At 56.3% G+C, this 61,131-nt stretch overlaps 3 protein-coding genes across 9 annotated transcripts; 1 reads left to right on the top strand and 2 right to left on the bottom strand.

Moving 5' to 3' along the window:
- The first annotated feature begins 6,051 nt into the window (after window positions 1-6,051).
- Window positions 6,052-42,476, top strand: BCAR1 (BCAR1 scaffold protein, Cas family member). 7 transcript variants are annotated; one of them, XM_073225822.1, is made up of 7 exons: window positions 6,052-6,309; window positions 28,273-28,878; window positions 33,716-33,877; window positions 34,047-34,163; window positions 34,956-36,053; window positions 36,792-36,881; window positions 39,395-42,476. In XM_073225822.1, the coding sequence occupies exons 1-7, from the start codon at window positions 6,067-6,069 to the stop codon at window positions 39,905-39,907; spliced, it is 2,829 nt and encodes a 942-aa protein (XP_073081923.1). In that variant the 5' UTR covers window positions 6,052-6,066; the 3' UTR covers window positions 39,908-42,476. The 7 variants fall into 7 exon arrangements, with proteins under 7 accessions (XP_073081923.1, XP_073081924.1, XP_036849855.2 ...); XM_036993960.2 differs by lacking the exon at window positions 6,052-6,309 and adding an exon at window positions 6,549-6,708; XM_017658914.3 differs by lacking the exon at window positions 6,052-6,309 and adding an exon at window positions 14,859-14,990.
- LOC108396172 (chymotrypsinogen B-like) lies at window positions 41,284-44,672 on the bottom strand. The gene is made up of 7 exons (XM_017658922.3): window positions 44,621-44,672; window positions 43,805-43,908; window positions 43,642-43,721; window positions 43,194-43,272; window positions 42,569-42,749; window positions 41,915-42,048; window positions 41,284-41,445 (listed from the first exon to the last, which is right to left on the bottom strand). The coding sequence occupies exons 1-7, from the start codon at window positions 44,670-44,672 to the stop codon at window positions 41,284-41,286; spliced, it is 792 nt and encodes a 263-aa protein (XP_017514411.1).
- Window positions 44,673-45,124: 452 nt separating this feature from the next.
- On the bottom strand, window positions 45,125-48,268 carry LOC108396173 (chymotrypsinogen 2). The gene is made up of 7 exons (XM_017658923.3): window positions 48,165-48,268; window positions 47,336-47,439; window positions 47,156-47,235; window positions 46,701-46,779; window positions 46,177-46,357; window positions 45,967-46,100; window positions 45,125-45,355 (listed from the first exon to the last, which is right to left on the bottom strand). The coding sequence occupies exons 1-7, from the start codon at window positions 48,214-48,216 to the stop codon at window positions 45,194-45,196; spliced, it is 792 nt and encodes a 263-aa protein (XP_017514412.1). The 5' UTR covers window positions 48,217-48,268; the 3' UTR covers window positions 45,125-45,193.
- Window positions 48,269-61,131: the final 12,863 nt, after the last annotated feature.

Raw genomic sequence — 61,131 nt, 5'->3', positions numbered from 1 at the left:
GAGGGCGCAGGGACTCGAGTCAGTGACTCTGACAGCAGTGGCATTTAACTGATGCTTCTCGGGGGTGGAGCCACCAGCCCCGACATGCCTCACGCCCAGTCCTTCCAGGATGTTTGAACCAGGGCCACTACTGCACGACTCTCTGGGTGTGGGGACAGGGAGACTCACAGGATGAAATAGGGCTGGGCCTCCCTGGATTTGTGGGGTGTTTGATGCCTTATAAGGCCCCACTTGCAGAAGGGATGAAAACATGCTTAGAGAATATAAATCCTGTGCTGAAGTTCTCATGGCAGAACTCAGGCCACCCGGCCCTGCCACCGGAGGTCAAAGGTGACATGAACCTGGATTCTTGTGAAAGTGCAGACCCGTTCCCTGCAGTGAGTTCCTTCCTGTTTTCCTAAGGCTCAGCTCCACTCCCAGGAGCAGGGAGACTTTCCCAGAACCCAGGGGCAGACCCTTGGCCTCTAGGCAGCAGAGCAGCTGATGGACAGCAGAGGCCTGGCATTCCTGCCTCACTGAGCACTGAAGTACTGCTCTGGGCCTCAAGCTGGTGACCCCAATGTGGCAGCCGCTCTTTCGGGCTCTTTAATAATTTAGAGAACATATGCTATTCTGCGGGGAAGTTTCATCCCCGGATTCAGAAGCACAATGCCCTGGGGACTGTTTCCAGTGGTAGGTGAAATTCCGCTTGTCACAGCCACCCAGACACAGGCCTGTTCCAGGAAGTGGCTCTGGTCTCGGATTGTGTACAAACATCCTAGAGACCCAGGAGCTAAGGTAGGAGCCTGTGGCTCTGCTCGGTTCTGCTGTGGACCCCGCGGGCCCCTGGAAGGTGCCTTCCCCTCTGTCTCCTGCCGGCTCAGGGTCACAGGGCTGCATGTCCAGCGTGTGGGTCTCCAGGGCCTTCTCTGGAAGGCTGCACAGCACTGTGAGTATACTTCATGCCACTAAAGTGTATACTTAAAAATAGTTACAATGGTAAATTTCATGTTATGTGTGGTTTACCACAGTTAAAAGTGTAAAAAAAAAAAAAAAAGCGCCCAAGTAGTGAATGTTCATTCAGGAAACATTAGCAAATAGAGAAAATAATTTTACTTACACCAAAACACCTCCACTCCTCGAAAAAACAAACTAGTCTCCTGCGAACTTCTAATTCACAAAGCCAAAAATGGCCTGCTTATTAACCGGCACTCAGTAGGCCTGCCCTAAATATCATGCAATGGTGAGAAAAACCCTCCACGACCCAAAGATAACTGCAGCTGTTATTTTGGTATCTATCGTTCCACACTTTTCTCATGCAAATATATGACATAAATATAAATATGTGTGTGAATGTTTATGAAAATAGAATCCAACTGATTCCTGGAAGCCTTTTTGCTCACTTCCCAGTGTATTATAAACATATTTCCATGTTGTTCTGTATTTTTTGTGGTGGCACCCGGGACTGAATTCTGTAGTGTGAATGTTCCGTCACTTGTTCAAATGGTGCCTCTTACTGAACATGTAAGTTGTTCCCATGTTTTCCCGATCATAAGGAAAGCTCAAGTTATGCCCTTGCATGCATATCTTTGGCTACTTGTGAGTGCATTTTTTAAGGGTAGATTCCTGGTATTTCTGGGTCAGAGAGTCCATGCATGTTAGGGGTTTCTGCCTCATCTGGCCAGACTACATACTAGACTGACTACATCATACCTATTTCCATGACCAGCAAGGGCAACTGTCGGAACCAAGGGAGAGGATGCCTCCACTGGTCAGACTCAGCCACGGCAGAAGTTCAGGCTGTGGAGCCCAAGGGGGGAGCCCTTTGGGGGGGCTAGGACTCCCCCATACACTCTGAATCCCTGGAGTCTATGACTAGGTTTTCTTTGAAGACAAAACGTGCCTTGGAGGTGTGATTAACTTAAGGATCGTGAGATGGGGAGGTTTTCCTGGATTCTTCAAGTGAGCTCAACATAATCACGAGGTTCTTATAAGAGGGAGTCAGGAGGGCCAGAGTCAGAGAAAGAGATGTGATGATGGAAGCAGAGGTCAGAGTGAGGCAGGGCCATGAGCCAAGGACTGCAGGCAGCCTCTAGTAGCCAAAAAAGGCAATAAAAGGGGATTCTTCTTAGTAGGAACTGTGGATTGTAGACCTCCAGACTGTAGGGTAAAAAAATGATCATGTTGTTTGTAAGTCACTAAGTGTGCAGTGATTTATTACAGTAGCAATAAAAATCAAATCTCTCTCTCTCCACTGAGCAGGTCCTGAAGCTCCATTGTCTAAGGAACAGTGGTCTCCCTCTGTACCCAGCAGCCTAATGACCTGAGCATTGCCCCATCCCCTAACCAGATGTCCCCCAGGCAGAGCATTCCCAAGGTTCTGTGCATGGGGACAGACAAGGAGGTATCTGTCCCTCATGGCCACCCAGGGCCCACCCATGACCAAATGGTGAAATTACCTTCAAGGATGTTGGAAATTGGGCTTGCTTAAGGTCGCAGGGTAAGTGTGAGGTGGTGCGAGGACTGCACCCCAAGATCTAGCCTGGTGAGCCAGTGGGCTCCCCATCCACTCCACTAAGCTGAGCCTCTTTTTTGCCAGTTATACTTGCCTTCCTGGGGAGAGGTAGCCATTTACACTTTAGAATGAGTAAGGCTGGACATCTGGCACTGGGTACTCCCCCACCTATCAGTGTGGTGTTATTACAGAGTAGTAGAGCTGGATTCTCATGTTGAAACCCAGGCTTGGGCTAGGTACTTCCAGTTCTCATCCACCAGAGCTCACAGGGTCCTGTTGGCCACCGCACCTCTGAAGTCTCACCCTTTGCCTCCCCAAAATAAATCAGTTCTTGCCCTCTATAAAGAGTTGTTTAGCCATGGCTCATGCATGTGGCAGTGATGGTCCCTGCCATTTAATAAGCAATGACTCTGTACCAAGTTCAGTGCCCTGAATGTAACCTGAGTCATTCCACTGAATGTGTTCCAGTCATTCCCCTGGAAGTGTTATCCTCCATTTCACAGATAAGGAAACTGAGCCCCAGGAAGGTTAACTCACATGCACAAGATCATTCAGCTACAGGCAGCAGAGCGTGATTCAAGCCAGGTAATCTGACTCCAAAGCCTAGATCTGTCTGGAGTTTGTTTGCAGAAGCTTTTCATTTGACTTATTCTGTCAACATTTCAAAACACAGATATTTTATAAAACAAGCTGGATTTGCTAACTGAAAAATCCGATTTGCTAATTGAAAGAACTCCCAGCAGACAAAGCAAGAACAGTTTGCACAAGAAAATAAAGTAGTATTGAATCAAAATCCAAAGTATAAAATAAATATCCATGCATTCATACTGCTATAAATAAATCGAATGAATAAATGAAGGAGAAGAGATGAATTTGGCACACAGAGGAATTCCAAATAATTGATGTAGCTACTGTGTCCTAAGAAAGTGGAGTGTAACTTCTTTTTCCTTCCAAAGAGTCCAGTGTAGAAAGCAGGAGAAAAGAGTGACATCACAGTGGAGAAGCCTGACAAGCACTATCTCAGCCATGTGATCAAGGTCAACCTCAGTAAGTCACACAACACAAGGTCAACATGGCAATAATTCTCACTGATAGGATGGATCTTGATATGATGTGATGAGAATGGCATTTTACCTCTTCAGACAAATCTTCAGTTGAGATCAGACAAATCTCAACTGAGACACATTCTATAAACTCCCTGACCAGTCCTGCTCAACACTGTCAAGGTAATCAAAAACTAGGACAGTCCGAGAAATAGTCACAATGCAGAGGAGCCTAAGGAGACATGAGGACGACGTGTAATGTAGGATCCTGGATGGGATCCTGGAACAGGAAAAGGACAGAAGGGAACAACTAAGAGGGTCTGAATGGAGTGCAGACATTAGTTAACAAATCCTTATTAACATCAGTGTTAGTGTTGATTCATCAAAGGTGAGAAACACCATGCTGAAGTAGGCTCATTACCCAGTGCCTGCAGGGACCTCTGGGCTCTCTGTACCTCCTGGCCAGCGGCTTCTCTGCCAGGGAGGTCTTAGGTTATCCCAGGGGTGTGGAAGAAGGAGCCACCTCCCAGCCTTGGCCCCTCTGGCACAGCAAGGCCCAGGGGACAGAGGCCGGGCTTGTGTGTCCAGACAGCTGGGTGTGAAGCTCGTCTCTGCCCAGATTTAGTCTGTGGCCATGTCCAAATCCCCTCCCAGCACCAGGAACAGTAACTGCTGTCTCCCTGGGGCCCTGGTCAGCCTCAAGGATCCTCTCAGGGTGCTGGCACCTGCTCAGGCAGGCCAGCTGTTGCTTCTGCTGTGAACTGCTAGTGGAGGGGCTCTCAGGGCCTGTTCTCGGCAGGACTGAGGGAGTCATCCTGGGCTCATTTGCCTGCTGGGGAGTAGGGGGCGCATGGGGGTGGTGAGGGAGGGGTACCCGGTGCTTTCATAGAGACCTGGTAGTGCCTGCGGAGGGGCTCAGTGCCCTGATGGGGCTCCTCTGGCTGTCCCAACTCCACACCCAAGGCCCTAGTCCCTGCCTTGCATTAAGTGAGGGTCTGGCCGGGGATCCCTCTTTCTGTGCTAAGGCATTAATTAGTGATGCACTCCCCAAGTAGTAGGCAGCTGTATGTAGCAGTTCTTGAGGGTCAGATGGAGGCAAGATCCCCGTTGCACCCCTCCCCTGGGTCTCCATTTCCCTGTATCCAGGGCATGGAAGGGGTGTGTGTGTACCTACTACTGCTCACCCACTTCTGGTCACTTAGAGGTGGCCAATAGGACAGAGACAGCATCAGTGGGTGATAAGAATCCAGCCCAAGTAGGAGAAAAGGAAGGAGGAGGCTGGGCTCCAGGAAGAACGTTCAGTGAGGGAGGGGCCAGGGTGGCAGCTGGGGGCCTCTGAGAGAGCCAGTGTGTGGGAGCCGGGGCACCAGGCTGAGCTGCCGCTCTCAGCTCGGGAGCCCCTGTGCCAGCTGGGCACAGGCGGGTGGGCACGGGCAGGGCTGCCTGCCAGACACGCACAGAGTGCCCTTTGAGGAGGTGGCAGCTGTTGGCCCAGACCCCCCTCTGCTCGCCATGGCCCTGCCTGCCCCCTCCAACATTTGACTGAGCACCGGGCAAGGGAAGCTGCAGTGCGCAACCGGGAACCCAGGATGCACACTGGGGCAACCCTGCTCAGTTGGAATAGGATCCCCTAGCTAATCAGCCTAAAACTGGGACCTGGGCCCAGGGTAGGCCTCAATCTCCCCCTTTCTTGTACATCCAGTACCCCTCTCATTGCTGGGGTGGGATTCTCCCCAGGACCCTCCAAGATAAAAACCAAGGCAGCCCCACCTCTTGGGGAAGAAGGCTGGAAAGCCTCCTAAACCCCAGTGGGTGACTTGCTAATGGGGGATCTTGAGGTTTGGGGAGCTGGGGGCCAGGTCTAGGGAAGCTCACCTGCCACATGGCACTGCTTTCTTCATCTGTTCAATCATTGTAGGCCTCCTGGCACTGCACACCTGGCAGGCAAAAGAGCCTGTCTCCCTGGGCACCTGCCCCCACAGATTTCCTAGGGGCTGCAGCTCTCTGTCCCCCAGGGTCCCTGCTGCCAGCCAGCCTCATGAACTGACTCTGTCTTTCCTTCCCTGCCTGGCCCTTTCTGTCTCACTCATCCTCCCCAGGCAGTAGGGGCCCTTCCTGGGCTCCCCCAGGGCCCGGGGACAGGCTGTACACGGTGCACAGCAGGACAGAGCTGGCAGACCCCTGATTCTGCCTTCTGGTGGCTGAGGGATCTCAGAGCCTCAGTCCATTGAAGGTAACACGGAAACAGCAAAGCCTACCTGGCAGGGGCTGGGGAATTAGGGTACACGTGTATGTACCCGCTGTCTGTAAGTACTGTGCTTGGACACCATGTCGGAGGTGGAGCAGCTGAAGAAATTGGGGGTGTTTATCCCGGGGAAAGAAAGCTCCCGGCACGAATGCCTGTCGCCCACAGTCTGAGGGCTGGCCTGGAGCAGGGGTGGTTCGGCTGCGGGTGGCCCCTGGGTCGGGGTTCCCGCGAGACAGGATCCTCTCTAAAAGCCAGTCCCGCTCTGTCAGGGTGACCCGACAATGAGTCGGGCCGCTCCTGGCGAGCTGAGAGCTCCCCATCCCTGGGGGAGGGGCGGTGGGGGGAGCGCAGAGCAGACTGGGGAGCGCTGGGCAGCGCCGCCTGGGGGTGCCGGGGGTCTCTGGGCTTTCAGCTGCAGGAGTGGACAGGGTTTCCAGGAGCCCTGCTCGGCTGGCCTGCAAGTGCCTTCAGACCCGGGGATTGGGAGCCCCGCCAGACCACAGGACAGGCGCCCAGCATCCCGGGTAATGTGTGGGTGTGGGGGTGCTCTGGTCTCCAGAACCAGGTGGGCGAACACACTGTGCGACTCGAGGTGGCCCTTGAAGGATGTGTAAGGGGTGGAGACCGGCCTCTTCGCCGCGTTGGGCCGACAGAAAAATGCCGGGGTCCGGGGTCCTCTCCTTTAACGCGGCCCCCGGCGGAGGAGACGGGAGGGGGAGGGGCGGCGCGGGCTGCGCATGCGCGGCGAGGGCTGGAGCGGCCGGACCGTCCGGCCGCCGGGAGCGCGCAGGAGCCGCCGGCAGCCCCGAAGCGCCGGGTGCCCGCGCCGGGGGCTGTGAGCGGCGCGGCGCAGAGGAGCCCCCAGCCTGCCGGCGCCGCTGTCCGCCGGAGCCCGGGGAGCGGCCACCAAGATGTCCGTGCCAGTGAGTACTGCCCGCCGGCAGGGACCCCGGGTTGGCTGCACCCGGCTGGGCCTGTGACCTCGTGCAGCCTGCCGCAGGCCTAAAGCTTTGGGGGCTCCCCGGCTGGGGTTCGCCCCTGGGTCTTCTCGGGCTTGGGGATGGGGGCAGTCTGGGGGCGTCTACCCCAGGCTAGCCTCTCTGCCCCTGCCTTTCTTCCCATCCTCTCCCTGGACAGTCGGGTCGGGCGGGGTCCGTGCTGTCGCCTCGGGGCTGGCCCCTCCAGGACGGCTGGGTTGGCTGGGGTCTTTGTTGGCCTCCTGTAAACCCCTGGGACAGCGGGGCCAGGCAGGAGTCCGTGCTGTCCCCCAGGACTGCCCCCTCCAGGATGGCCGGGCCTGCTGGGGAGAGGTCTGTGCTGCTCCCCGGGAGGCCCTCCAGGAAGTCTGGGCTGGGTGAGGCAGGGAGGTCTGTGCTGTCCCCCAGGGAGCCAAATGCAGTAGCGGCCCTGTTGTGCTATAGGGACGTTACCAGGATAGCCAGGCCCTGGGCTGCGTCTGGATCTCTCTGAGACACCCTTTCCCGTGGATGGCTTGGCCCAGTGGGAATCTGTGCCTACCCCCCAGAATGGCTGATGCAGTCACTTCCTGCGAAGTTTTCCTCTGCTGCTGAACCCCCAAGGGTGCAGGTCAGCCCCTTCCTCCCTTCTAGCCATGAGGGCTTCTCTTCTCCCAGGACACCCCCTCATTCTGCCTTCTGGCAGGCAGGCTTGGGCAGCCCCCAGACCATGGCTCCACACTTAGGCTGGCATCTGAAGGTACCTGGGCCCCTCCTCCTGAGGGTGGCAAGTGATGCTGGCTACCCACAGTCACCAGGCCTCTGCTGCAGGCCCCAGCCCACTTTACAGATGGACTGACTTAGGTGGGGGCCACTTGATACCCTGTGTTCTGCTCAGAAGGGACACTGTCTGCAGCCAGGAAAGCTGTGGCCTCCAGCCATTGTTTCTCTGCTGGGTTAGGGGCTTTTCCCTCTGACAGGAAGGGGCAGTGAGCCAGAGGGCCTGTCCACCTACCTGGCCTTGTTTCTGGGACTTCTCCCTCACCTAGGGGACCCCATCCTACACGGAAACAGATAGTTGGGGCTTCCTGTCAGGGCAAGTGGCCTCTTAATTAACCACCATAGAGTATGTGGAGATTACTGAAAGCATTGTTATTATGGAATTAAAGACCCCAGCTCCTGCCCGCCTCCAGAAGCGGTAATGCAGAGTTGTAGATGAAAAAATTAGGGCTTCCAGACCGTGATGATGTGAACCCCTGCCTCTCCTCACCCCCCTCCCCGATCTGTTCTGGTTCAGAGCATAATTGCCTCATCTTTAGAAAGAAAGAAAGAAGACAGAAAATGCCTGCCAAGCCCTTCTCTCCTGCTCTGCCTTCCTGAGAAGCTCTGGATCTTTCCTGGCCCAGGCATAGGGGGATTTCTCTGACTATGTGGGCACTGGCTAGAGGGATGCATGGATCACCTGAGCCTGCATGCAGGCCTGGGTCTTAGGGCAGTAGCGACCAGGGAATGGGACTCAGACCACATCAGAGCCTGGACAGGCATCAGTTTGGAAGGTCTGTGCTTTGTTTGATTTGGTTGTCCACAGTCACAGCAGAGGTCTGGACACAGAGTCTGTGATGGCACCCAGACCCCTCGTCTTCAGGACTTTGGGCAGCCTTTCTGGGCTCTGTGCCTCAGTGGTCCCACATGTAACAAAAGAGGGATGGTGGGAGGGCCAAGGTTGCTGTGATTTGGACAGACAGGCACTGCTGTGGACACCTGCTGCCGAGGTCAGCTATGTCTCTACACATCACTGCCAGATCCAAGTCACTTCCTACTCTACCGCCTGCAGCCACAGCCCTCGGGGATTGTGCAGAGGGTAGGCGCGTGTCTCACCATCCATCCACTACGTGGCTGGTTTGCCAGATCACCCTGGCCCTCTCCTGGGACCTTGGGCAGTGTGTGAGCTGGTGGTGCTAGGAGGAGTTCATTTTTGGAGCAGCCATGAAATGTTCATAAAATTGCTTTCATGTGCTGTGGAGTGGTGAGGCTGCTTGGCTTCCAGGCGGAGCTCTCTGCTCAAGCCCTCCTCTTAGAACCCAGAATTGTGACTGCCCATGTGGTGCTCACAGCACGTTTGGGTTTTAAGCACACCCGTTCATTTGGGCAGTCTTTTCTTGGATGGGGCTGACGCAGGCACTTTGGCCCACAGAAATTACAAGATGCTTCAAATGGAATGGGAGGTGATGGTGGGGAGAGAAGAGCTTGGGACTGTCCAGGTTGAGCTGGGAGTAACTTTCCGAGTGTCAGAGTAGGGAGCCTCCAGGGATCAGCAGGTCTCCCTGTTATTGGACTCACATGGGCTCTGGTGCCCAGAGAGGGGAAGGCACACAGGCTTCTCCTGACTCCCCGCTAAGTGCTCCTCCCCATGCCTGCAGCACCTGGAGACCCCCGACATCTACCTTCCTCTTGGGCATGGCCATTTGGTGCCCTAGGCCTGTCTCTTCCCTCTGGGCAGGCAGGAAGTATTTGAAAGAAAAATGGCTGTGCCACCCACCTCCCAGACCCCTGGCATGCATTGGCATGATTCATGTTTACATCCGCAAGTGACAAGATGCTGGCTAACCCCCTAGCACTGTCAGACAAGAGACCAGCTTCCCTGCTGTCTGTTCCTGCCTCTTGTTTCCTGTCTGTGAAATAGGCACAGCCATTCCAGCCCCTCCTGTGCTCCTTTACTGAATGAAGGACAGGTCCTTTCCAGGGGTGAAGGTGGTGGTGTGTGGAGTGTGTCCTGTGTGCCAGGTGCTGGGCTCAGAGCTTCATGGCTGGGGGCGGACCTCTGTCTTGCCAGGGCCACATTGCCCCTGAGAGACAGAGCCAGGGTGGGAACCGAGTCTAGCAGGATCCAAGCCAGAAAGTGAGCGTCATCCTGCATGGTATCTCCAATTGTGAGGCTGTGGCCTGTTGAGCTGTCCGCAGAGAGGCTACTGAGATGTCTCCCTCCTGCTTGTGGCTTTCCAGGCATGAGTTTGTGTAACCCCTTCAGCACCCCTGGGAGATGAGGCATTTGGGGCTCAAGAGACGCCAGGCAGCTTGCCCAGGGCTGCTCAGCACGGTGGGTGTAGCCTTGTGAGGCTCCAGCAGTGGGCGATGGAGATCAGTGGACCAGGCACCCAGCTGAACCTCCACCAGGGGTCCTGTGGCTGCTTTCCCACCTGGTTTTGTGTCAGCCAGTGCTGTGATGGGAGAGCCGGCCAGGGTCCAGGAGGCTCTGCCATGGGCTCACTGCTGGCCTGAGCAGCCAGGCCATGGACAGCTGGGGCCTGGTAGAACAGGCTCAGAAGAGGATGGTGGGAAGAGGCACTGTCCAAGACCAAAGGCCTCTAGTCTCCCAAGCACCTGGCACGCCCCTCTGCCACATCCCCTCCCCCTCTGAGCCTAGGCTCGGCCTGGCCCTCTGCAGGGAGTGATCTCAAGCCACTGCCTCGTTCACTAGCTCACTCTTGCTCACCCTTGAGTGCTCAAGCAGAGGGCACTGTCCCGGGAAGCCCTTGGGGACCCCTCTCTGGGATGTGCCCTTATCGTGGGGGTGGTTTGGGGCTGTCAGTCTCCCTGGCAGACTGTAGGCTTCCCCCGGGTAGGGTCCAGGCCTGCTTGCCTGCTCTCTGCCTCCTTACCCAGCTTGCCCTGCCTGCCTGCAGAGCACCCCCAGACAGGTGGCTGTGTCCCTGTGCCAAGAGCCTAGCACCTTGGCCGCTGTCTTGGTAGCAATGCTGGGGGCACTGAGTGGGTTCCCAGAGAGACTATCTGGGGGTGGACAGACTGTTTGGTGGGTGGAGGGCAAGGATCTAGAATGAATGGTGCTTGTCTATACCTTGAGCGAATCACCAAACCTGTCAGCCTGCTTCTTCACTTGAATTATGGGGCTGTTAATAGAACTGTGCGTTTGTGGGAATGTGGCAAGGGTTGCAGAAAGCTCTTAGTAAGAGCTGATTAAGTCACAGCAGCTACTACTGTTGAGGTTATTGACTTTATCCTGCCACCACTGGCTGGTGTAATGGCCAAGACCCCCTCCTGGCTCCTGCATGACCTCTTGGGGAGGAGTGGCCCGCTCCCTGTGGCCTGCCCAGTCTGCTGACAGTGGCCTTACGTTGGGGCAGTTCCTGCCAAGGCCTTAGCAGTGGAATGGCTCTGGTCCCTCCTTTGCCCTGACCTGCCCTCATGACCCTTACCTCCTGAGCCTTGGATGGGCAGGTCCTTGTCCTCACTCCACTGACAGAGTGGCTTCTGCTGGGGCCACCAGGTGGATCCCTGCCCTGCAGAGAAAGTTCTTGGCCTGTCCTCAGGTGTGCTCTGCAGCAGCTGGTCGGCAAGGGACGGACAGGGCCCTCGACAGGAAGGAGAGCACCTGTGAGGTGGGTCTCCACACCTTAATGGAGGGGGTCAAGCTTGTGGGTGAGACAGGTGGGTTACAAGGCTGTGAGGGTGTACCCCTGACCCCCCACTTCCCACCGCCAGGCATTAGTTGTGCTCCCTGTGGCCAGATGCGCCTGCCCTCCTGTCTCCTTTCCAGTCCGTGCTCAGCTTCACCTCCCCAAGCCTTTAACTTGGTTTGTTACAGCCACTTGCTGTGATTGCATCCTAGTCAAACCCCATCGTTTCCTTGGCTTACACTTAGTCACTGTTGGCTGGGCCATTGTCTCCTCTCTTCAGGAAATAGATACAGAGCTGGGGACAGGTTTGAGACCCCAGTAGAGGAAGCAGTAGATGCCATGGGGGCAGAAGAGATGGTCACCAAGTTACGACTCTACATTAATCCCTTCTTTAAGGGGGATTAGAGGCTGAGGGAGCTTTTATTATTTAAACCCCTCCAAGTTCCAAGCAGGATTTGAAGTATATTATCATAGTGAAAGAAAAAAGTCTGGGATCATTAAAAGACCCAGAACTGTGTAATGTATGGGGAAAGTAGGCATACAAATCAATCAAGCTTCCTGACAGCCAGGGTGAAAAGGGTAACACAGTGGGTTTAGGATTGCAATACCTATTTTTGGTATTCCTAATACCATGTATTTTTTTCCTGTGTGCATTGTTTTATTTTTACCAGTGTGACTGTTTCTTTGAGGTAAATCTTACACGTAGTGAAATGGACAGATGTTAGGTGTATAGTTGGATGGGTTATGGCTAATGTAGAACCCATGGGACCATCAATCAAATCAACATAATGGATGTTTCTATCATGGCAGAAAGTTTCTAAATGCTCCTTCTACAGTCAAGTGTCCCCCAACCCCGGTGAGGTGGCTGCCATTCTGATTTCTCTCGATGTGGCCTAGTTTCGCCTGTTCTTGAAGTTTATGTAAGTGGAAGCGTGCAGTATGTACTCTTTGGGGTCTGGCTTCTTGCGTTCAACATGCTGGTTTTGAGATTTTCATACACGCAGTATCTGTCAGTCATTCTTTTTTCATTGCTGTGCTGAGTGCTGTTCCATTTATGAGCATGAATTCATGTACTTCCCATCCTCTTGCTCGTGAATATCTAGCTCCAGTTTTTGTATGCTGTGTATTTTTAAGTATTAGAACACTGTCATTCTTGGTTTAATACCTTATTTCAGTGTTTTATAAAAGCTGATATCCAACCACATGTGCCTTAAGGTGCACCCAGGGAGCTGTCTTTATCCCCACATACCGGAGCTCCCAAAGTTACACGCTTGTTCAGAAAGTGGGGTGACCACATGCCTCCCCTGTTCACAGCCCAGCCCGCATACCTAGGGTCTAAATTCTCTTTCCCAGGTTGCCCCTTAGGAGGGGTAGAGCATCTTAGGTTTTTGAGTCATTGGTGTTTCTCCTGGGCCCCTGTCCACCCCGGAGGTCCTGGTGGAGAGGGGTTTCTAGCATAGCAGGGGGAAGGAGCGGACCAAGCCTGTGACCGCGTCCCTCCACCCCCACTGGTCTGGATGATTCCTGGGCTCCCTCCTCTTTGCCCCTCCCCACCCAGCACACACTCTTGGCTGATCCCACTTCAAATCTGGGAGCCCCCAGCCTGGCAGACACCCCACCACTCAAGAAGCCAAGGCCAGGAGGGTGGGGAGGGAGGAGGGGATTGGCTTCAGAACTAGTGCCTGAGTCCAGGCACTGAGCGCCTCCTGCTCCACTCTTCACACTGAGTGAGTTGGTGCGCCTGTGCTATTTTTACAAATCTTTACCATTTTTTTTATTCTGCATAATGAGCCTTAGCAAAAGATTCACACATTTACTCCAATGCCACCTCTTCAGAGAGGAGCCCCCAGGCACCTTGTCTAAATATTCCCCCTCGGCCTCTCTGCTGGCTGCTGCTTCTCCGGAGCCGCTATCACCCAGATACTCACGTGTTCACTGTGTGCCCGCCCCATGTGCAGGCCCTGCGCTCGGTTCCCCCAGGACAGGGGACGTGTTTTACGGCAGCACTGTCCTAGTAGTGAGCAGGTGCTGGAGGCACGACCGTCCACGGTAATACGTGTAGGGGCAGATCCTCACACAGCCAGCCCAGGAAAGACTCTGCCCACCTCCCAGCGTGGGCTGGTGGATCTGGGGGCAACAGGACTTGGTGGAAAGATTTTCCTCACAGTCTGAGCGAAGTGTCGCTCCTCTTGTGGTTCAGAGGCTCAGGGCATCTGAGCAGGGGCTGAAAAAGCAGAGAGGGCTGCCTGGAGTGTACTTGTGCTCCAGGCACAGGCCCAAAGGAGTGCCCCCCTTGTGCCCGGAGGCGTGGGGCTGCGGACACCAGGGCGCCTCTGTGCACAGCCTGCATGTGCCTGTTGTTGCCGGGCGCTGGGATGGCAGGGCTGCTGGCCGTGGTTCTGCTAACAAAGGCACAAGCCAAAGCTCTGGAAGATGCAGTGATGGCTGGGGGGTCCCGCACCAGCTGGAGTCTAGTGGTCTCTGCTCCTGTTCTTGTCAGTTAAAGCTGGGTGACGACTGGCACCTGGGTCTCTTGGGGCCAATGGAGCTCTTCTCTGTAGGCTCGCACAGTGCTGTCCAAGGAGGGGCTTTGCTTTCCCTCTACTACCCCCAGTGCCTCCTCCTGTGACCCCACTGGGCCGCCGAGCTCAGCTGAGTGGCTGGCCGACACTGTCCTGCCCTTCCTTGGGTCTCTCTAGCTGTGAGCCCCTGCGCTGCTGCTGAGGTAGCTAGTGGGAAAGCAGATGGCATGTGAAGTCCCCCGCCCCACCCCCTCCTGCCCTTCTATGCTGGGGCTGGTCGCCAGGAGAAGAGGCAGAGAGCAGATGGCCAGCTAGGGGGCCTCTTGACCACACCCTTGTCCCTGCCCGCCCAGGATGTCAGCTCAACTGAGCGGCCACCAGCAGCCCAGCTTTCTCTCTGAGGAAAGGGATGTGTCTCCCTCTCTGCCTCCAGCCAGGACCAAGCCCCTTTCTTCCCCACCCCCATTTCTTGTGCAGTCCAAGTCTTCCCCCAGGCAGTGCTGAGGGGCTGCTGCTGCCTGAGGGGACAGAGAGGGGTGCCCAGTGCAAGCAAGGAGGGCAGAGTACGTCCAGGCCCCAGCCTTCTCATTACACATATGGAGGCCTGCCTGCACCTGCCTGCCAGCACCTGGGGAGCCCCTGTCTGGAGAGGGGTGGTGGAACAGTGGGGTGCAGAAGAGAAAGGGGTCAGCGCCCTGGAGTCCGGTGAAGCCCCTGTGGGAAGGGCCACCCCGCGTGTGCTCCATCATAGCCCCAGCCTTGAGCCTGCTGTGGGCGGAGCTCCTCTCTGAAGCTAGAACTTCCTGGCAGGTGCCTCCTGTGCACTTTAATTTTCCAATTAGAAAAGCAATTAAAAGAATTAGGAGAGTGGGAGAGTGTCCTGCTCCTTCCCTTCAGGTCTTTGAAAGAGCCAGAGGGGGAGGGAGGGAGATGTGGGAAGGTGGGGTGCATCAGATTTGCTGGGATCCAGGCCCGGATCTGGGGCCACCTGCACCCGGCAGTGCCCCTCCCCCACCCCACAGCTGTGTCCCTGCCCCTGGTGGCTCCACCCCACACCATAGGTCCTGGTCCTGGTCCTGCACCCAGGTCACTGGGGACTGGCCTGGGGGATGCTGAAGGGGATGGAGGCTGAGATTTGGCTCCCCGCTGTGGGGCCCACCCACGTCCTCACAGTTGGTAACCACAGTCATGACAAATGAACTGCCCTGTGTGTTGGTCACTCCACCCTCAGAGAGCAGAGGAGGATGGGAAAGCTCTTCACAGCTGCAGCTCCAGCATCTGCCCTTCGAGTGCACGCTGTGCTCCATCCGAGGTAACATGGGGTGCTTTGCTGTGGGGACACGTTTGGGTGCCTGGGTGGGTGCATTCTGGTTGTAACTCTGCCACTTCCTGGTGGTGTGACCTGGGCAAGGCATTGCCCCTTTCTGAGCCTCTGTGTAGTGGTAGTTCTGTCCTGGTCCCCAGGGCGCAACTGAGGACTGACTGAGGTCAGGTCTGGGGTGTCCTGCCTGTGACAGCCGTTCTCAATGCAGCTGGGCTCACCGCTTTTCTGGGCTATCCACAGGGTCGCTGCACCCTGGCCCAGGCAGGCTGGCTTCGACTACAGGCCGGTTGTGAGCTTGCCCATGTGAGTGGCTGCCCAGATGGAAGGCGTCAACACCCTGTGGCCCTCCAGATCCATCCTCTCTTCCTGTCCTGGGGCTGGCAGCACTCACCTCCGGCCTCAGGAAATCCTCTCCCACTGCCCCTCCCACAGCTGGCTGTCCGCTGACCCATACCGCCACTCTCTCATGCTGCTGGGAAGGGGGCTGCTTGCAGTCACTGTGCAGGCCGCGTTAGCCTGCTCTTTTAACTTCACATTATCGTGGCGTTTTCTTGCATGACTTCAGTCTTTGAAAGGGGCTGTCTTAAGGGCTGTAGATATTCCATTTAGAGGCTGTGGTTGCCTAAATATCCCCTCTTGTTGTACATTAGGTTATACTCCACCTTTTTTTGCTGTTATAAATGCTACAACAAACATTGTTGGGTGACAGCAAGAATAATTCTTGTGCAGTGGGTCTGACCTGAAGAATAAGACCCAAAAAGCCCAGAGAGCTGGAGCCCTCTCCCTGTTCAGGGCCTGGGATCAGCTGCGGCCCTCACCCCACTTCAATGAATAGATGAGAACCAGTGTTCCTGTATGCTGGGCCTACCATGTTCCCTGAACAAACAGCTTCTCTGGGCCCTAAGGGGAGGGGTTTGTGGCATCTTCCAAAGCTTGTGACCTCTTCCTCAGCCTGGCAGGAGATGCCAGGCCACTTCTGGGGAGACTGACAACCATCTCCACCCAGCAACACTCCAGGCTGGTCCTCATCAGTGGCCTCCACTCCCTGCCCACCCATTCCCCTGTACCCTGCATGGGGTAGAACCTGTGTGTATGGGGGGGAGGGGTCCTGGGTCCCAGCTCTGAACTCAGTTGTGTTTGGGGCAGTGCTTGGGTCATAGCTGCCTGCCCTGTGGGGTCTCTGAGTGCCCCTGCCCTTCATTCCCTTTCCGTCCTGTCCTGAAGGAGCTGCAGGGCAGTTGGGTGGACTTTTATCCAGCAGCCCCACCATCCCTTCCTTGGCCATTAGCTCTGTGTGGCTGAGAGTCTGCAGGATGAGGCAAGGGCAGTAAACTGGGTCTCAGCCTCTTCATCGGGAAAATGGGGCTAATCATGAAGGCTGTTTTGCCAGATCGCAGTGGGCATGAAATGAGCACATGGTCATAGAGCCCTTGGCCCAGGGCTGGCACTGAGGCTGTCCTGGGGGCTGCGTCATTATCAGAGCTTCTGGCAACTAGCCCAGGAGGCTCTGCTCCCCAGCCAGGGCCTGCCCCGTAGGTGCCCCTCCCCCAGGGCCTGGGAGCGGGCATTCCTCTCCCTCTCCACCTACTACCCTCCTTCCAGCACAGTGGGGCACAGATCCTGGGGCCTTGATTACAAAGCGGAAATGCCGTTCTGGGAGGCACAGGCTTTGGGGGGAGGGAGTTTAAGTGGAAAAGGAGCAAATTTTTGAAATGCCTGTGCCTGAGCTGGGTTCCCCTCCCCCGCCTGCCTGCCCACACCAGCAGCCCTGCCCCCAGTGTCGCTTTAATCCAGCCTTGAAGATGGGGGGGTCTCCAGTTCCCTTGGTTCCAGCCAGGCGCTTCTCTCTCCCAAGGCCAGCTAGGACTGAGTAGGGCCAGACTGTTGAGGGCCAGGCCTTTTGTGCCCCAGCCCACCTCTGCAGAGACCTCCTTCCTGGGGCGCTGCCAGCAGGGCACTGCCTGGCTGTGCGGCCTGGTCCCCGCCCCTTTCTCCCGCAGGCGTGGAGACCCCAGGAAAGCCTAAGGGCACCCTCCAGTCCACTGCACAGTGGTGCCTGTGCATGGCCCAATTGGTTCCGATCTGATCTTTTGGAACTTGCGATGCCAGCCAGGTGGATGGAGGGCAGGGTCAGGGTTTAGGAGGGGCAGGCCCACAGTTTCCCGCCTGACTTTGGGGCACAGCTGTTGGGAACAGCAGGAAGGATGCCCTAGGTGGTATTTCCCTGAGAGCTGGCTCCTCTTCTGTGGGGAAGTGGGCTGTTCTGAGGGGGACAGGGGGGCCAGTCTTGGGGAGAGCATAGGGTGGTAGCTAGTTGTCTTGTTCCTTCTTGAAGACTCTGGGTCACACTGTGTCTAAGTCCCATTGCTCCTGACACACCCCAGCCCTCTGCTGGGAGTTCTGTCCAGTGGTTCCCCAAAAAGCTTTGAGGAAATGTAGATGTCTTAAGTTTCCCCACACCCAGCTGTTACAGAGGGGGAACCTAGGATTCTGGTTTTTTTTTTAACAAGCTCTCCAGGGGGCCTATGACCAGCCAGACTTGGGTTGCCCTAGCCCAGCCTCTGGTTTGCAGATGGGAGAGGGCTGCCTGAGGTGGCACACCCGGCCAGGAGCTGAGGCAGCTGATCCTGGGATTCAGGTGTGTGTGTCATGTGGAGAGGCAGCTGCGGGTCTGCCATGGGCTTGTGTATATTTTATAGGCCAGGCCTGAGAATTCTCTGTAGGGCAAAGCTGGGTCTGCCCCATTGCTTCCCTCACATTGCAACCGCCCGCTGGTGTCCACATGCTCAGCAAGTGGCCCAGGGTGTTGGCTGGCCCAGGATCCCAGAGATCCCAGAGATAAGGCACTGAACTGTCTGGTTCTGGAGCAGGTTCCGTTCTCAGTCTCCTGCAGACCATTGTGCAACCCTGTATGCGCTTAGGGGCTCTGACACACTCTGGTTCTGCTGCCTGGGGTGACAGTCACTGACAGTCACAGTCCTAGCTCAAGCCAAGGAGGAGCTGTCCACTCAGTGTCCCTGTGGTGGCTCTTCTTCCCCCTCATTCCCGGCAAGCCCCTCTCCCTCCATGTTGCTGAAAGGACACAGGTGGACTGGGCTGACTAAGGGACTGGCTAGGGGCAGAATCGAGGCTGTGGGGCGCTTTAGGGAGGCTGGATTCATTTCAGTGGTGAAGGAGGGAGATGGCGAGCCCATTGTCCCTGGGTGGCCTGGAGCCCCGAGCTTATGTCTGGTAGAACGGGATGAGCCCCGGCTCTGCGCCCCCTGGGTTACAGACGAGGCGGAGTCCCCAGCCTGCCTGCCTCGAGTATTAATTTCCGGGGGCTCTTACGCTGGAGGCCTATCTAGAGTCGGTGCGGTGGTCTTTATTAGTAGTTTTCTGCCAGCTGGGGTATGACCCTTACCCTTTACCTCTAGCTTCAGATCTGAGTCAGACGGCCCAGCGGACGCGGGCGGAATGCCCAGGGGTTGGTGGGCGGGGAAGGCAGAAGTCCACCGGAGGCTAGCGCTCTGGGGCCTGCAGCGGCGCACTCTGGAGGAGTGGGGCAATCCCAGCGGTCGTCCCAGAGGAGGTGGCCTTTGCTTAGGCCTTTGAGGAGAGGCGCGTTCTCCCCCGGGTTAGAGGACTAGAACGTGCCTTTGGAAAAAGTAGGTATCGTGCGTCCTCGACTTGAAGCCTGGCAGCCGGCAGGCGCTTAGAGCCCGGTGCGCGGGATGGGGGCGGTCCTGCCGTGCGGCGCGCGCCCGCGCCCCCTGGGCCGGCGGCTCATTTGCATGGGGAGTCACAGCGACCAATGGGCGCGCGTGGCCGGGCATGCCGGGAGCCGGGCTGGGCCGGCGGGGCCGCGGCGGCAGCGGCGGCGGCGGCGGCAGCGGCAGCGGCAGGCGTCCGGGCTGAGGCAGCCCGACGGGGACCGGAACGGAGGCGGCGCTCGGAGCCTGGAGAGCGCGCGGCGCGGGCAGCTCGGTGTGCGCCCCTGAGGGGAGCCGGGGAGCCGGGGCCCCGGGCCGGCGGGACGCGATGAACTACCTGGTGAGTGCGGCCCGGGGTCCGCTCGCTGCGGCCGGGCGGGGGCCGCGCCCGGGGGAGCCCGCCGGGGGCCGCGTACCGGCTTTGAGGCCACCGTCCTGCCCGCGGCCGGAGCGGGCCCAGGCGGGAAGGAGTTAAACGAGTGGTATTTCCTGCCGGAGTCGCGGGTCCTGGGAACCGCCGGCCGCTGGAGCCCCCAAGGGGACGCGACCGGGCCGGGGTCCGAAGTTCTGGAACGCCTCTCACGCTCTCGCCGGGGCACCCGGAGCCGAGGACTGCGGAGGATCCCCCAGCCGGCGCGCCCCGGGGACCATTGGAAGGGCCGGACTCAGGGGCTGCTGTGCGTCAGGAAAGTTCCTGGATCCGGGAAAGTTGCTGGCTGGAGGCCCGCTTTCCCCCCGCGGGCCGCCGCCTGCCGGGTGACCTTGGGCCTGCGCGCCCCGCCTCGGAGCCTCAGTTTCCTCGGACCGTGAGCTGCCTGGAGGCGTGTGCTTCCAGGAAGCGGGGTGGTGAGCCGCGCGTGGGTCCCTCTGTGTGTTTTGGAGTGGGGGCTGCCGCCGCCCCCAGGCTAAAAGTTGAGGGCTCGGTGAGCAAGGTCGAGGCTTCCGCGGAGATGCCTGCGCAGCCGGAGCGCCAGCCCGGGGCGGGTTAATGATTCATCCCGCCTGCCGGCGCTGGATTCTAGGGCCAGAGCCAGGCGTTTCACAGCCTTTACCTTTCCTGGTTAGGCGCTAGGAACCGGATCCTGGCGGTGGAAGTCCGGGGCCGCCGCTGGGTTGTCAGCAGCCCCGGACCCCCAGCCCCTCTTTCTCGTGCTCGAGAACAGGGCCTAAGGCCGTGTTGAATGGAAGAAGCTAAGATTTGCCGGGGGCTGGGGGTGGCCCGGGAGGGTGGACAGGTTAGAGCCTGGGGAGATGCTGGGGTCTCGGATCCCAGATTGCAAGCAGCTGCCGCCTTATCAGACTGTCATGAGAACACAGTTCTTCCTGCACCCCTACTGGGAGGAAGGGTCTAGGTTGGAAGGCACCAACTGGGTTTGCTGTGGCTTCCCTGCAGGTTTCAGCCAGGCCAGGAATGTCCCTCTTCCACCTAGGCAGGGGGACATGTCCTCCGATGCCCAGTGCCTTTGTGGGTTGGAGAGCTGACAGTAGGGTGGAGGGATGGCCCTTCAGTCTCCAGCGTGTTGACAGGCCTAGAAGAGTAAGTGTGTGCTGGGTGCTGGGAGGAACAGGAGCCAGCCCGGCGCAGGTGGAGCCTGCAAGGAAGGGAGGTCTAGGAGGAGCTGCTGGCCTGCCGTCCTGGCACTAGCACCCCTACCCACTTGCCCTGGGCAAGGAAGGAGCCCAGTGGTAGCTGGGCGGAGGCAGGGTAGGGCAGCCTTGCATTCTGCGGGGACAGTCACCCAGCTCCAGGAGAATGTTACTGTTTGTGCTGAACAGGGCGGGAGTGCTGTGGGCTGGCACCATGTCCCCAGGCCTGGGCAAGTGCCACTAGGGCATCCTTGTGAGCAGAAAGGCTCCTCTGCCAGCTGGTCTTCCTGCCAGTCATGCAAATGGTACAGATAGAGACACCAAGGCACAGGAGGGACTTAGGTACTTGTTCTCCCAGAACTGGATCCAGAATTTATACACATTCATCCAGAACTCCTGGTATGGGCCCCGTGCTCTGCCCCACATGTGGCAACCCCAGTCCCTGGGATTGGGGATGCTCTGGTTGGAATGCTGCTGTGCTCTGCTGGGGCTGCCAATTGGTGGAGTTCCCCTGGCTCCGGGGTTTCGCCTTTGTGGTCCCCTCCTGGCATCCATTGTTCTTTTAGTGACTCCACCACTCTTTTCTCTTGGGCCTGGAGAGCTCCTTCCCTGGCGTCCAAAGAGCAGGAGCTCATGGCCAGTTGGAGCGGCCAGAACCAGCCAACAGGGGAGTGTGCTCCCCTGGAGGCTTCTCAGAGGGGCTGAGGCAGTGTTGGAGTAAGACTTGGTGGGTGAGACATAGGGGAGGAGTGATAGGTATCCTTTTATAGCAATGATACTGCACAGGTTTGTCCTCTGGGTCCCTAGGGCCCCCAAATAAGGGATTGCAGGGTGGTCTCCCTCCCACCTCTAAGGACAGGGGAAGCACTGGCCTGGAGTGAGTGAAAGGAGCTCAGGGTGAAGGGCAGGCCCCCATCTCCACTGTGCACCCCAGAAATCAGGCGTTAGGACTTTTTCTGAGCTGGAGAACCCCGCTTTTAGCACCACTGTGTCTCCCTCCATTCCTGCTCAGGCAGGTGGTACTGCTCGCAGGGCTGCTGAGAGTTTGCATTTGGGACTGGAGAGTGGCAGAGCCGCAGAAGCTTCAGGTGTCAAAGTCGAGAGACCAAGGCCTTGTAAAGAGAGAAGTCCCTGCTGCTGGCCCTTCAGTCTCCATCTCTCCATGGTGCCAAATCTGGGACTGGGGGACAGGATTACCCCTATTCTTGGCCTGGTGCTGTCCCTAAAGTAGAAGTCAGCCTGATGGTGAGTCCTTTCCTGAGAGACCAAATCCCAAGAGTGAATGAGCTGGTCCCCTGAAGAATCCTGGGTGTCCTCCAAGCAGAGCTGTAAGGACAGGGAAGGAGAGCAGTGGGTGGTTGAGTTGGCCCGTCTGGGGTCTTCTGGGCCGGGTGGCAGTGGTGAGCATTCTAGGGGGGTTGAGGACCATTTGCAAGCTGTCAGCAATTGGAATGGGCTGGATGGCAGAGAGCTCTGCCGTCACAGCATCTACAGGGGCTCCTTGATGCTCTGGCCCCAGGCCTACCTAGTCCCACCATTCATGGTGTATTGGGGGCTGCAGTGCCATGTCCTGCAGCAGGAGGGCCTTCCCCACGCCAGCTTTCCTCCTCTGCCGAGCCTCCCAGGACAGCACCTGGCAGAGGCTGGGGGCAGGGGCCTGCTTCTGGCCAAGAGCTGGCCCCAGACGCGAAGGCATCTGATATTGCTGCTGTAGCCAAGGCAAGCTGTGGCTCGTGCTTGTTTGAGGGAGCCTCTGACAATGGCCACCCATGGATAGGTTTTTAGTCCTTCAGCTGACTTGTTGTCTGGCTGCTGAGTGTCAGACATGGGGCTGAGGACCTACATGCAGCCCCCTGCTTTGTCCTCTGAGCCTCAGACATTCCTTTGGGATAGTTCTGGAGCAGGGCCTTGCCCATGCTTTTGCTCCTTGCCAGCTGAGTACCAAGGACTTGAGCCCAGACTCTGGCCCTGGGAAGATTAGGGGAGGGTGATGCTAAGTCACTGCCCAGGATACGGGTGTGGGGGCATCTGGGAAGGAAGAGGCACTGCCCAGCCTGGGAACCTGGGAGGTAGGCAAGGGGATGATGAGTACCCTGGCCAGTGGGCCTGTGGCTGCTGCCCGTCCAGGGGGATTCTGGGACATGAGTGAGTGGAGGTTGTAGGCACAGACTGCCAGTCAAGGTGTTGGGCCTGTATCCATTAGCCAGTGGGCGCTCTTTGGGACAAGCAAACAGAGTACCCCAGAAATAAACTTGGCCCATATTTGAGATAGTTCTGGGTATGAAGGGAACTAGTGTTTCCCTAGTGACTACTGTGTGAGGCTCTGTGCTTGGGGCTGGGGGGAGAGGGAAGGCAGGGAGGAAAAGGCCTGGGAAGTTTCCACTCCTGGCTCCCATGAACCCAAATGTCACTCTGGAAGCCACCCAGCTCCAATTTATCATGGAGCCCAGGTTTGCGCCTGCTGTTTCCTGACTGTGACCCTGTGCCTCAGTTTCCCCATCTGTAAGGTGGAGGTAATCATGGTATCTCATTGGGTTAAAAGGTAGTCAAGGTATGCAAAGAGCCTGCCTCTGACAGAGTCCACGCCGTTATTATTGCCTCTGTGAACCTGTCAGTCCTCTCTCTCCTCACATTCAGCACCAGGCAGCCCCCAGAGTCAGGGCTCAGGGACACCCAGAGCCCATCCAGGGCTCCTGGAAGCAGCCAGTCAGAAGCTAAGGGGGAGACCCAAATATCCATCAGGTGGCTGTGGTCCTCCCAGACATGTGGCCCCCTCCACCCTGCAACCAAGGCCCAGCTGCTCTATCTGAGAGCCTGCCTGCTCCACGAGCCTAGTGTGCAGAGGGCACCAGGACACAATGAGGGCCATTCTCAGAGTCAGGCAGGGCCTGTGGGGCAGTCCTGTCGGCTCCCATACGCAACAGCCAGCGTGTTGTTCTGAGTGGACTTGGCTGGCAGGCTGCTACCAAGGGAGTGTTGGCTTTGGGCTGGGGATTCTTCTCTGCCACCTCCCTCAGGGGTGAGTGAGCCGCAGAGGGCCTTCGTGGCTCCCTCAGGTGTAGCCACAGCACTCCAGGGAGGGCTGGACACCACCTTCTAGGAGGAGGGCATCTGCCTGAGCCTGCCTATTTGGAGACAGGCCTGGTATGCAGGGCCCAGGGGCTCCATGCTAAGGAGGCGGGCCGCTCCCACCCTGGACGCCTGGGGTGGAGGGCATGAAGTGGGCAATAACAAGATGTGTTGTTCAGCACTTCATGGTGTAGCTGCAGAGAGCGGGTGCCCAACAAAAGACAGGGAAGCCTTCCTGGAGGGGTGATGCCTGAGTTGTGTCGTGAAGGAGGAGTAGGACACAGTGGAAGCTTCCTAAAGGCAGGAATGAGGTGGCCAGAGACAAATCAGGCAGCAGTCTCCGTGGCACTTTGGGCACAGATGGCCCGCAGCCTGTGCCTGGACTGGATGGCCCCCTGGTGGTGCATCCCTCTGAGAGGCCACAGTGTGCTCCCCCCATGCCTACCCCCTGAGCTGTGGGGGAAGTACCTGACTGGCCAGCAGCAGGCTCTGGGGCACTGGCTCCTCTTCCAAGCGGGGCAAACACTGAGTCCTAGGGAGCATGTCCAGGGCAGGAATGCGTGGGTAGTGTGCCCAGCTAGGCTTATCCTGTCGTGGGGTGCTGCCGCTTAATGACGTTCACTAAGCTCCGCACGCATGGTCCCAAGGCAGTCTGCAGGTGCCTGGCTCTGGCCCATCTGAATCTCCAGGGCCACAACCCCAGCTCCCTCCAGCCTCTTCCTGCTCCAGTGCATTGGCTCACGTCTGTCCTCTGCCCACATGCTCATCCCTGGCTGGTTTCAAGGTTACCTGTTTTTCCTTCTTCATGAGTCACCTGAAATGTCACCTGCTTGGAAAGGCCATCTCTGACCACCCTATGGGCCATGGCCCTGCCCCACATTGTTTTTGGTACCTCATTTTCCCCCCAACCCTAGCAGACTGTTTGGTGTCTTTCTGCCCTGCTGGAGTGTAAGCCCCATGTGGACAGGGGCCTGGTCGAGTTAGGCCTGTATTTGTCTTGCATAGCTGGGCCCAACACCTGGCAGAGAGCAGGAACCAAACAAATTTTTTGTTAAACAAAAGAATGGTCCTGTGAAGCCAGGGCTGTCCCCTTAGCCCAGCGGATCTGAGTACGCAGACAGGCTCAGAGACCGGCCTCAGGTCAGCGAGCGGTGGGAAGGAGCACCAGGCCTGGGTCTGGGTCTTAGCTGCTGCTGGGTGACTCCAGAGAGAAGGGGGTAGGAGCATTTCTTTTAGCAGCTGGGGAGGCCTAGAGGCCCAAAGGAGGGGGGTGCTCGGCCAGCTGGAGCTCTTGCTTCAGCTCCAGCAGTGCCCAGGACTCAAGCTGGGCTGCCGAGAGGCTGCCTCGGGCTCTGGGGGCACCAGCTGACGCAAGCAGAGGAGCTCCTGGTGCCAGGCGCCCAGTGCCACGTGCCCAGCCAAAGAGGTACTTCCCAGCCTGGCTCTGGCCACCCCAGACTATACAATTGCAGTCAAAGTTGGCCTCCATGGCTCAGTGAGCTCACACTGAGAGGGTGGGGACTGGCCACCCTGGGAGTAGGAGGCCCCAGTAGCTCTCCTTGGCCGAGGCAGACCCTTCTCCCTTTCCTGTCCCCCTCCCCTGCTGCTCCTAGCCCTCTGCAGAGCTCTCCAGCCTCCCTGAGGGCCCAGCTCTGCCTGGGGGGCTTGGCTGAGGCCCCTCTGCCAGCCTTTCCTGGGCTGCCCTCCTCCCAAGAGGTGAGGGGCCTCTGAGGGCAGTCTCCTCTGTCTGCACCCGCCCCCTCTGGCTGGGCCTGAGGGGAATTTTCCTGTGACTCACTCTGCTGGCACTTCCTGTGGTCACTAGGGCAGGGGCTGGGGAGACCCAGCAGGGTAGCTCAGTGGGAGGGGGGTGTCAGTGGGAGGGGGCAGCGTCCCACCCCCTGACTGGATGTGATTCCCTGAGACAGGCTGCAGGCCATATTTGGGAAACTTGCTTTTCTTGCAGGCAGCCAGGGGATGGTTGCATCCCCTGTGAGCCCCGGTGGGCTGCAGGGCAGACCCTGCCTGTGCCTGCTGCTCGGGGCTCTGGCCTCTAGACCTGCTCAGCCTTCTCTGTTCCATCCTTTCTTGGAGCCTAGGAGGTAGTCCACTCTTTCCTTTTTCAGGACGTGTATTTTTTCAACCCAAAGCCAAGAAACGCTCATGAAATACAAATTGAAAAATTCTGAGAAACAGGAAGAGAAAGCATCCCCCACTTTCTCAGATGTTAACACTGTTATTCTTACCGCTTTCCCCATTTTTAAAGTTTGAGTGATGTTTTATTGAGGCATAATTTTCGCTTCAGTGCATTTATGACTGGTAACCATGGTGCAGACAGCGTTGCAGCAGCCAGCAGTCCCGAGGGCCTTTGCCCTGTGCTCACCTGAGCGCCGGGTGAGTCCGCCTGCTCTGCCTGCTGTGAGCCGCTTGCCTGGGCTCACTCCTCCCCTGGCCTTGCCCTTATTGGCTCCCAGCTTTCTGGCCTCTGGCCCTTTCTGGAGCTAGAGGCTCTGAGCTGCTCTGCATAAGTGGGCTCCCAAATGCTGCTCCCTGGGATCTCAGTGTGCAGTCCTGGCACGTGGGCCTCCCCTGGGGCTGCTTGGTCCTCCTTAATCCTCAGTGTGCTGGGAGAGGACATGGAGCTCAGAGAGGCACTTTGTCACCGCTGAAGCTGGAGGGAGGAGGGGCCTCCTGAACCTGGATAAGGCTTCACCCTCCTCCTCTCTGTCCCCAGGAGCTTCTGAGGAAGGCAGCCAGAGCTGAGGCCTGGCCCTCTCTTCTCCACTGGCATCCCCATGTGTAAGGCCTGGGCTGCTGCTGAGTGCCACCAAGCTCTCTGCTGCCCTAGGATGCCAAGGCAGCCCAGCCTTCTTCGATCCTGCCCTCTGCTGGAACCCACCTTGGCCCTCCAGCTGGGGACCGTCTGTGATACCTCTGGGTCCAGCCTGAGCCTGATATCTGCACAAAGTGCAGTGGCAGCAGGGCCTGAGGACTGGCAATGCAGGGGTCCCCTCACCTGGGGTCTCTATCCCTAGTGAGGTTCTGGGCCTGCTGGCTCAGTGTCTGTCGGCGTGTGGTCCCCTGCCTCTGACACCATAGCCCCCAGGGCCCGCACAGGCTACTTGGCTGCAGAGCCTCGTGGTGCTGGGGAATGCACACCCTTCTCAGGGGGGCTGCTGACAGACGGAGCGCCTTAGCAGCACCCGCTTCTGGAGTGGCTGTGAGAATTGCCAGGGGTAAAGAGCCCAGCTGGGGGCTGCTCTTCTTTGGCCACCCTCAGTCTGTATGAGACCCTTATCCCGTTTTGCTTTATTTTACCCATTTATTCCTGATGCCTGTCTTATTCCCATCCCTCTTCCAAAAGCACCCATGCTAGTATGCGTCTAGAATCTGACCTTGGACAAATGTCTGTGAGAAACAGAGTTATCTTGTAGACGTTTCTAACACTTAGGTAAAGGGTCCCGTCTGTAGGTCTCCTGTTTATCACTCTAACTGAGGAGGGTGTGGCTGACATTTCTCACCAGCTGCCTGGCCCAGGGGAGCACGGAGCAGAGTCACGGTGCTCCCGATTTGCCGGCTGGAGCTGGGCGCGTCCTCTGTAGTAGTGTGCCATCCTGTTTCCCCCTCCGGAGAACGCACTCCTCACATTCTGTTGCTTTTCTGTTGGGGTTCTTGTCTATTCTTTGCTGATTGGCAGGAGTGCCTCCAGATTCTAGACTAGTCACTCTCGCCATAACGTGGTGACCTGCCACCCTGTCAGCTTTGTAGTGTTGCCCATCCAAAAAAAACCATTCACTTTGATGAGGTTGAATCGTTTATTTGTTTTGTTGTTATTACCTTAAGCTTGTGCTTTGGGGGTTTTGTTGTGTGTTTTTTTCCCCCCCACAATTTTTTTTCATTAGCTCTGGACTCGCACCTTTCACATGTAGGTCTTCAGTTGTCTTTTGTTTATATGAGGTGAGTGCCCAGATTGCTTTTTCTTCCTGCAGGGAGTGCGTTTCCCTCACATCATCTCTGACGCGGGCCCTCCTTCCCCTCACTGCTGGGAGAGAGAGTGCCCCTCTGCATTTCATTTTCAGAATTAACCTGCTTATTCTTGGACCTCTATTCCCCCTGTAAGTCTAAAAGGATTCTTTTTCTTTGGTCACATTCTTTAAAAAAAAAAGGTCCTGCTGGCATCTTTATTATAATTGTAAGTTTTTAGGTACGCCTGGGTGGTTGGCTCTGCACTGCATAGTCTCGCCGCCATGAACCTGGTGCATAGTCCCCTTCATTCAGGTTCTCCTTGAGCCCTTGACAGAATGCAACCATTCTCTCCTCTGAGGCCTCCTCTCCTGTGGTCTTCACTTGAGATTAACTCCCGGGTAACTTGTAGCTTTGGTTGGTACTGTATGATCTCTTCCACGGCATGTCTCTCTCACTGGTTACGGAGTCTCCTTGCTGGGGCTTTTGTGGGGATGATCATAAGGTCTGCACATGACCGAGTGTCCCCTCCCCACTCCCTTTCTCTCTTTCCTCTTGGCTGACCGCACCGGCATGGCATCAGGACCCCTGAGTTGGAGCAGGCCAAGTGTGCATCCTGTTTTCTGCCCAGAGCCTTGTACTCTTTATTATTATTACCTCCCGTGTTGGTCCTGTCGTAGTGTGACTTTGGAGTGGTTTTAAGAATACCCAGAGGGCCGCCCCTGGAGTGTAGATGGTGGCTCCAGTCAACAGGATTTTGCCTCATCATCCAGGCTTATTTGCAAAAACTGGGCCGGCTGGGCCTTTCTGTAAGAGCTTTGGCAAAGCCTCCTTCGTTCCTTTCCCAGGGCGAAGGGCACATGTCCACCTTACGCCTGGGTGGGGGGACTGGGTGGCTTGTCAGTGTCCCCTGGCCCACGTCCCCTGCCCTCATGCCCATCTCTGTCCTCTCTCCCCAGAACGTGCTGGCCAAAGCCCTCTACGACAATGTAGCTGAGTCCCCAGATGAGCTTTCCTTCCGCAAAGGTGACATCATGACGGTGCTGGAGCGGGACACACAGGGCCTGGATGGCTGGTGGCTGTGCTCTCTGCACGGGCGCCAAGGCATCGTGCCTGGGAATCGCCTCAAGATCCTGGTGGGCATGCACGACAAGAAGCCAGCAGGGCCCGGCCCGCCAGCCACCTCAGCCCAACCCCAGCCTGGCCTCCATGCCCCAGCTGCCCAGTACACGCCCATGCTGCCTGCTGCATACCAACCCCAGCCCGACAGTGTCTACCTGGTGCCCAACCCCAGCAAGACTCAGCAAGCCCTCTACCAAGCCCCTGGGCCCAGTCCACAGTTCCAGTCTCCCCCTGCTAAGCAGACGACCACATTCTCCAATAAGATGCCCCATCACCCATTTCCCAGCCCTGCCCCAGACCTATACCAGATGCCTCCAGGGCCAGGCAGCCCCGCCCAGGACATTTACCAGGTGCCGCCTTCTGCTGGGATAGGGCATGACATCTACCAGGTCCCACCATCCATGGATGCACGCAGCTGGGAGGGGACGAAGCCACCTGCAAAGGTAAGGCCACCCTAGTGTGGCTGGGCAGCTCCTCTGCAGGTTTTTCCCATGCCCTCATTTCTGGGCCCATTAGGGCCCAGCCAAGCACCCTTGAAGTCTGTGGTCCAGCAGTGGCTGCGAATTTGGTCTAGGACTAAGGTGGAAGATGAGTGTCTGGGGAATGTGTTCATTTGACTGCTGAAAATGGGTATGAACAGGTTGGCAACCCAGAGGAGACACCTAAGCTAGCTTTGGACCATTAGGTGGCCTTCAGCAGACAAACCCCAGTGGGAGGTTGTCACTAGCAGAGAACACAGCCTGTCAAAGGAAATTGTCTGTGGAAAGCATCTGCATTCTGGGCAGGCAGGACCTGGCAGATGAGGCCTGAGCAGCAGGCTAGGGATAGGCTGCCAGGGGCCTACTACCTGGTGAAGCACTGATGCCTCCTGAGAAGACTGAGGGCTCTAAGGGGGAGTGACCTCCTGACCCGCATCCTAGTAAAGTCATTCTGCCCACGGCATGGAGGGCAGCATCAAGGGGCAGGCTGCAGCAGGGAGCCCAGGAAAGAGAAGGCTGGGAACAGGGCAGCGCTTGACGGCCAGAGAGCAATCATGGGGTGCAGGGCAGCGGTTTGGGGAGAGTGGCTGAAACCCCAGAGAATGGGCTGAATGGCAGAGGCTTTTCTTTCTTATATACCGTGGTTTGGAGGGGAGCTGTGCTCAGACATCAGGGGCCGTGCTTCTCCTATTTTGTTGCTCTGCCATCCGTGACCTAAGGCTTGTGTCTGCTGGACCAGGATGGTTGTCAGGGAAGTTCCAGCTAGCATGCCTGCATCCTGGCCAGCAGGACAAGCAGGAGAGGCCAGTCACCTCATGCCTGGGGCTCCCACCAGTCCTTTGGTGTGTGCCTCAGCTCCTTGGGTGATGGGGGCATCCTCTGTCATCCCTGGCTCACATGTACTTAAGTCTTCTCCTCTTCTGGGGTATGTTAGTGGGCCGGTTCTGGAGAGTGGCTGTGGGGAGGACACTGCTTGTGGGGTTGCCAGAGTGGGGTTCCCCTGAGAGAGACTATGATTTAAGCCCCTGTGGGCTGTTGCTGGCAGGATGCCGGGCTGGGGGACAGGCTCTGAGCCCAGCACACACAGGCCTGCCTGCACACCTACACCCGCAAGGCTATCTGCTGGTCGGAAGGAGGCTGTCCAGAGGGGAAGCCAGGCCCCATGGTACTTAGCTTCTGTCCTCAGAGCCAGCTCAGGGCAGAGGTGTGAGCCTTGCCCATGCCAGCTGGGCAGTGGTTGGCTGGTAGTGTTGCCCTGCCCACAGTGTAGCTTGGTGGCCAGGAGATCTGGCCAGAGGTCATTGACTTGCTGGGGCTCCATGCACACTGGCCACCTGGGCACCCTGGGTCACTGGTTCCCACAACCTGCCCTCCCTGTTCTTTGCCTGCCTAGAGATGGGCTGGGGGCAGAAGCATGTCATGCTGGCCTGGGTAGCCCGGATGGGGCTGTGCCCAGGATGGCTCGAGGGGGAGAAGCAGAGCCCTGCTAGGCAAGCACCTGTCCTCTGGGGACGTGGCAGGAGCAGTGCTGGCTGGCGAGTCTTGGGACAGATAATAGTCCACACTCTGATACACACACACGTACTTATTCACAGTCACACACAGTCCATGTTCTGCACACACCCCAGAAAGTGATGCTTATTTGTCATAGAAAATGCATCATATATGAAAAAGCCTAGAGATGAGATCCCCAATCAAGAGAATCAGTGGGAAATTTTGGCATGTTTTGTCTAACATATTCTCTCTTCATCTTTCACAGATTTATACACAGTCTTGCATTCTGAGGTTATAAATCCAACATTAGATATCAAAAGCATTTTCTTGGGTCTCTAAACATGGCTCTGATGGCTGCCCTGATTTGCAGTGTTGCCCCCTCCCTGGGGGTGGATGCACAGCCGTTCTTGGCTGCTCGTGTCTCTGTTTCAAAGAACTAGGCATTGGGGCCCACATTTCAAGGTTGTGCCTCTCTCTCCCTTCAGAAGTGTGGGATGGTTCCAAGGGTAGAGGTCAGCTGGGCGGAAGAGGGACCCTGCCAGGACTATGGGTGGGTGGGGCTCTGGCACCCAGGAAGTCTTATGGCCAGTGGTGAGGCCAGTGGCCAGGAGAGGTCAGATACCTGGAGCAGAGTGGCCCTGTGTGACTAGGAGAGAGGTCAGGGCTATGCTATGCCATTAGGACCCTTTGGGCTGGGATGTGGCTTTAGGAAGCTGAGGGCAGAGGCAGGTGGGGCCCCCAGAGGGGGAGGTGTTTTTGTGAGGTCTCTCTTGGGAGAGGTGCCTCTGGGTCAAGGGACAGATGTGCCCAAGGGCACATCTGTGGTGCTGGGTCAGGTGCCAGGGGAGACTCAGTGAACTCAGTCCTATTCCTCCTGGAGAGCCCAGGGCTTGGGAGGGGCGCATGTCAAGCGTGTCCCTCACTCAATGAGAGGTCAGATGGCCACCCACTGTCCCACAGCATGCCGGCTGTGCCCCATTACTCCGTGGAGGGAGCCAAGGTTCCGAGATAAGGGTGGGCCTGGGGTGCCACAGGGAGCGGGTCACGTGGGCTGGTGGCCACTTTGTGGAAGGGGAGACCAGCAGCCGGGCTGCTTGGAGGTGGCCAGGGCCCAGCTGGAATGTGGCCACAGCTAGTCCTCCCCAGCGGATCTTGGGAGCCTGTGGCCTTACTTCCCACTCTTGCTCTGCAGATGTGCCAACACACCCTGCCCTGCCGGGTCTCCCTGTCCATCTGTCCATCTTCTCCACCTCTGTGTGTCTGCTGCACTACTGAGATATGTGCCCCAGTCCTACGCAGGGAGCCACAGGTGCCAAGCAGTGTGGCCTGTGATTAGCAGCTCGGCAGCTCTCTAGAGTTGGTTTCCCTAATGACCTTTGTCCCCCGTGGTGGCTGCCTGACTTTTTTTCTGATAGAATAACATTTGTTGACCAGTACGGCTGTTTGCTATCACCAGCTCAGCCACAGGAGTGGCAAGCTGTCGATTGCCCGGACTGGCCTGGGGTCCGACCGGGAGCCCTTCTGTCTGCTCCCTGCCCTGTCACCTGCACAGCAGAGAGGGCCTGCTCGGGGCACGGGGTCGGCAGGTGCACACCCCTCTCCATGGGGCCGGGTCCTCACCTGCCTCCTGGAGGCCAGCAGGGCCTGGAGACTCCTCCAGCCTTGCCTCAAGGCCCCGCCAACCTGCCACGTCCCACCAGCCCCCGCCTGCCCTGCTGTTGGCAGGTTCCAGCAGCTAAAAATAGCCCTGGAGGAGACTCAAGTCTGGGGCTTGGAGGGAGATGAGTCTGGGGAGGGCCGCCAACTCTACTCCCAGACACGCTGGGGCGGGCGTTGGGGGCGGGGAATACCCCACAGAGAAGCTCGTGGCTGCCAGCTCGCCCAGCAGCCAGCAACAGAGAGCCAGCCTGAGAGGCCCCCTGTCTGCCGCCGGCTCGCTGCACTGCATGGGAGAAAGGCAGGATGCATAGGCAGAGGCTCTGCCAGTCCCTGGGCTGATCAGAAAAGTGCTGATGCCCCGGCTTCTAGGAGGCACCGTGCTGCTCCTGGGGTGCCCGCCGAGTGCACAGAGAGCCTGCACCCTCCGGCGCACACAGATGTGTGGACCTGGCTGTGGCTGTCCTGGGGGCCTGGTGCAAGCATGTACAAAGTTGTAACCAAAGTAAAAATACACAACGAAAGTAACTTTAGTAAGCTGATACAGGAGGGATGAGTTACAGGGTCTTGTGGGTGTTGAGCCCAAGGGCAGGCCCTGCCTGGACCCTGCTGCCCCTGGGGATGTATGTGAGGAGGTTCGGAGTCAACAGTGTTCCAGACATCCCCTTTGACTAGGGAACAAAAGGCCTTCTGTCAGAAGAGCTGAGCAGGGAGCCTTAGGGGAGGCGTGCCCTGAGCTGGGTTAGAAGATCCTGCTGGCCCTGCCTCTGGGGCTGACCTTTACCCCAGGCCCCCGTCCCACAAGGCCAGGCTGCCTGTGGAGAAGGAGGCTGCCCACAAGCACTGCCTGCCTGCTGGGCTGGGCTGCCCCTTTCAGGTAGGGTGCTGGTTTGAAGGGCTGAGCTCGCTGCCCTTGACTTTGCGCCAAGGGAAGGGCACTGGGGAGGGGAAGGGACTGGCCTCCTCTCTGGGCTGGCGGCCCTGTGGGCGTGGTGCTGTGGGGCGTTGGGGTCTTGGTTCTAGATTTGGCTGTTCCTTCATACCCACACAACTTTCCGAAACAGCTTGGTCCCTTCATCTGCCTGAGAACTGGCTCTGAGGTGTGGGAGCCCTTGTGGCCCTGTGCTCAGGAGTCCTTCCAAGATGTGCAAGGGTACAAGGAAGGCAGGATGCTGGACCCAGCCTGAGGAGGCACAGCCTGGCACCAACCTCCGTTTGACCTGGAGCCAGCAGGTAGCTGCTGGGTCCTGCAGTCAGAGCAGCCCTTTGCTTTGCAGGCCCTTCTGAGGAGGGTGCTCCTGGGAGGTGTCATTGGGATCATCACAGTCAAGGGTGGCCCTTCCTGTCCACCCACAGGCACCCTCCTCTGGAACCCTCCAGGTTATCCTGCTGTAGAGACCACTTATGTTTCCTGCCCAAAACCATATGGCTCTAAACACAATCTGGGGTCCCTGTATTCCCCAAGTACTGCACTTCATTGAAGAAGGGATGGGAACCCCTTGCCTTTGAGTGCCTCTGAGCCCACCTTTGGGGAGCTCCCCCCTTGTATGCCTTGGTCCCCTGTGGGAGTGGCATCTCCCTGAAGATGCGAGGGTGGACCCTGAAGGCTGGCTTCCAGGCCCAGTGGTGACAGTGGGCTGTCTGTCTCCAGGTGGTGGTGCCCACCCGCGTGGGGCAGGGCTATGTGTTCGAGGTCCCCCAGCCAGAGCAGGACGAGTACGATATCCCACGCCACCTGCTGGCCCCAGGGTCCCAGGACATCTACGACGTGCCCCCTGTTCGGGGGCTGCTTCCCAGCCAGTATGGCCAGGAGGTAAGTGTCAGTGCTAGGGCCGGGGGGCCTGGGGTCAGCCCTTCTCAGGGAACTGGGCCTCCTTGGCCCTGGCCAGGGTGCTCCTGGGGTAGATGCTGTGGGGTTTCTGCTCTTTCCTTTCCCTCAAGTTGTCCTGGCAGCTGTATCACTTCATCTTTTCTGCCTCCAGGTATACGACACCCCCCCCATGGCAGTTAAGGGTCCCAATGGCCGGGACCCATCGCTGGATGTATATGATGTGCCCCCCAGCGTGGAGAAGGGCCTGCTGCCATCCAGCCACCATGCCGTGAGCAGCTGGGGGGTGCTGGGGACTTGTGAGCTGAGGCCTCATCTGGGGCGGGGTTCTGGGTGCGACTGAGTGTGTGTGCTGGGGTGGCCATCCACAGACCTGAGCCCAGACCCTGGCTCTGCCCCTCACTTAATCAGTGACAGGCGTGGAAGCAGCACTCCTGAGCCTCCACGTCCTCATCTGTAAAGGGCTTCTTTGTGGCCTTCTTCAGGGGGTTCCTGAGGGTCAGTAGGGATCACCAAGGCCACCATAGACTTTATCATCAGAACCAGACACTTCTGAGAGCAAAAGAGGGGCAACTGATAATTACAGGGGGGCATCAAGCACAGAGCACTATTGTCCTGGGTGAACCAGGGTGTTGTCACCCTGAATACAACACTCGGGTAGCGCAGCCAAGACCTGCCACAGCGCAGAGAACACACCAGTGGTGGTGGCCCTGATGGTGGTGATGTGATCGCTGAGCTCTCACTGAGTGTGGCTGTGCAATGAATTAACCCCTGTAAGCCTTACAACAAACATGTGAGGAAGCTCTCCCATCTTATAGGTGAGCAGACAAGCACAGAGAGGTTGTGCACACCTGTCTTAGGTTACACAGCTGGTAAGCAGTGGAGCCAGGATTTTGAACTTGGTCTGGCTCCAGAGTTGGGCTCTTAATCATAACCTGTGTGGGTAAGAATCGTAATGAATGTGTGCACCCAGCCTGGGTCTGTATATGTGACTGGGTCCTGCCCCCGAGGCGCTCAGGTGGGACAGATGGTGGGGAGCCATGACCATCCCTCGGCCCCCCAGGTATACGACATTCCTCCATCGGTGAGCAAGGATGTGCCTGACGGTCCACTGCTGCGAGAGGAGACCTATGATGTGCCGCCCGCCTTCGCCAAGGCCAAGCCCTTTGACCCAACCCGCCACCCACTGGTCCTTGCCACACCTACCCCGGGCTTGCTGCCAGCTGAGGATGTATACGATGTGCCACCTCCTGCCCCTGACCTCTATGACGTGCCCCCTGGCTTGCGGCGACCTGGCCCCGGCACCCTCTACGACGTGCCCCGCGAGCAAGTTCTTGCCCCTGAGGCGGCCGACAACAACGGAGCTAACCACAGTGTGTACGCGGTGCCCCCCCCCGCTGAGCGCGAGGCCCCCGCCGACGCCAAGCGCTTGTCAGCCTCCAGCACAGGCAGCTCACGCAGCAGCCAGTCAGCCTCGTCCCTGGAGGCGGCAGTGCCAGGCCGTGAGCCCTTGGAGCTGGACGTGGCCGTGGAGGCCCTGGCACGGCTGCAGCAGGCTGTGAGCGCCACCGTAGCCCAATTGCTGGACCTGGCAGGCAGTGCCAGTGGGTGTGGAGGCTGGCGCAGCGCCCCCGAGCCTCAGGAGCCCCCGGCACAGGACCTGTGGGCTGCTGTCATCGCTGTCCAGGGGGCCGTCCACGAGCTGCTGGAGTTTGCCCGCGGCGCTGTGGGCAACTCTGCCCATACTTCTGACCGCACGCTGCATGCCAAGCTTAGCCGGCAACTGCAGAAGATGGAGGACGTGTACCAGACACTGGTGGCCCATGGTCAGGCCCTCGACAATGGCCGGGGAAGCCCTGGGGCCACTCCTGAAGACCTGGACCGCCTGGTGGCCTGCTCACGGGCTGTCCCTGAGGATGCCAAGCAGCTGGCCTCCTTCCTGCATGGCAATGCCTCGCTGCTCTTCAGACGGACCAAGGCCCCTGTCCCAGGGCCTGAGGGGGGAGGCTCCCTGCACCCCAACCCTACTGACAAGGCCAGCAGCATCCAGTCCCGGCCTCTGCCCTCACCCCCCAAGTTCACCTCCCAGGACTCTGCAGATGGGCAGTACGAGAGCAGCGAAGGAGGCTGGATGGAGGACTACGACTATGTCCACCTCCAGGTGGGTGCCCCCGCTCAGGTCCCCCGGGGAAGTCCATCCCTCTTGAGGGACTGACCTTGGGGCCCAGCAGGGCCTCGATGAGCCCCACCCTCCTGTCACTTTGACCTTCCAGGCCATATGGCCCCTGGAAACCCTTCCCTCCCCTCACCTCACGCCTCCAGGTTGACATGGCCACGTCCTCAGGGGCCCTGAGTTCCTTCCGGGCGCCTCCAGGGCTGGGCTTCTCCGGTGACCGTGGCGGGGGCTCCATTCTGCTCGGAGAAAAGGATTCTCAAGAACAAGCAAAGACAAGGGTGCTGGGTGCTCCCAGGCACGGGGGACATAAATAGAACAAGGTGCTGGGCAGGTGCACGAGGGGTGGGCCTCCAAGCAGAGCCTGGGCACCAGCAGAGTGAACGTCCCAGTGAAGAGCATCCTCGGCTGAGCCAGCAGGTGCCAAGGCCCAGGGTCAGGCACAGGTGGGCAGGCCCCATACACCCAGGGGAGGGACTTGGGCGTGATTCCCGGAGGGAGCTACAGGGCAGGGAGGATGGCTGTGGCCGCAGGAAGCCTGCCCGGCCCCTTCCTGGGCTGGCGGGGTGAAGGCGGCCCAGGAGGGCTGTTTCCTCAGGAAGCTGCTCCCACCCTGAGTCTGGTGCGATGTGCAGCGCCACCTGGCGGCCACTGCCTCACTGCACTCCACTGGGTCAGTGGGGCGCTTCCGGCTCAGCCTGGTCCTTGTGTCTCCCCCACCCCCAGGGGAAGGAAGAGTTTGAGAAGACCCAGAAGGAACTGCTGGAAAAGGGCAGCATCATGCGGCAGGGGAAGGGCCATCTGGAGCTGCAGCAGGTGAGGGGCTCAGGGTCCCCAGGGCCCTCCCTGCTCAGCCAGTCCCCACACAACCATAAGTCCAGCAAACTGTCCCCCTATGTTTGCTGGACTTATTTGCTTTAGTAAGTTTAAGAAAAAACTTATTGCTTAAGTATTATCAGAGCCACTGCGGTAGATGTTTTAGAGAGCACATACAGAAAAGTGTAAAAGGCAGGGGAAATAAGGCGCACACCCTGAGGTAGTCGCCGAGTGCCGGGTCTTGTTTCCAGCTCTGTCCTTGCCTCCGGAGGGAGCTCTCTGTGTGTTTGAGATATTTGTGAAGTGACATCAGCTTTTAGCTCAAAGATTTTCTGTGGCATTAAACATCTTTAAAGGCCATATAACATACATTATTGTGGAATGCTTATGTTGTGCCCAGTTGTCCTTGTTATAAATAACACTGCTGTGTTTATCTGAAGACACAGAATTTTCTTCATATTTTGGATCATTTCCTGAGGGTAGGAAAGGGAGATTTTTTTAAAAAATAGAGTTTTATTCTGATGATGAAGTTAATGAAAAATTACATAGACTACACAAAATAAACGCAGAAATATAGCCCACAGTTTCCCTCATCCGCCTTCCTGCTGGGCGCAGGGAAGGATGGCCTGGGAACGAGCCTACTGGCTCTGCCCTGAGGCCCACAAAGCTGGTTTCCCAGCTGTAAAGCAGGGATCACAGTTGTGTCTGTCTCAGGATCAGTGTGAGAATTAAGTGAGTAAATCATGCGTGATGATTAGGAGGCACCTGGCACACACAACATGCCAGCAAAGAATGACTTCTGGTAACTGTATATATGGAATCTCCACTGATTTAAGAAATAGACATGTACTTTATCCTCTTTATCTTCCTCTGGACTCCCCCAGCTTTTATTTAACCAGTTTCCTGCTGATGGGCATCTAGGTTGCTCTTAGAATTACTTTTATAAACAATGTTGGACTGAATATACCTCTTCATATATCTGATTGATCAGTTGGATAAATTGCTAGAAACCGTAATAAAAATAAGGGATATATATGAAAGACTCTAAAGACCTAGAGTTCCCAGGCTGGGACATAAGTACGAGTAAAGGACAGGTAATAAAATGTATTGACAAGAATATTTGTTGCTCCATTTCCATACCAGTGAAAAATCTGCCCCCGCCGGCCCCCGCAGTGTCTAATGTTAGAGTGTTGGATGAATAAAGTATGAACATTTGTACAGCAGAGTATTATGTAGCGATTAAAAATTGTCAAAGAATGAAAAAGACCCACCAGAGTTCAAAACAAGAATGAGCACATTGTCTTGCTGGACAAGAGAACTGAGTGGTGAGTTTCACCAAGTCAGAGGGTCTTATGTGTTAAGAAGGAGCGGTTTCATGTTGGTTTTGCTAATTAAATTAGGTCTTGGGACCGCAAGTAGAATGGAACTTTATCCTTTAGTGTGTGCACGGCTGGTCACGGCCGCTCAGTGCCCTGGTAGAAGCAGCTCTGGCGAGGACACCGTGTCCCCACTGGTGACTTCTGGACCAGGGCTGCTGCTGCTGGAAATCTCTCCTTTACCACATGCTTTTGTGGGTACTCACAGACCTGAAATGAGTGACCTGTTGTTGGGTGCGAAATAGGTTAGGAAATATTACATGCAGTACATTTCCAGTTTTCAAAAATTGAGAGGAAAGTGGGAATATTCATGTTTGAAGGAAAACTTAAAGGCTATTCACCAATTCTTGGTGTGAATTTTCATTTTCTGAAATTTTACAAGTACCATGACCTTTGTTCTTTTGTTTAAAATGTTTATTATAGAAAATGTAATATATCTCTAAAATGAAAGGACCCCAGTACCCTGGGCACCACTCGCTGGGTCCCGACCGTCCTCAGCACAGCAGGCACTGCTGTGGCCTCTGGCCCCGCTGTGCAGGCCGTGGCGAAGGCAGGCTGCGTTTCATCTGCAGAGACTGTAGCGCGTGGTTCTGAAAGATAATTGCCCAGAATTTTCACAGGGGTTGTTTCTGGCTGTGTGGGATTCCAGGGGATGGCTGTCATTTTTACTGCTTGGTATCTTGAAATCTTTTTACAGTGTATTTGTTAAGGAGGACAAAATTTTATTTTAATTCATTTTGAAGTATTTATAGATTCACAGGAAACTGCAGAGAGTCCAGAGTGGTCCTGTGAATCCTTCACCCATTTGCCCCAAAGACTGCGCGCTAAGTACCTGGAGAACTGCACAAAACAAGATGGACACCCCTCACCCCTGCAACTGCTCATTTGTTCTCTCTTTTTATCATTTTGTCATTTCAAAAATGTTACACAAACAGAATCACACCTTTTGAGATTAACAAAAAAGTTACTTGGTGAATCTCTAGCAGGCTCGTGAGGATGTGTGCTCTGCCGATAGGCTAGAGATAACCTGTTCCCGTGTCCCCACAGACCCTGACCGTTGTCCCTCCTGGAACGGGTCCCTTTTTATCCTTTTTGCTCTGCTGCTGCGGTTTTAACTCTGCTTTCCCTCCGCCCCAGCTGAAGCAGTTTGAGCGACTGGAGCAGGAGGTGTCACGGCCCATAGACCACGACCTGGCCAGCTGGACACCAGCTCAGCCCCTGGCCCCAGGGCGGACGGGTGGCCTGGGGCCCTCGGACCGGCAGCTGCTGCTCTTCTACCTGGAGCAGTGTGAAGCGAACCTGACCACGCTGACCAACGCAGTGGACGCCTTCTTCACAGCCGTGGCCACCAACCAGCCACCCAAGATCTTCGTGGCACACAGCAAGTTTGTCATCCTCAGCGCCCACAAGCTGGTGTTCATCGGGGACACGCTGTCACGGCAGGCCAAGGCGGCCGACGTGCGCAGCCAGGTGACCCACTACAGCAATTTGCTGTGTGACCTTCTGCGTGGCATCGTGGCCACCACCAAGGCTGCAGCCCTGCAGTACCCGTCGCCTGCTGCTGCCCAGGACATGGTAGACAGGGTCAAGGAGCTGGGCCACAGCACCCAGCAGTTCCGCCGGGTCCTGGGCCAGCTGGCAGCCGCCTGAGAGCAGACGACCAGAGGGACGGGGGCAGGGGAGGAGGGGGCACCCGCCCCGAGAACTCTGCCTGGGCCCGGTGCCCCAGACTGTCCAGAGCTTTGTACATATTGAGGACAGGGCAGGGCGTGGGATGGTGCTCCTCACAGGAGCCCGAGCAGAGCTGGGCCCCGGGAGCTGAGGCTGAGGAGAGGGCTGGTGGTGTCCCCTGAGTGCATGGCAGGCCCTGGGAGGGTCTCCACAGGGGCTGGGCCAGGAGCAGGTAGGCCCCTGACCACATGGCCTCGGGTGACCCCTCGGACCGACCCCCCTCGTGAGGGTGCAGTGCTCCCCGGCAGGGCAAGTGTAGCTGTACCAGGAGAAAACTCTAAAAAACTATTTTTCATTATTGATTTTCCAATCATTTGACTAATAGTCTACATTTAAATAAAATTTGAAAACTGAAAAGCAGCCTCCTGCAGTGTGAGAGGCTGGAGGGCCCACGGTGGGAGGCAGGGTGGCCTGGTGCCCAGGCCCAGGGCAGTGGCGGCGGAGGGAGGGCGTGCACAGTGGGGCTGCAGGTGGCTCAGGAGGGTGGAGATAAAGCAGGTCCCTTCAGAAGAAAAGAGGGCCGGGCCGGGGAGACAAGGCTGGGGGCGAAGTCTGCAGCCCTGAGACCTGTGCCTGAGGGCGCTGCTGGGAAGGGCCGCAGCCAAGCCTGCGCTGTGCAGAGAGCGGAGGGGCCGCCACCCCAGACCAGGCTTGGAGGCCAGGGGGCCAGCAAGGCTGGCCAGGGTGCGGCTGGCAGTGAGGTCTCGTGGCAGTGGCCAGGGTGAGGGCGGTCATGGGCGCAGAAGCAGCTGCAGGGGCAGGTGAGCCTGCTCTGCGGCCCCCCGTGTGCCAAGGCAGAGAACTCTCGGCTCGGCTCCGCTGGGGAAAACTCACTTTCACAGACCTTATCCAGAACTTTGCAATTAGAAAGAACTCATATTTTCAGCTCGTGGAACTTCTTCCAAAGTGTTTTATTTGAATCACACATGGATTTAGCCTCCAAGTCAGGAGGTGGAGGCTCAGAGGGCCCTTGCCCTGGGGTGTGTGTGCCCTCCTGGGTATGTCTGGCACTGCAGGTGAAGCGAGAGCCCTGGAAGTGCCGCTCCTAGCTCTGACCTTTGTGCATGTGATCTTGGGCCTCAGTTTCCCACTTTACCAAGAAAGGAGTAGAGCTGGGTTTTCTGGCAGCCCTCTCGGCTGTGAACTCTCCAGGGGGGACCCGGTGAAGGCAGCCGTCCTCCCACCCTTCACCCACCCTGGCGAGGACACAGAAGAGAAGGTGCAGGCTGTTGCTCTCTGGTTTTATTAGGATCTTACACAGATTGGGAGTTGGGGAGGGTATGTGGTACAGGGACTCAGTTGGCCTCCAGAACCTCAAGAACCCAGGGAATAAACTCCGTGACCCGGGCGTACACGCCTGGAGAGAATGGGAGGCACCGGCCACTGCCCCAGGACACGATGCCCACCAGGGTCCAGGCGCCATCCTTCTGGCAGACTAAGGGCCCTCCAGAGTCACCCTGCAGGAGGCAAAAGGACCCGTTTCCAAACCTAAAAGGGGTGCTGGGGCCCTAGTGTGCCCTGACCTGGCTGAGTCCAGGTGTGGGAGTGGGCAGAGAAATGGCACGTGACACACAGTGACCAGGCCCCAGATACTTAGGTCTGGGCCAGGTGGCAGCCCCAGCTCTGCTACCTGCTCCCAGGGGGCCTGTGGCACGTGGCTCACCCTCCCGGCCTGACATCATCTGTAAAACCAGCCGACAACATCCCGCTCACAGGGTTGCTGTGAGGATTAGATGCCCCCGGGGTGGCCCACCAGGAGCGCGCCCTCCGTCGCAGGCATCTGTTGCTGCTGGCCCTGGCTTTGGCTAGGGCCCCGGGCAAGGAGTGAGGCTGAGTAGACTGTGGCAGAGAGGAGTGGCCTGCCGGCCTGGCCAGGGGCAGGGCTGTGGTTAGTGGGGGTGGGCAGGGGGCCAGAGTGAGGCTCACCATGCAGGAGGAGACACCGCTGGCCCCGGCACAGACCATCTCATCAGCGATCTTGCTGCCCCAGAACTTCTTGCAGTTGGTGTTGGACAGGAGGGGCAGGGCCGCCTGCTGCAGCTTGTCAGGGGTCTTGTTGGCTGGAGGGACAGGGGAGGCCACGAGGGGTCAGGGGCTCTCATCCCACCAGCATTGCCCCACTAAAGGACAAGCTGGGGGAGCCGTGGCCTGGGCAGAAGAGCTGAGGACACTGGAGGAAGAAAATCAGGCAGAGCGAGTAACCATAGAAGGTGAGACCAGGCCCCAAGCCAGACTGGACATTTGACTCCCAGCCCAGACTTGCTGGTGAGCTTGACACACCCACCCTCCTCAAGTCTGGAGAGAAGTCCAGGCCAGAACAGGCTGCTGCTGGACTCGGTGCTGGTTGGTGAGGGAGGGCGGTACTTGCTGGAACTTAGGTGTTTCTTCAGAAACTTATTGTTCAAGTCTATACTATTAAATCTCATCTTTATTTATGTTTGGTAGGTTTTTAATTTAAGAGGGCTTTAAATAAAGAAATGGAGATTTATGACTGTGTTGCAGTTTATGATGGAGCTTGGAATTTAGACCAAAAACAGAATGACTCTCACTTCGAGAAATCCCCTGTGTGCGGACACTCACCATTATACTGGGTCCTGCCCCAGCCAGTGGTGGCGCAGAGGTTGCCTTCGGGGTAGCTGGTGTTGGCACTAGGCAGGCAGACAGGAGACACAGCATTTGAGAGCTGAGCAGGCGAGGCCAGCTTCAGCAGGGCGATGTCGTTGCGGGCTGTGTGCCGGTCCCACAGGGGGTGTCGAAAAACCTGTGGTGACAAGGGTGGGGCCGGGCAGACCTCGGAGGGCTTGGGTGATTTAGGAGGGACACAGGCCAGGAGACTGGAGGACTTGGTGCCAGTGGGGTGGGTCTTTGAGAAGGAGACGCAGATGGGGCTGGACAGACAAAATTTCTGGAGGCTGGTGGGAAAATGGCATGTGACACATCAAGGTAGTTTAATTTTCATATTTTTGTGTTTTTCTACAATGAGCAAAATTTTATTATCAGGAACAACCCTCAGTATTTGTTAAGGAGCTTTATTACTAGGGAAAGAGAAGGAAAGAAAGCCTGGGGCCAAGAGTCAGAGGTGGGTGAGGCCTGAGCTGGCCAGCTGGGGTCCTCGGCCCACTCGCCTCCCACGGGGCTCCTCCCTGGCTCTGGGGCCCCAGGGCAGCCCTGCTGTGGCCGCACGAGCCTGCCCACCCAGCTGTACCTCGGCGATCCTCAGCACCTGCACAGCCTCGTCATCGGAGCCCAGATCAGATGCCCCAGCCACTACATGGTGATTCTTCCTGGAGAGAAAGGAGGTGGCAGAGGACCTCATGGCCACCTCTGCAGAGGGGCACCTGGGAAGTGAGTGTGGCAGGCAGGTGGCCCCGCTGGGTCACCGCCTTGTGTGGAATCCTCAGGCATCCCTTTCTCGTCCATATAGCGAAGGCACAGGACTAGACCAGCTGTCCTGGCCCAAGCTGGGGTCTGCGGATGGGGTTTTCTGCAGTTTGCAGCTCTGCCTGCATCTGGGGGTGGGGACAGCTGCTTTCCCAGCTTGCTGTCCATCTCAGACTCTTTCCCACGGGGCTGCAGTGTCTGGTTGGGGCTGAGGGGGGTGCAGGTTTTCCTCCGACGCCCCAGGGGCCCCTACCATCTAAGCCAGGCCTTACCTGACTCTGCAGTGGGCGGCGGTGACCACCCAGTGCTGGCTGATGAGGGAGCCACCGCAGAAGTGGAAGCCAGCTCTGGTCTGGGGAAAGAGTGAGGGAGAGTCAGCCTTGCCCCTCCTCTCAACCCCTCCCAATCTAACTCACCCGTCAGCCTGCCCCTCACCTGCAGGGACACCTGCCAGGGCCAGGAGCTGGGGACAGCATCCTCTCCATTGACGATCCTGGACAGGCCGCTCAGCTCAGGGTGAGTGGAGGGGACTCCACAGCCTGGAGCACAGGGAAGGGTGGCTGGTCAGTGGGTGGTCTCCCGAGGGGGTCAGGAGTAAAGATGGAGCCCTTCCAGGACTCTGGGACACCCTGACACCCAGAGCCCAGGCCACTGCCCAGCACTCTGCCCCCTCCGTCCCGGCCAGCAGCCGGCCTCAGGTGCCCTTGTGGAGGGTCCCTGAGGCTGAGGGCACCTGGAATTCGGGCCCAGAGCTGGAGGTTGGGTCCAGGACCCCCATGTGGGCAGCTCCCCTACCCACTGTGTGCCCTGAGGGAAGTGTGCGCCCCCCTCTGAGCCCAGAGCCCTGGGTCATGGGCCTGGGATGTTCTGCTTGAGCTATCGGTGCTCTGACGGCCTCTGAGTCTGCAGCAGGAGCAGGTGGGCACAGGGCAACGGGGGGCTCCAGAGACATTCTCAGGTGGGATTCCCATGCTCCCCAGCGGGACCCTGGCTTCTGAGAGGGAGGGGCCAGGTACGGTGGCTCTAGGGTGCAGGTGAGTGGGGGCCTGAGGGACCTCCAGGCAGCAGAGGTTCCCCAAGCCCAGCTAAGGACTGGGGCGCTGAGCAGAGGTACCCGGTGGGGCTGAGAGCAGCAGCCAGGGGAAAGAGTTAGGGTGTTCGGACGTGTGAGGTCTTGAACCCCCACCCACGGTCCCTGCTTCTAGGGGTGTGGCTGGGGGTGAGCCAGGCCTGCCCGAGCCATGCGCTTACCGAAGCTGTTGCCCACGAGGAGGAAGCAAAGGGCCACCCAGAGAAAGGCCATGGTGTGCAGCTTGGGAGGTGGGGTGGGGTGTACTCCAGGGACCCCCCTTATATTCCCCCAGCCCACCAATCGCAGCCTGCCCTGCCATCCCCTCCCTCCTTATCATGAGTCCTTGTGGGCCTGGGAAAGAGGCAGCCCTGGGGGCCATTCCTGGGAAGGTTTCCTGGAAGCACAGCTGTGTGGGGCCAGTGGTGGGCTCATCCCCAGCTGCCCACTACCCACGGAGGGGCCCTGAGCTCGCCGAGCATTAGGGGGAATGGTGAGGACCCCGAAGCCAGGGGCAGGAGCGTGGGGTGAGGCGTGCGAGTCAAGGTCCTGCTTCACCTGTCTTTGCCCTTCCTGGGGCGGGGGGATGAAAGACCCTCTCGGGACCCCGTTGCCACCTGGCCCAGTGAAAGCCCAAGCTTGGGAGCCAAGTGAGGCCTCAGAGGCCCCAACACAGGAGACAGACACACTGACAAGTCTTCCATTAGTTTATTAAGGCTTTGTGGGAGCAGGGAGGCCAGGTCAGGGCCAGGGGCTCAGTTGGCTGCCAGGATCTGCTGGACCCAGGGCATGAGCTTGGTGACACGGGCGTACACGCCAGGCTTGGAGGTGGAACAGGTGCTGCTGCCCCAGGACACGATGCCTGCCAGGGTCCAGGAGCCGTCCTTCTGGCAGACCAGGGGGCCGCCAGAGTCACCCTGCAGGAGAGGAGAAGCGGACTTGGGTCTGGCAGCCAGGCCCTGAACGGTGTTCCCAGGGCCCAGACCAGGTTCTGACAGGTAGTGGACACTCAGGACATGAACTCTGGAAGGATTATAAAAGAAACTTCTGCAGCTCCTTCTGGGGTTTTTGCTCTGAAAGTCTGGGCCACCCACTGGGATCCTGTAATAGAGGCTCAATAAAACGGGTTTGATTGACAGGAGGAAAGCATGGTGGTGCTGGCCATGGGGCCTCTGTGAGGGAGGAAGGGCTGCCCAGCCTCTTTTGGGAGCGCTTCTGGGCCATGTTCCACTGCCCAAGCCTGGGAGGGGCCGTTTGCTCAGATGCTGACATCGAAGGGCTTTTGTAGGGTGGAGGCTTTGAGACCAGAGCCCCTTGTCTGGCGCCTGTCTGCTGAGGTCGTCGGTGACCCACCAGGAGCCCTGTCTTCCCAACTACCCAGGCGGCAATGCCCAGGGAGACAGCAGCAGCCCGAGGAGGAGGCTGGCCTACTGCTTCCACTTCCTGTCTGGCCAGGTCCCAAGACTGGGCTTTTGCCCACCTCCAGGCTGGGAGGGAAGGGGCATCAGGGGAGCCCAGGAGGTCCTACCATGCAGGAGGAGACGCCGCTGGCCCCAGCGCAGAGCATGAGATCAGTGATCTGGCTGCCCCAGAACTCCTTGCATTCGGTGTTGGACAGAAGGGGCAGGGCTGCCTGCTGCAGCTTCTCAGGGGTCTTGGCATCTGGAGAGGGAGAGCGGGCGGTCAGCACCACAGCTCTGCCCTGCCCTGCAGCCGCCGCCCCGCTGGTGTCACTCACTGTCGTATTTGGTCAGGCCCCAGCCAGTGGTGGCGCACAGCATCCCAGGAGGGAAGTCGTCGTCATTGCTGGGCAGGCACACGGCGGACACGGTCTGGGAGAAGCGGGCGGGCGTGGCCAGCTTCAGCAGAGTGATGTCGTTGTTGATGGTAAACATGTTGAACTTGGGGTTCTTAAAAACCTGGGGGGTCAGACAGCCGTGATTGGGGTCCGGGAAGAAGCCACACGAGCCAGGCAACACCTCATGGCCTCAGCGCCCCTCTCTGGACAATGGCCAGTTTTACTCGGCAGCTCCTGCAGAGGCCCAGACCCAAGACCGAGGTTCAGGCCTCCCCCGTGTGGCCCCTCGCACTCCCTGCTTTCTGCTTTGCCTGTCATGAGCGGGTACCGGGATGATCTGGGGGAGGCGCACAGCCCCTTCCCCGGGGGTTTCAGGCCTCTTGGTCCAGCCCAGTTAGCCTGGGCTGCACCCTCCTGACGGCCTGTCCTGCCGGGGGTCGCCTAGACTTTGGGGGCCACAGTACCTTGGCGATCTTCAGCACCTGGATGTCCTCGGCAGTTGAGCCCTGGTCAAACTCCCCAGCCACGACCAGGTGGGAAGTTCTGGAGAGGGTCAGAGAAGGGAGGGGAGTTCCTGCTGTGAGGTGGGGGCAGGCGGGAGGTGCAGGGTGCTTGTGTGTGTGTGAGAGCACGCGTGTGCAGGCCTAAGGGTCGTGTGCACCTTTGTACATGTGCACACACTTGGGTGGTGCTGATCACAGATGGAACTTAAAACAGCAACCACTGCCCCAGAAACAGCCACCTACAGCCTGCGGTGCTTCCTTCCCAGTGACCCCTGGGAGACAAGCAGGACTTGAGTTGGCCACACATTTCCAAATAAGGAACCTGATGAACTAAGGCATTAGAGGGCTAGTCCTCAGCGCTGGCTCAGGGCTTTCCTCCCACCCCAAGGGGTTTCCTGGGGATCCCAGGCCCTCACCTGACACTGCAGTGGGCTGCAGTGACCACCCAGTCCTCACTGATGAGGGAGCCGCCGCAGAAGTGGAAGCCAGTGCTGTCCTGTTTGAAGATGGGCTGGTCAGTGCTGGCTGGATACCAGCAACTTCCAGCCTGGCTCACAAGCCAGGACTCCCCACTCATGTGCAGAATGCCCCCTCACCTGCAGGGACACCTGCCAGGGCCAGGAGCCGGGAACAGCCTCCTCCCCGTTAACAATCCTGGACAGACCACTCAGCACAGGGTGGATGGCAGGGACCCCGCAGCCTGCGGGTGGAAGTATCGCTGACGAGTGGAGGCCAAGGTGGATTCTGGACCCCCCAGCCCAGGTCCCATTGACCCAGGAATCCCCCAGAGACAACTTAGTCTGACGTGTGCCTCAGCCCAGACCAACCCAACAGGTTGAGTGTGGAGTGGCAGTAGGGCCGCAGCTCCCCTGCGAGGCTGGCTCTGTGGGTCTGAACCCAGCCTCCTCACTGCCTAGCTCAACCTCTTCATCTCAGTTCCCATTGGCAGAAAGGGGCGCATACAGTTGCTAATGTCGCAGAATTGGTATAAGGATACAGGCAAAACAGGAATGTGCTCTGTTCCTGGCACATAGTAAGTGCTCAGTAAACACGAGTTTAAAAGGGCTGAGTTCAAGGGCCAAGCTACTCCTGCCCACCAGCTGACCAGCTGAGCCCCTGACCAGAGAACCTTCTGTTCCCCTGGACGTGTCCTCCCTGACCTCTGCACAGGGAGTGAGGCCTGGGGGCAGAGCCAGGAAGGCCCATCTCCTCCCCAGGGGCCTCACACTGGCCAATCTGATCCAGTTCTCCCGTGTCCCCACCGTGGCCATGGAGATGGTGAGCCTCAGAGTGGGGCAGAGACTCGCTTAGGCCACACCACCGCGCATGGCCGATCAGGGAGCAGGATGCTGCTGCCCCTGGCTGACTTCAGGCTTGGAGGAGAGGGGGGCAGCCTCCCTGGCCTCTGCCTGCCCTGGCACTCACCGAAGGCTGTGCCCAGGAGGGCGCAACAGGAGATGAGCCAGAGCAAAGCCATGGTGCTGTGGTCAGGGAGGTGGAGGTGCCTGCCCAGAGGGCTCCCAGTTATATCTCAGTGCACCAGCTGTTATCTGGAGACCTTGACATGACAATCCCTTTCCTGTGTGCCCAAGTAGGCAGGATGTGCCAGAGCAGGGCTGGCATCAGGGCCTGGGATGGCAGCAGCTGCGGCCCATGGCTAAGCCTGGAGCCAGGGCAAAGGGCAAAGGAGGGGCCGAGCAAGGTGGCCCTTGGCCCACACCCAAGGGCAAGTTGGGTCACTTGGTCTTTCTCCTCTGCTGCCTCGGGGGGCCTCGCCTCTGTGTTAGCAGCCAGGCCTGAGAAGGGTTTGAGCCCCAGGCTGGTCTTCCCTAGTCTGGGGGACCTCGGACAAGTAATTTAGTTGGTACTATTCAAAAACCGCTGGGCAGTTTTTGGGAGCAAGTGTGGGGACCGAGCCATGGGTGAGGGCATGGCTGCCAGGGGCTGAGGACGCTCCCTGGTCTCCAGGATGGCCAAGGAGGCTCGGTGTTTGCGGCGGTCCCTCGGGCTGTGTGCAGTGTGGCTCAGGGGGGCAAGGTGCCCGCTGCCTGCTCACATATGGCCATCCCATGGTGCCCTGGAATTGAGCCTGTGACATCCTGGGGCAAGATGGGCCCAGGGGCCATCCAAGGAGCCCCTGCTCTGGCCAGGAGGGGGCTGGCAGAGGCCGGCCCAGGCAGGAAATGGGGAAGGGAGGGCCACTTTGCCAGCAACTGAGAAACTGGGCAGCGAGAAAGCACGGGGGTAAAATTAAATTTCCCCCCCTGTCTTTAATTTCTGTTGAATTGACGATTAGACTGTGGCGGTTCACTGTACAGGTTTTGGCACAAAATAAACCTTGGGGCCTCGGGCAAGTTACTTGCCCTCTCTGATCCCGTTTCAAAGTATGTAAAATGGGGATGCTTAAAGTACGAGTCCCACAGTCGGGAAGGGCACACGCCATGCTGAGCGTGCGAGGACCCGGCCTCACACAGCCCACCCCGGGGGAGGGTCTTTGCACCCCCGCTTGAGTCGCCGGCTGGCGCCCTCTGCAGGCTCCAGGGATTGCCCAGGGGCCGGGAGGGACGGACGCAAGGTGCCAGGTGCGAAGGCAGGACGCATCTGTCACCCAAAGCTCACCAGGCTCCCGCTGGAATAGAACAAAGGAACAGAAACACAGATCCCCGCCTTTAGCAAGGTTACGTGGTGACACGGGTGGGAGGGGTTAGAGAGAAAAGTTTTTAAAAAAAGAAAGGAAAATAAACATTATTGCCAGCTAACGACTTATCGCTCTTTATCATTATCAATACGGAGGCGGGAGGGCCTCACTCCGAAGGGCACATTGAAGTCGCAAAGCGCGAGTCTGCAGCCAAGCCCAGCCCCGAGGAGCCGGCGCCCCGGAAGGGGGCACAGAGGGCAAAGCGCACCGGGCCGGGGCGTCGGGAGGCCCGCAGGGGCAGCGCCTGGCCGAGGGGGAGGCAGGGACGCCCGGGCTGACCCGTGGGAGCCGCCAGCTGGCCCGGCCGGGCCGCCCGCGCCCCTCGCGCCCCAGCGGCCGGGCCTGGGAACCGCGCAGCTGCGAGGGGTCGGCAGGTGCGTCCACGCCCGCGGGGGCGGGGGGGTCCCCGGGCTGTGGCTGAGCCGCCGCTCAGCAGGCGTGAGTCGAAGGGTGAGTGGACGGACCTCTGGACCCAGGTGTTAGCCAATCGAGTTCACAGTGAAGAGTATTTTCCTGGGTCTTTTTTTGGTAGTATTTCTAATCTCCCGCCCTCGGGTTTAGAACCCTGCGCCTCCAAGACTCCTGGAGCCCACCCGTCTCTGCTCATGGCTTTGTTTGCGGGGTGTGTGCCAGGTCAGAAAATCTTAACTGCACTTGCCACCTCGTTGCAGTTAGTAGGTGTAATGGGCAATGCTGAAGCAAGCCCAGGAAAAGGTATAAATCAGTAAAATCTACTCAGGAGATGACAAGATCCATGTGCACGGCGGGAACAGCGTCGGGCCTGGGGGGCAGTGCTCTCCCAGGCAGTCTGGGTGTCGGGGAGGCCCTGGTCCAATCCCTGCCCGACTAACTCCCGGGATTTGGCCCTGGGTGGGGGCTGTGCCAGGATTCCAGGTCCTGACCAACATCGAGGCATGCAGGTTGCCGCGGGCATCGGGCATCCGTCCCCCCAGAAGCAGTGGTCTTGCTTGTATCAGCAGTGTGTTCCTTTCTGCTGCCAGCGGTGTTTCACTGGATTAGTGCACCACCATCAATGTACCCATTCTCCCACTGGGACATGTGGCTGTTTCTCCTCCCCGAGTCCCACCCTCATTTTGCTCCTTGTCAACCCTAAACACAGGCAGGCAAGAAATGCACGATTCTATTTTTTTTTACTAGAGAATGCAATTTCCATTTTGATCATTTTCTCTGCTAGCAGCCTGAAATCAAATCTCAGCCCATGGAGGGTGACTCCCCGGAAGCCAGGAATGGGGCTGCATCTCCAAGGTTTGTCAGAGGCAGTAAGACAAAAGGCCCTTAAACTCACTTGTTTTCCTATTATTTTCCCCTAACCCTGGCTGGGTAGGGGACCAGAGAAGGCTATGGACAGGATCTCAAGGATGCACCCCAGAACCTCTCCTTTCTCCCCTAGCTCAGGGAATTTTAAGTTAATATTTTTGGGGAGAAAATTACCCAAAATTTCAAACTGTTGGGATTGTGTTCCACTGAGAAACAAGGGAGACTTGAAAAACTACAGCATAAGCAAATTAGACATTTATTTTTCTCATTTAACAAGAAATCTAAAGGGAGGAAGTCCAAGGTTCATGTGGCAGCCTGAAGACTCTGGCATCTTCCCTGTGGCTCCAAGAGGGCTGCTGAATCTCCAGGCATCACATCTGCATTCAGCCAGAAAAAAAAGGGGGAGAGAAAAGATGAAAAAGCAATACCAGCTGAGTCTGCCCCATTTTAAAACGTCTCCCTGGTAGCCCATCCAATGACTGCTCACGTCTCATTAGAGCTGTGTCTCAAGGCCACCCTTAGTGGCAAGGGACTTAGGAGCATAAGCCTTTTATTTTATTTTATTTTAAAAATGTGTTTAATTAAGGTATTATTGATATACACTCTTATGAAGGTTTCACATGAAAAAACAATGTGGTTACTACATTGAGCCTAAGCCTTTAAGTGGAGGCCTTCTCCACGTCAAACAAACCTGGAAGGTGGAGGAACAGGTTCTGGGAGGCCACCAGCGCTGATGGCCACACGGGGCAGATCATGTCTTGACTCCTTCAGGGTTCAGGCATTTGAAATAGAACAGCACAGTGCCCTGCAGTTCAGAAGCTCTGGCTTCTTGTACATGTCAGCATTCTCAGGTGCCAGGCAAGCAGAAAACTGGTGGACTTACGGCGAGAATGCATTTCTTAAGAGGCCCCCAGTGTAGTCAGGACAGTGAACTGGAAAACTAGGCTCCGGGCTTAGCAGCCAGGCACGAACCCCACAGCAAGCTCAGAGGCCACAAGGTGGGCAACCCACCCAACGCAGCCAGGGAGCCGGGGCCAGTGGCACCCACTCCCTCGCTCCTTTGGCTCACCCAACACGTGCCTGCCTAACCGAGCATATTATATCATTTCTGAGATAAATTATGTTCACATTTTAATGTGTCTGAAAATGGAATTGTCTTACAAGTGACGGCCTCTTACAACTGCTGGCAAGGTGGCCATGGTGCCTGTACAAACCTGGTTTATTCCCAGTGGCATTGCTGAGCAGGCCCACAGACCATTTAAGGACCGTCTTGGGGAGGAGGAACATCCTGGTGACCCCTCCTTGGAAGGTCAAGGGCAGCCATACAGAGGGACCGTGGCGATTTGGAAGAACATGCCAGACACCAGCCCACAGCTCTCTCTTAGGAAATGTGGCCTTGCTGGTGCCTGTCATGGTGCAGCCTTTTCTTCTTTTTCATGGCACATGAACGAGGAGTGTGCAGCTGGTAGGAGACGGAGCCTTTAGCTACTGTCAGAGCACTGCTTTCATTGCATCCCTTAAGTTTTGATATACAGTTTATAGTTGAAAGTATTCTTTATTTCCATTTTATTTCTTCAACTCATGAGTCACCTAGCAGGACGTTTTCTCCAGCTTTAGTGAACTTGACATTGAAGAATGACATAATACAAGAAAATGCACACATCGCAAGTGTACAGTTTGATGAGTTTTGTCAATTGTGCGCACACATTTTACACAGCAAGCAGATCCGGAAACAGCCAGAGGCGCCCGTGTGCCACTTGCCGCTCATGGTTTCCCCACCTCCAGACTAAGCACCTTGCAGACGCCTAATGGCATAGCTGCGTTTCACCAGTTTTGGAACTTCACAGGAGGAGAATCGCATGGCAGTGCTCTTGAATCTCTTCAATCCCAGGTTGTTGTTGTTGTTGTTTTTCCTTCAATCTGTGGGATTTATCTCCATTATTTCTCCAACTGGAGAATTGATCCTTTTCTGCTTTTTATTTATCTTGCTTTCTGGGACTCCTGTTTTCTAGGCTCTGGCATTTCACCTACTATCCTCTATGCTTCTTTTCATTTTTTCTTTCTTTACTCTTTCTTGCTTCATCTGAGACAGTTTCTTAACCTGACCTTCTAATCCAGTGATTTCTCAGTTGCGCTGATCCCACCATGGGTCCCGCTGTGCACCCCGCTGTGACCCCGCTGTGGACCCCACTGTGGATCCCTCTGTGGACCCCGCTGTGGACCCTGCTGTGGATCCCACTGTGGACCCCGCTGTGGACCCCTCTGTGGACCCTGCTGTGGACCCCACTGTGCACCCCTCTGTGGACCCTGCTGTGGACCCCGCTGTGCACCCCTCTGTGGACACCACTGTGGATCCCTCTGTGGACCCCACTGTGGACCCCGCTGTGGATCCCATCTGTTACGTTCTTTGCCCCAGTCACTATGGTTTCCACACCTCTTCTATCTACTTGATTTTTCTTTTTATAGTTTCTTGTTCTGATTTGATATTGCTAACGAATTATCATGTTTAGTGTTTATTATGCCTATTTTAAGCCCCCATACATTTTTTTTTCCTGACATCTATTTCTAATGGAATTTGTAATTCCAACTTGTTGATTTCTTTTGAAGTAGCTCAGATTTCTCATTATTTTGGCCTCCTGTGAGTGTCTGTTGCCCCAGAGCATGGAGTGTGGGGTCCTGCCACACACACGGGGAGAGGTCAGGGCCCCTGGCAGGTGTCAGTCCTTCAGGAATGGGAAGCAGGGGACGAGCCCTGGGCAGCAGAAAGTCACAGCGAATTACTGCCCACCCCACCAAGAGACGGCTCTGGGCTGCACTTGGAGCTCAGCCCCCGGGGAGCAGCACCCAGAGCGGGTGGGGAGGGCTGGGGAGGTGGTCTTCCTGCCCTGCTGGGCTCCTCACCTGCAGTTTCTGCATGACCCACTTACCCCAAGGACCCCTGTAGCTGGGCCTGGGTCAGTGGATGGGCCCATCCATTGCCATTGGAGCTGGAGAAGCAAACAGAATTTGAGGCCACAGCCTCTTGCCATCGGTGGATGGCCACACACAAGCTCCAGTTCGCATCCATCTTTCCCCTCCCAGGTCTTGCTCCCAGTTTTCTCCGCGTCTCAGTGTTTCCCTCTTGATGGGAGCACGATACTGGAAACCTCAGTCCCAGGGTAAGGTTGCCACCTGGTGGCCAATGTGAGTAATGCATGTCTGTGTCTTGCCTCTTTCCCTTCCAACTCAACACTGGACAAAAAGAAATACGATGTGAGCCAAATAAGTGATTTTAAATTATCTGGTAGCCTTACTAAAAAAGCCAAAAGAAATAAGTGATTTAATTTCACTAGTGATTTTATTTTACCCAAAACATCCACATATTATCATTTCAACATGTAATCAATGTGTTAAAATTATTAAATTACTGTTCTTTTTCTCATGCTGAGTCTTTGAAATCCAACAAGCAGTTTGCACTTACAGCACATCTAAATTAGGATGCTAAATTTTCATCAGGAATATTTGATCTGCATTTAAATTTCATAAGTATTACAGTTGAAAAAGGAGATTTACATATCCAAATTGTTGCAAATACACATTTTTCCAATTAGATGTTTTACTGAAATCTACAGGTAAGCGAAACGTTCCATGTTTAATCGGGATTCTGTCTCAGTTTGCAAACAGACCCACCCTATGGCAGAGTTTGCTCCCCAAATGGGCCCTGCGGGGCTGCCCCATATTCTTAACCTAAGTTCGACCACGTTTGACCTAAGGCACGCTTGCTACCTTCTCGCTGTCGGCAGATAAACTTGTCTCTTACTTCACTGAAACATCTGAATTGGTCAGAAGAACAGCCACCATTCATGTCCAGAGAATGTCACACCGCTCCCCAGGCACTTGTCAGCCAGCATCCATCCCCACAGTCCAGTGGAGCCCAATGAGCTGCGTGCGCTGAGTCCCTCCGGGGCTGACTCACATCCCAACTGCTGGGGTTGCTTCCAGCAGACAGTCCTCGGCTGGCAGGCCTCTCTGGGAACTTCCTTAGCTGGAGAGAATCATCTTGACCACTGTCACGCCTCCGTTCTGGGTGGTCCACATCCCTGATTGGCCAGTATGGTTCTTAAAGGCCATTGGTACAAGTAGGGGGCCCCGGAGGTGACTGCTAGGACGGGGTTCTGGAGCTGGATCCTGGCCGCTTGCTGGCAGTGAGGACCCCAGGACAAGGTAGTAATGACATTGTGAAAACTTCCACCACGGACCAGCTAGGTTGGTATTCTGGTGGTGAATTCAGTAGTTGATTCCTTATACCAGGAGTTTGGGAAATACAGAGGGAGGGAGACACTGTAAGGATGGTGAAGTGGTGGGCTGTGGCTGAGCATGATTAAGTCCTTGGGAAAAGAACGGGAAACAGTGATTCATAGGCAGTCACAGGCGGCTGCAGGGGCTCGCACCTCGTGTGCTTGCATGGCAGCAGAGAGAGTCGGGGACTGGCTCCAGGACTTGGTCGCAGAGCAGCCAAGCCCCAAAGGTGAACCTTAGCCTAACAGGTCTGCTATGTGAAGGTCAGGGCCCCAGATCCCCTCCGCCATGGTGGTGTGCTGGGCCTGGTAAGAGCTGGCAGGAACCGTCCATATCCGCAAGGATCCGAAGAAGCTGAGCAGCAAGCCTGGAGGGGCCAGGTGAGTGTGGTTGGGCTGACACTGAGATAGCCTAGGATCCTGGGGCGGAGGCCAGCAGAACCTGACACTGGCTGAAGGGGAGTGCTGGTTTGGGAGCACTCTCCCGGGATGTAGGTTTAACACCCTGGCCAAGCCCCCAGGGGATGGTGCCAACATGCTGCCAGGCTGGCTTCTAAGATGCATGGAAACAAGCCCTGAATGACATTAACTGAGGTGGAAATGCCAGACTACTGTGCCAGGCAGTAGAAGAAGGGGTTCTAAGGCCCAGAAGTGGGCATGGTGCAGTGGGTGCCCAGTGACAGAAGGCCCCGCGGGTGCCTGTGCTCGGGGAGACCCGGAAGATGCCGGTGAGAGGGGCCCAGCGGGGCTATGTTCACACGTGGCTCCATTCACGGCTGGGTCACGGGGGATGGGGTGGTGACAGGAGGCCCTGCTACAGAGCCGATGCTGACGGCAGTGTGCCAGGAGCCTGGTGGCGGCAGTTACCGCAGTGACTGTGTGGCAAGGTGGGAGTGGCAGCCAGGGTTCTGCCCTGCAGAGTTTTGCAGGCAGTTTAGTGGGGCCCGCAGCCCTGGGGCGGGCCAGATAGACGGCTAGTGGCACCAGCTCAGTCTGCACAATCAAAGGAAGCCAAGGACGAGGACCCCCCGGCCAGGTGGCCTCAATAAACAGTCTGGCATTCTGCGGTGCCTCAAATCCGGACCGGGCCGCCTCTGCCCGCACCGGAGTAGGTAGCTCCCTCCTCCATGCTCCCGGGAGGCACCTGGCAGCCCCTCTGTTAGGAGCCAATCACACTCCACTGGACCCACCTGCTCACCTGGCTGTCTCCAACTAGACGGCAGCTCTCTGCGGCGGGAGTCAGTCCTCTGTGGGCCGGGGTTCTCCAAGTAGGGTGCCCAGCCTAGCAGAGGCCACTTCACGCAGGAGCCTGTTAGCAGTGCTGGGGCCTCGCTATTCTGTTGCGGTCACGGGTGGGGGCCTAGGGCTTCAAGGGCTCACTCTATTGGCGAATGTAAAACAGGAGCGGGAATTAAAGCTCAGGAGGCCAAACCATCAGCTATCTAAGTCACCAGAGGTCTCTAACACAAAGGAAACAAGCGGCTGCTCTTTAGCGTGGCTGGCCATGCGTTTGTCTAAGATAGCTGTCTCTGAAGTAGATGTCCTGGCAATCAAAAGCTCAAGTTTTGTTATTTTAAATCCTACTTTATTAAAATTTTTAAATTGAAATATAGCTGACATATTTCAGGTGTACAGCATAGTGCTAATTACATACACCATGAAATGCTCACCGTGGTGAGTTAGTTGCCATCTGTCACCATACAAAGTTCCAACATTATTATGGACTATATCCCCTTTGCTGTACCTTTCAATCCCTGTGACTTATGTTGTACTTGGAAGTTTGTGCCTCTTTGTCCCCTTCACCTATTTCTCCCATTCCCCCAGCCCCCTCCCCTCTGGCAAACATCATTTTGTTCTCTGTATTTGAGTCTATTTGTTTGGTTTATTTCTTTTACAGATTCCACAGTTAAGTGAAATCATAGGTTATTTATCTTCCTCTGACTTATTTACTTAGTGTAATGCACTCTAGGTCTGTCAATGTTGTTACAAATGACAAGATTTCATTTTTTTATGGCTGAGTGATACACTATTGTATGTGTTCCACTCTTTGTTATATATTGAAGGGCGAGTAGGTTGCTTCCATACCTTGGCTGTTGCAAATAATGCTGCGATAAACATAGGAGTGTATATGTCTTTTTGAATTACTGGTTTTGTTTTCTTTGGGTAAATACCTGGAAGTACAATTGCTGGGTCATATGGTATTTCTATTTTTTAATTTTTTGAGGAACCTCCATACTGCTTTCTATAGTGGCTGTACCAATTTACACTCCCACCAACCGTGCATGAGGGTGCCCTTTGCTCTACATCCTGCCAACACTTGTTAGTTGCATTTTGATAATCGCCATCTGACAGGTGAAGTGATTAAAAAAAAAAAAGCTCAAGTCAAGCACTTGCATTACAGTAAAACCAACTGAACGCACCTGACACTACAATCCACCCTGTGATGCCGAGGCATCCGACTGCATGGTGGAGACAGCAGCAGCCCAGGTAGTAGATGTATTAAAAATCACAGCTAGGGTACATTGTAACCAAGAAGGGGCCACATCTAATAAAGATTATAGTATCAAATCCTATAACAATTATACAGGCAATGGTCTGAAATCCTGTCCGTGGCCTTTGTGCCAAACTTGAAGAGTCCAGCCATGAAAATAGGTCAGTCATCTCAGGGACTCTGGGAAATCTTTTTACAGATTTGGGTGACTTAGTGGGACATTTTCACATCCTGGGCAATCTGGTCCAGGGTGAGTCTCCAGGCACTAATGGGGCCAATTAGCTTGCAGCAGTATTTGAGACCCAGAACCTGGGGGTGTCATTTGGACATTGCTTGGTCCAGCCCCTTCCAGCTGAGCTGTTTGTACGTGGCTCATCTCTCCTGAGATGAGAGCTTTTTTCTGTCTTTAAGACACCCAGGCTGGGGCACTGGTTGGTCTGCGCCATGTTTTCTCCTTCCTGTCAGTCTGTGGAGGAACGGAGTTTCATTAGGCAGCCCTTGTACCCACTACATTCCATAAGAGTGGCCTGCCTGGAGGTAGCTCCTTTCAGAGGGGCCCCGTGGTTGTCGGGATTCGGTCTCACACCCTCTGGCTTGGGAAAATGTCGCACTGGGCAGCCTCTACTGTCTGGTGTGGGAGCGAGAATGCACTTGTCTACCGGGCTCTTGGCTGATGCCCAGGAGATGGGCCCCCTCTGGAGCCCAGGTTAAGGCATGAGTTCCCCCCCACCCAAGGCCAGTGGGCCCCTCAGAGCTGCCAGGAACAGTCTTCACCCACGTGGAGGGTGGAGGGCTAAGTGAGGGGGCCTGAGGCGGCGTGGGAATGGCCTCAGGCATGAGGTCAGTGTGTGCAGACCGTGTGCAGCAAGGATGGGATGGGGCTCTGGGTATCCTTCCCAGATCTGCCCTGGGCGCACCAGCCTTGCGGGAGGAAACTGGCTGAGCCACTTGGCCAGAGATCAAGTAGCAGGGAACCCCAAATTGCTCAACTCCCAGTAGCACTTTGCCTGGGTATTCCCCTAAGGGGCAAAATTCGATCAAGGGTTTACTGGGGGAAGGAGTGAAGGAAATCTGTTCGAGGGTGACCCTTCAGGGGCTGCAGAGGGGCATGAATTCGTGGTATCTGGGCATCTGGGTGGGAATCTCCTCTTTGCCTCGTAATCAAGGCAACTCCCTCCAGTGCCTTTGGATGGTTTCTCAGTGGTCCTGTAGGGATGCCTGTAATTAGGGGCAGTGCCCTGTGGAAAGAATTCTCTGGCTTCAGGGTCAAGTGCAGCCTCTTCAGGGTTGGGTCACTATGGTCATAGAAATAATAAACCCATTTGTGATATTGTGATTTATAATAAGAAATACATACTTGGAGGAGGTGGAAAAAGATGGCGATGTGAGAAGTGAGGCAGAACCCTCTTCCCAAAACTACATATAACACAAAAATACAGCAAATATAGCTATCCAGAAAGAGTGGCCCAAAAGAAGACTGCAACAGACTACTGCTTGCATCTGGGGAAAAGAGAGGACCTCACAGAAAAGGGTAAAGTAGCAAAGCCCTGACCCAGCAGGACCCAAGCCCTCCCCCACCCCAGCTCACAGGAGGGAGGAAGAGAAATAGAACGGGGAGAGAGTAGAAGCCCAGAACTGCTAAACACCCACCCCTGGAGATCTGCTCTAGAAGCATGAACCCACATTACATGGTGCTCTGGAGATTAGAGGGGTTGGAAAGCAAGGACAGGTGGAATACTAGGAGAGACTGAGATTCCAGCTGCTTGTGGAGAACAGGTACCCACAACCAGTCACTTTGGGACAAAAGAAAGGTGGGCACTTTCAGAGACTTCCCAGGAATGAGAGGGGTACTAAAGAGGCAAGGATTACACAGAGCTTGCTGCTCAGGAGAAAGGACAGGTGGGCAAAATCATCCTGATGCACTGTGTCCAGGAAGTTGAGAACTTTCAGGAATTTCAGGCACTCCATCCCCCTGACTAGCAATGCAGCTCTGAGGCCCACCAATATGCAGCCTGCTGCTCCTTCCTCCTGGGCCACACCAGATCACAAACCTGCTGCCTCCACCATTGAGCCAGGCCAGCCGGAGGGTGGCCCCACCTATGGCAGCTACAGGGGCATAATGCAGAGGCTCCTCCCTGCAAGTTTGGCCCACTGGCCCTGGCAGTGGAGGCAGGCACTGCAGCTGGGAAGCAGGGAAGAGCTCTTTCCTCCTGGAAAGCACCAGCACCACACGCCTGCAACAGGGCAGCTCCACAAAGTAGAGCTTCTGCACACTTGAGGTGCCACCTACACAAAGTTATTATTCCACACTAATCATTAGAAATATGAAACAAAAAAGAATCTTGCCTCAAACACCAAAAAGAGGGCTAAGTGAAACTGAAATCACCAATCTTCTTGATAAATATTTCAAAATAAAAATCATAAACATGCTCACAGAGCTACAGAAAAATATTCAAGATTCAAGAGAGACACAAACTTTGAAAAATACAGTGGCTAAAATGAAAGATACAATGGAGGGATTTAAAAGCAAATTAGATGAGGTAGATGAGAAGGTAAATGAAATAGAAATTAGAGAACAGGATGCATAAAAGCTAAGGCACAGAGAGAAAAAAGGATCTCTAGGAATGACAGAATGTTAGGAGAACTGTGTGACCAATCTAAATGGAACAATATTCCCATTATAGGGGTACCAGAAGAAGAAGAGAGAGAAAAAGGGATAGAAATTCTCTTTGAGGAAGTAATTGCAGAAAACTTCCCCAATTTGGGGAAGAAAATAGTCTCTCAGGCCATGGAAGTGCACAGATCTTCCAACACGAGAGACCCAAGGAAGACATCACCAAGACATATAATAATTAAGATGGCAAAGATCAAAGACAAGGACGGAGTATTAAAAGAAGCCAGAGATAGAAAGAAGATCACATACAAAGGAAAACCCATCAGACACTTCAGCAGAAACTTTACAGGCCAGAAGGGAGTGGCATGATATACACAATGCAATGAAGCAGAGGGGCCTCGAACCAAGAATACTCTATCCGGCAAGATTACCCGGCAAGATTATCGTTTAAATTTGAAGGAGGGATTAAACAATTTCCAGAGAAGCAAAAGCTGAGAGAATTTGCCTCCCACAAACCATCTCTACAGTGTATTTTGGAGGGACTGCTATAGATGAAAATGTTCCTAAGACTAAATAGCTGTCACCAGAGGAAATAAAACCACAGTAAAGAAAGTAGACCAATTAGTTACTAAGCAGATGCAGAATCAAATACCACCTCCAAAGTCAGTCAAGGGATAGACAAAGAGTACAGAATATGACACCTAATATATAAAGAGTGGAAGAGGAAGAAAAAGAAGAGAGAAAAACAAAACCTTTAGATTGTGTCTGAAAAAGCATAATAAGCAAGTTAGACTGTTACACAGTAACAAAGCTGACTTTGAACCTTTGGTAACCATGAATCTAAAGCCTGCAATGGCAATAAGTACATACCTATTGCTAATCACCCTAAATGTAAATGGACCGAATGAATGAATCAAAAGACATAGAGTTATAGAATGGATAAAAAAACAAGACCCATCTATATGCTGCCTACAAAAGATTCACTTCAAACCCAAAGACATACACAGACTAAAAGTGAAGGGATGGAAAAAGAT

The sequence above is a fragment of the Manis javanica genome, chromosome 17, assembly GCF_040802235.1.
Source record: "Manis javanica isolate MJ-LG chromosome 17, MJ_LKY, whole genome shotgun sequence".
Taxonomy (NCBI): domain Eukaryota; kingdom Metazoa; phylum Chordata; class Mammalia; order Pholidota; family Manidae; genus Manis; species Manis javanica.
This window is presented reverse-complemented; position numbering and strand designations above follow the sequence as displayed.

What these genes read in the sequence shown, in the direction of transcription:
- BCAR1 (XM_073225822.1), top strand. Translation starts at nt 6,067, where the DNA reads ATGAGTCGGGCCGCTCCTGGCGAGCTGAGAGCTCCCCATCCCTGGGGG. An exon ending in ACAGGCGCCCAGCATCCCGG is followed by an intron (nt 6,310 to 28,272) that starts GTAATGTGTGGG and finishes CTCTCTCCCCAG; the next exon opens with AACGTGCTGGCCAAAGCCCT. An exon ending in GGACGAAGCCACCTGCAAAG is followed by an intron (nt 28,879 to 33,715) that starts GTAAGGCCACCC and finishes GTCTGTCTCCAG; the next exon opens with GTGGTGGTGCCCACCCGCGT.
- LOC108396172 (XM_017658922.3), bottom strand. Translation starts at nt 44,672, where the DNA reads ATGGCCTTTCTCTGGGTGGCCCTTTGCTTCCTCCTCGTGGGCAACAGC. An exon ending in AGGTGCTGAGGATCGCCGAG is followed by an intron (nt 42,750 to 43,193) that starts GTACAGCTGGGT and finishes TTGTCACCACAG; the next exon opens with GTTTTTCGACACCCCCTGTG. An exon ending in GCGGTGTCTCCTCCTGCATG is followed by an intron (nt 41,446 to 41,914) that starts GTGAGCCTCACT and finishes TGCCTCCTGCAG; the next exon opens with GGTGACTCTGGAGGGCCCTT.
- LOC108396173 (XM_017658923.3), bottom strand. Translation starts at nt 48,216, where the DNA reads ATGGCTTTGCTCTGGCTCATCTCCTGTTGCGCCCTCCTGGGCACAGCC. An exon ending in CCTCCTGGGCACAGCCTTCG is followed by an intron (nt 47,440 to 48,164) that starts GTGAGTGCCAGG and finishes TTCCACCCGCAG; the next exon opens with GCTGCGGGGTCCCTGCCATC. An exon ending in GCGGCGTCTCCTCCTGCATG is followed by an intron (nt 45,356 to 45,966) that starts GTAGGACCTCCT and finishes CCTCTCCTGCAG; the next exon opens with GGTGACTCTGGCGGCCCCCT.